The sequence below is a fragment of the Homalodisca vitripennis genome, unplaced genomic scaffold (genome assembly GCF_021130785.1).
Source record: "Homalodisca vitripennis isolate AUS2020 unplaced genomic scaffold, UT_GWSS_2.1 ScUCBcl_82;HRSCAF=1017, whole genome shotgun sequence".
NCBI lineage: Eukaryota > Metazoa > Arthropoda > Insecta > Hemiptera > Cicadellidae > Homalodisca > Homalodisca vitripennis.
In genome coordinates, this window is record NW_025776251.1 from 10002 (window position 1) to 82090 (window position 72089).

Consider the following 72089-nt stretch of genomic DNA (forward strand, 5'->3'; position numbering starts at 1 on the left):
TATTAATTATACAAAAAATTGTATAAAATCAAAATTTAGTAATAAAATTACCTAAACATGATTTTTTATCTTACTTATTTCAGTCTAAACTTAAAAAAATTAAATAAAAGAATTATAAATTTAAAAAAAAATTAACATTATAAATTTATATGGTCAAGTATAATTATACTATAAATATTGCTCAGTATATCAGCTTTAATATGTTCTATATATGCATGGTGTGTGTATTCTTGTTTTTTTATCAGTTGTATAAATGTGATTAACTGTACACACAACTATGTCGCCAAACCTGTAAAATGTTTTTCGGACGAATTATTTTTAAAGTGACATAAAATCCTTATTTATTGTCCAAAATCCCTTAAAATTTTTTACCAATTACACAAAATAGAGTATAAAATCGAAATTTAGTAATAAATATACCTAAACATAATTTTGTGTCCTACTTATTTTAGTCCAAACTTAATAAATAAATATAAAATTTAAAAAAATCTAAACTTAACAAAATATACACATCATATAATTACATGGTCAAGTATAATTTTATACTAGAAATATTGCTTAGTATATCAGCTTAAAAATAATACCAAACATTACTAAGTTAGAGCATGTTTTGCCTGAGTTACAATGTGTTTTGTAAATGCATGTAAAAGTAGCAAATTGAAGCTGGCCATAGAGCATCATTTTTCTTATATATCTGCTGGCTCTGAACATTGCCTTCATGCATTGATCCTTGGCTTTTTAATAACATTTATTTTTATTTGCTTGGCCTTAAAAGGGTTAAAGAGAAGATTAAATGCATCCCTAACCACGCCTGTGGTTCGGACCACCTCCTCATATCCTGTACCTTCAAGTGGAGAATCGGAGAACCCTGCCATAAATCCTGAATCCCTCTCACTATGGAATAGTATCCAAGTTAATATGAATTGTACTTAGATAAAAATACCGAAAATTAAAATGAAAGCCACTGAGTTTGTTACAGCCATAGATGTATGAATTATTGTACTGTATTGTAAAATTTACTGTTTTTTGAATATAAAAATGTAGAATATATTTATACCTAATTGTTATGTTGTATTATTTATTTGATAGATGCTGTTATAAATGTTTTTGTATGCTGGTTAACTATTCCTTGTTAGATTATTTTTGTAATGTTTGATTATTTTTATTACGTTTGAATTGTTATATTGTAAAATTTACTGTTTGTTGAATATAAAATGCCGAATAGATTTACACTTTATTATTAAGTTCTATTATTTATTTGATTGATACTGCTATACATGTTTTTGTATGTTGGTTAATTACTCCTTGTTAGATAATTTATATAATATATTTATTAAATAACTGTAAACTAATTACTAATGACTGTTAAGTTTTATAAAGTTTATTGTTAAGTTAGTAAGAAACAACTGAAGTATTAAATAACTCATGGAACTGCCAGTCAACAGTAAAACTTATATTTATATAGTTATTAGTGAACAGTTTTTTTATACTCCGCACGCGCTAGGTGAGCGCATGGAGTTTTGATGCATGAATGAGTAACCTTTTGTTTATACTGGAATTACTGATATTTTGTGTTTTTCCAGTGCTAACTCCAGTCCTGACAAGCTGGAGTTGGTATCTCGCCTGAGACTTCCTACAGTGCGGGAGTTTAAAGAGAAGATTAAATGCATCCCTAACCACGCCTGTGGTTCGGACCACCTCCTCATATCCTGTACCTTCAAGTGGAGAATCGGAGAACCCTGCCATAAATCCTGAATCCCTCTCACTATGGAATAGTATCCAAGTTAATATGAATTGTACTTAGATAAAAATACCGAAAATTAAAATGAAAGCCACTGAGTTTGTTACAGCCATAGATGTATGAATTATTGTACTATATTGTAAAATTTACTGTTTTTTGAATATAAAAATGTAGAATATATTTATACCTAATTGTTATGTTGTATTATTTATTTGATTGATGCTGTTATAAATGTTTTTGTATGCTGGTTAACTATTCCTTGTGAGATTATTTTTGTAATGTTTGATTATTTTTATTACGTTTGAATTGTTATATTGTAAAATTTACTGTTTGTTGAATATAAAATGCCGAATAGATTTACACTTTTCTATTATTTATTTGATTGATACTGCTATACATGTTTTTGTATGTTGGTTAATTACTCCTTGTTAGATAATTTATATAATATATTTATTAAATAACTGTAAACTAATTACTAATGACTGTTAAGTTTTTAAAGTTTATTGTTAAGTTAGTAAGAAACAACTGAAGTATTAAATAACTCATGGAACTGCCAGTCAACAGTAAAACTTATATTTATATAGTTATTAGTGAACAGTTTTTTTTATACTCCGCACGCGCTAGGTGAGCGCATGGAGTTTTGATGCATGAATGAGTAACCTTTTGTTTATACTGGAATTACTGATATTTTGTGTTTTTCCAGTGCTAACTCCAGTCCTGACAAGCTGGAGTTGGTATCTCGCCTGAGACTTCCTACAGTGCGGGAGTTTAAAGAGAAGATTAAATGCATCCCTAACCACGCCTGTGGTTCGGACCACCTCCTCATATCCTGTACCTTCAAGTGGAGAATCGGAGAACCCTGCCATAAATCCTGAATCCCTCTCACTATGGAATAGTATCCAAGTTAATATGAATTGTACTTAGATAAAAATACCGAAAATTAAAATGAAAGCCACTGAGTTTGTTACAGCCATAGATGTATGAATTATTGTACTATATTGTAAAATTTACTGTTTTTTGAATATAAAAATGTAGAATATATTTATACCTAATTGTTATGTTGTATTATTTATTTGATTGATGCTGTTATAAATGTTTTTGTATGCTGGTTAACTATTCCTTGTGAGATTATTTTTGTAATGTTTGATTATTTTTATTACGTTTGAATTGTTATATTGTAAAATTTACTGTTTGTTGAATATAAAATGCCGAATAGATTTACACTTTTCTATTATTTATTTGATTGATACTGCTATACATGTTTTTGTATGTTGGTTAATTACTCCTTGTTAGATAATTTATATAATATATTTATTAAATAACTGTAAACTAATTAGTAATGATTGTTAAGTTTTTAAAGTTTATTGTTAAGTTAGTAAGAAACAACTGAAGTAGTAAATAACTCATGGAACTGCCAGTCAACAGTAAAACTTATATTTATATAGTTATTAGTAAACAGTTTTTTTATACTCCGCACGCGCTAGGTGAGCGCATGGAGTTTTGATGCATGAATGAGTAACCTTTTGTTTATACTGGAATTACTGATATTTTGTGTTTTTCCAGTGCTAACTCCAGTCCTGACAAGCTGGAGTTGGTATCTCACCTGAGACTTCCTACAGTGCGGGAGTTTAAAGAGAAGATTAAATGCATCCCTAACCACGCCTGTGGTTCGGACCACCTCCTCATATCCTGTACCTTCAAGTGAAGAATCGGAGAACACTGCTAGAAATCCTGAATCCCTCTCACTATGGAATAGTTTCCAAGTTAATATGAATTGTACTTATATAAAAAACCGAAAATTAAAATGAAAGCCACTGAGTTTGTTACAGCCATAGATGTATGAATTATTGTACTGTATTGTAAAATTTACTGTTTTTTGAATATATAAATGTAGAATATATTTATATCTAATTGTTATGTTGTATTATTTATTTGATTAATGCTGTTATAAATGTTTTTGTATGCTGGTTAACTATTCCTTGTGAGATTATTTTTGTAATGTTTGATTATTTTTATTACGTTTGAATTGTTATATTGTAAAATTTACTGTTTGTTGAATATAAAATGCCGAATAGATTTACACTTTATTATTAAGTTCTATTATTTATTTGATTGATACTGCTATACATGTTTTTGTATGTTGGTTAATTACTCCTTGTTGGATAATTTGTATAATATATTTATTAAATAACTGTAAACTAATTACTACTGACTGTTAAGTTTTTAAAGTTTATTGTTAAGTTAGTAAGAAACAACTGAAGTATTAAATAACTCTTGGAACTGCAAGTCAACAGTAAAACTTAAATTTATATAGTTATTAGTGAACAGTTTTTTTTATACTACGCACGAGCTAGGTGAGCGCAGGGAGTTAGAAAGAAGTTAGTAAGAAACAACTTAAGTATTAAATAACTCTTGGAACTGCAAGTCAACAGTAAAACTTAAATTTATATAGTTATTAGTGAACAGTTTTTTTTTTATACTACGCACGAGCTAGGTGAGCGCAGGGAGGTTTGATGCATGAATTGTTTGTATGTTTTAAAGAAATAAATTATTTGATTACTGATCACACACACACACACACACACACACACACACACACACACACACACACACACACACACACGCACGCACGCACACGCACGCGCACACACACATGTATATACGAATATACTTTATCTATGAGCAGTTTTTGCTGAATTTATTCCCTATAGATTACTTAACTTTGAGAAAACAATTATTTTGATGGATAAGCCACGTAATGCCTTAGTTTGAACTTCTTCACAATTGTGTTACTCCCTCTTATACTGTCTACTCCGGTTATACTATTGGTGCTGATAGATCCTTTCATGAGTTAAGCTCTGTTGGATATACCATTCATGAATGAATAAGTTTATACTGGAATTACTGATATTTTGTGTTTTTCCAGTGCTAACTCCATTCCTGACAAGCTGGAGTTGGTATCTCGCCTAAGACTTCCTACAGTGCGGGAGTTTAAAGAGAAGATGAAATTCATCCCTAACCACGCCTGTAGTTCGGACCACCTCCTCATATCTTGTACCTTCAAGTGGAGAATCGGAGAACCCTGCCATAAATCCTGAATCCCTCTCACTATGGAATAGTATCCAAGTTAATATGAATTGTACTTAGATAAAAAACCGAAAATTAAAATGGAAGCCACTGAGTTTGTTACAGCCATAGATGTATGAATTATTGTATTGTATTGTAAAATTTACTGTTTTTTGAATATAAAAATGTAGAATATATTTATACCTAATTGTTATGTTGTATTATTTATTTGATTGATGCTGTTATAAATGTTTTTGTATGCTGGTTAACTATTCCTTGTGAGATTATTTTTGTAATGTTTGATTATTTTTATTACGTTTGAATTGTTAAATTGTAAAATTTACTGTTTGTTGAATATAATATGCCGAATAGATTTACACTTTTCTATTATTTATTTGATTGATACTGCTATACATGTTTTTGTATGTTGGTTAATTACTCCTTGTTAGATAATTTATATAATATATTTATTAAATAACTGTAAACTAATTAGTAATGATTGTTAAGTTTTTAAAGTTTATTGTTAAGTTAGTAAGAAACAACTGAAGTAGTAAATAACTCATGGAACTGCCAGTCAACAGTAAAACTTATATTTATATAGTTATTAGTAAACAGTTTTTTTATACTCCGCACGCGCTAGGTGAGCGCATGGAGTTTTGATGCATGAATGAGTAACCTTTTGTTTATACTGGAATTACTGATATTTTGTGTTTTTCCAGTGCTAACTCCAGTCCTGACAAGCTGGAGTTGGTATCTCACCTGAGACTTCCTACAGTGCGGGAGTTTAAAGAGAAGATTAAATGCATCCCTAACCACGCCTGTGGTTCGGACCACCTCCTCATATCCTGTACCTTCAAGTGAAGAATCGGAGAACACTGCTAGAAATCCTGAATCCCTCTCACTATGGAATAGTTTCCAAGTTAATATGAATTGTACTTATATAAAAAACCGAAAATTAAAATGAAAGCCACTGAGTTTGTTACAGCCATAGATGTATGAATTATTGTACTGTATTGTAAAATTTACTGTTTTTTGAATATATAAATGTAGAATATATTTATATCTAATTGTTATGTTGTATTATTTATTTGATTAATGCTGTTATAAATGTTTTTGTATGCTGGTTAACTATTCCTTGTGAGATTATTTTTGTAATGTTTGATTATTTTTATTACGTTTGAATTGTTATATTGTAAAATTTACTGTTTGTTGAATATAAAATGCCGAATAGATTTACACTTTATTATTAAGTTCTATTATTTATTTGATTGATACTGCTATACATGTTTTTGTATGTTGGTTAATTACTCCTTGTTGGATAATTTGTATAATATATTTATTAAATAACTGTAAACTAATTACTACTGACTGTTAAGTTTTTAAAGTTTATTGTTAAGTTAGTAAGAAACAACTGAAGTATTAAATAACTCTTGGAACTGCAAGTCAACAGTAAAACTTAAATTTATATAGTTATTAGTGAACAGTTTTTTTTTTACTACGCACGAGCTAGGTGAGCGCAGGGAGTTAGAAAGAAGTTAGTAAGAAACAACTTAAGTATTAAATAACTCTTGGAACTGCAAGTCAACAGTAAAACTTAAATTTATATAGTTATTAGTGAACAGTTTTTTTTATACTACGCACGAGCTAGGTGAGCGCAGGGAGGTTTGATGCATGAATTGTTTGTATGTTTTAAAGAAATAAATTATTTGATTACTGATCACACACACACACACACACACACACACACACACACACACACACACACACACACACACACACACACACACACACACGCACGCACACACGCACGCGCACACACACGTATATACGAATATACTTTATCTATGAGCAGTTTTTGCTGAATTTATTCCCTATAGATTACTTAACTTTGAGAAAACAATTATTTTGATGGATAAGCCACGTAATGCCTTAGTTTGAACTTCTTCACAATTGTGTTACTCCCTCTTATACTGTCTACTCCGGTTATACTATTGGTGCTGATAGATCCTTTCATGAGTTAAGCTCTGTTGGATATACCATTCATGAATGAATAAGTTTATACTGGAATTACTGATATTTTGTGTTTTTCCAGTGCTAACTCCATTCCTGACAAGCTGGAGTTGGTATCTCGCCTAAGACTTCCTACAGTGCGGGAGTTTAAAGAGAAGATGAAATTCATCCCTAACCACGCCTGTAGTTCGGACCACCTCCTCATATCCTGTACCTTCAAGTGGAGAATCGGAGAACCCTTGCCATAAATCCTGAATCCCTCTCACTATGGAATAGTATCCAAGTTAATATGAATTGTACTTAGATAAAAATACCGAAAATTAAAATGAAAGCCACTGAGTTTGTTACAGCCATAGATGTATGAATTATTGTATTGTATTGTAAAATTTACTGTTTTTTGAATATAAAAATGTAGAATATATTTATACCTAATTGTTATGTTGTATTATTTATTTGATTGATGCTGTTATAAATGTTTTTGTATGCTGGTTAACTATTCCTTGTGAGATTATTTTTGTAATGTTTGATTATTTTTATTACGTTTGAATTGTTAAATTGTAAAATTTACTGTTTGTTGAATATAAAATGCCGAATAGATTTACACTTTTCTATTATTTATTTGATTGATACTGCTATACATGTTTTTGTATGTTGGTTAATTACTCCTTGTTAGATAATTTATATAATATATTTATTAAATAACTGTAAACTAATTACTAATGATTGTTAAGTTTTTAAAGTTTATTGTTAAGTTAGTAAGAAACAACTGAAGTAGTAAATAACTCATGGAACTGCCAGTCAACAGTAAAACTTATATTTATATAGTTATTAGTGAACAGTTTTTTTATACTCCGCACGCGCTAGGTGAGCGCATGGAGTTTTGATGCATGAATGAGTAACCTTTTGTTTATACTGGAATTACTGATATTTTGTGTTTTTCCAGTGCTAACTCCAGTCCTGACAAGCTGGAGTTGGTATCTCGCCTGAGACTTCCTACAGTGCGGGAGTTTAAAGAGAAGATTAAATGCATCCCTAACCACGCCTGTGGTTCGGACCACCTCCTCATATCCTGTACCTTCAAGTGGAGAATCGGAGAACACTGCCATAAATCCTGAATCCCTCTCACTATGGAATAGTTTCCAAGTTAATATGAATTGTACTTAGATAAAAACCGAAAATTAAAATGAAAGCCACTGAGTTTGTTACAGCCATAGATGTATGAATTATTGTACTGTATTGTAAAATTTACTGTTTTTTGAATATAAAAATGTAGAATATATTTATACCTAATTGTTATGTTGTATTATTTATTTGATTGATGCTGTTATAAATGTTTTTGTATGCTGGTTAACTATTCCTTGTGAGATTATTTTTGTAATGTTTGATTATTTTTATTACGTTTGAATTGTTATATTGTAAAATTTACTGTTTGTTGAATATAAAATGCCGAATAGATTTACACTTTATTATTAAGTTCTATTATTTATTTGATTGATACTGCTATACATGTTTTTGTATGTTGGTTAATTACTCCTTGTTAGATAATTTATATAATATATTTATTAAATAACTGTAAACTAATTACTAATGACTGTTAAGTTTTTAAAGTTTATTGTTAAGTTAGTAAGAAACAACTGAAGTAGTAAATAACTCATGGAACTGCCAGTCAACAGTAAAACTTATATTTATATAGTTATTAGTGAACAGTTTTTTTTATACTCCGCACGCGCTAGGTGAGCGCATGGAGTTTTGATGCATGAATGAGTAACCTTTTGTTTATACTGGAATTACTGATATTTTGTGTTTTTCCAGTGCTAACTCCAGTCCTGACAAGCTGGAGTTGGTATCTCGCCTGAGACTTCCTACAGTGCGGGAGTTTAAAGAGAAGATTAAATGCATCCCTAACCACGCCTGTGGTTCGGACCACCTCCTCATATCCTGTACCTTCAAGTGAAGAATCGGAGAACACTGCTAGAAATCCTGAATCCCTCTCACTATGGAATAGTTTCCAAGTTAATATGAATTGTACTTATATAAAAAACCGAAAATTAAAATGAAAGCCACTGAGTTTGTTACAGCCATAGATGTATGAATTATTGTACTGTATTGTAAAATTTACTGTTTTTTGAATATAAAAATGTAGAATATATTTATATCTAATTGTTATGTTGTATTATTTATTTGATTAATGCTGTTATAAATGTTTTTGTATGCTGGTTAACTATTCCTTGTGAGATTATTTTTGTAATGTTTGATTATTTTTATTACGTTTGAATTGTTATATTGTAAAATTTACTGTTTGTTGAATATAAAATGCCGAATAGATTTACACTTTATTATTAAGTTCTATTATTTATTTGATTGATACTGCTATACATGTTTTTGTATGTTGGTTAATTACTCCTTGTTGGATAATTTGTATAATATATTTATTAAATAACTGTAAACTAATTACTACTGACTGTTAAGTTTTTAAAGTTTATTGTTAAGTTAGTAAGAAACAACTGAAGTATTAAATAACTCTTGGAACTGCAAGTCAACAGTAAAACTTAAATTTATATAGTTATTAGTGAACAGTTTTTTTTATACTACGCACGAGCTAGGTGAGCGCAGGGAGGTTTGATGCATGAATTGTTTGTATGTTTTAAAGAAATAAATTATTTGATTACTGATCACACACACACACACACACACACACACACACACACACACACACACACACACACACACACACGCACACACACACACACGCACGCGCACACACACGTATATACGAATATACTTTATCTATGAGCAGTTTTTGCTGAATTTATTCCCTATAGATTACTTAACTTTGAGAAAACAATTATTTTGATGGATAAGCCACGTAATGCCTTAGTTTGAACTTCTTCACAATTGTGTTACTCCCTCTTATACTGTCTACTCCGGTTATACTATTGGTGCTGATAGATCCTTTCATGAGTTAAGCTCTGTTGGATATACCATTCATGAATGAATAAGTTTTATACTGGAATTACTGATATTTTGTGTTTTTCCAGTGCTAACTCCATTCCTGACAAGCTGGAGTTGGTATCTCGCCTAAGACTTCCTACAGTGCGGGAGTTTAAAGAGAAGATGAAATTCATCCCTAACCACGCCTGTAGTTCGGACCACCTCCTCATATCTTGTACCTTCAAGTGGAGAATCGGAGAACCTTGCCATAAATCCTGAATCCCTCTCACTATGGAATAGTATCCAAGTTAATATGAATTGTACTTAGATAAAAATACCGAAAATTAAAATGGAAGCCACTGAGTTTGTTACAGCCATAGATGTATGAATTATTGTATTGTATTGTAAAATTTACTGTTTTTTGAATATAAAAATGTAGAATATATCTATACCTAATTGTTATGTTGTATTATTTATTTGATTGATGCTGTTATAAATGTTTTTGTATGCTGGTTAACTATTCCTTGTGAGATTATTTTTGTAATGTTTGATTATTTTTATTACGTTTGAATTGTTAAATTGTAAAATTTACTGTTTGTTGAATATAATATGCCGAATAGATTTACACTTTTCTATTATTTATTTGATTGATACTGCTATACATGTTTTTGTATGTTGGTTAATTACTCCTTGTTAGATAATTTATATAATATATTTATTAAATAACTGTAAACTAATTACTAATGACTGTTAAGTTTTTAAAGTTTATTGTTAAGTTAGTAAGAAACAACTGAAGTATTAAATAACTCATGGAACTGCCAGTCAACAGTAAAACTTATATTTATATAGTTATTAGTGAACAGTTTTTTTATACTCCGCACGCGCTAGGTGAGCGCATGGAGTTTTGATGCATGAATGAGTAACCTTTTGTTTATACTGGAATTACTGATATTTTGTGTTTTTCCAGTGCTAACTCCAGTCCTGACAAGCTGGAGTTGGTATCTCGCCTGAGACTTCCTACAGTGCGGGAGTTTAAAGAGAAGATTAAATGCATCCCTAACCACGCCTGTGGTTCGGACCACCTCCTCATATCCTGTACCTTCAAGTGGAGAATCGGAGAACCCTGCCATAAATCCTGAATCCCTCTCACTATGGAATAGTTTCCAAGTTAATATGAATTGTACTTAGATAAAAATACCGAAAATTAAAATGAAAGCCACTGAGTTTGTTACAGCCATAGATGTATGAATTATTGTACTGTATTGTAAAATTTACTGTTTTTTGAATATAAAAATGTAGAATATATTTATACCTAATTGTTATGTTGTATTATTTATTTGATTGATGCTGTTATAAATGTTTTTGTATGCTGGTTAACTATTCCTTGTGAGATTATTTTTGTAATGTTTGATTATTTTTATTACGTTTGAATTGTTATATTGTAAAATTTACTGTTTGTTGAATATAAAATGCCGAATAGATTTACACTTTATTATTAAGTTCTATTATTTATTTGATTGATACTGCTATACATGTTTTTGTATGTTGGTTAATTACTCCTTGTTAGATAATTTATATAATATATTTATTAAATAACTGTAAACTAATTACTAATGACTGTTAAGTTTTTAAAGTTTATTGTTAAGTTAGTAAGAAACAACTGAAGTATTAAATAACTCATGGAACTGCCAGTCAACAGTAAAACTTATATTTATATAGTTATTAGTGAACAGTTTTTTTATACTCCGCACGCGCTAGGTGAGCGCATGGAGTTTTGATGCATGAATGAGTAACCTTTTGTTTATACTGGAATTACTGATATTTTGTGTTTTTCCAGTGCTAACTCCAGTCCTGACAAGCTGGAGTTGGTATCTCGCCTGAGACTTCCTACAGTGCGGGAGTTTAAAGAGAAGATTAAATGCATCCCTAACCACGCCTGTGGTTCGGACCACCTCCTCATATCCTGTACCTTCAAGTGGAGAATCGGAGAACCCTGCCATAAATCCTGAATCCCTCTCACTATGGAATAGTTTCCAAGTTAATATGAATTGTACTTAGATAAAAAACCGAAAATTAAAATGAAAGCCACTGAGTTTGTTACAGCCATAGATGTATGAATTATTGTACTGTATTGTAAAATTTACTGTTTTTTGAATATAAAAATGTAGAATATATTTATACCTAATTGTTATGTTGTATTATTTATTTGATTGATGCTGTTATAAATGTTTTTGTATGCTGGTTAACTATTCCTTGTGAGATTATTTTTGTAATGTTTGATTATTTTTATTACGTTTGAATTGTTATATTGTAAAATTTACTGTTTGTTGAATATAAAATGCCGAATAGATTTACACTTTTCTATTATTTATTTGATTGATACTGCTATACATGTTTTTGTATGTTGGTTAATTACTCCTTGTTAGATAATTTATATAATATATTTATTAAATAACTGTAAACTAATTACTAATGACTGTTAAGTTTTTAAAGTTTATTGTTAAGTTAGTAAGAAACAACTGAAGTATTAAATAACTCATGGAACTGCCAGTCAACAGTAAAACTTATATTTATATAGTTATTAGTGAACAGTTTTTTTATACTCCGCACGCGCTAGGTGAGCGCATGGAGTTTTGATGCATGAATGAGTAACCTTTTGTTTATACTGGAATTACTGATATTTTGTGTTTTTCCAGTGCTAACTCCAGTCCTGACAAGCTGGAGTTGGTATCTCGCCTGAGACTTCCTACAGTGCGGGAGTTTAAAGAGAAGATTAAATGCATCCCTAACCACGCCTGTGGTTCGGACCACCTCCTCATATCCTGTACCTTCAAGTGGAGAATCGGAGAACCCTGCCATAAATCCTGAATCCCTCTCACTATGGAATAGTTTCCAAGTTAATATGAATTGTACTTAGATAAAAATACCGAAAATTAAAATGAAAGCCACTGAGTTTGTTACAGCCATAGATGTATGAATTATTGTACTGTATTGTAAAATTTACTGTTTTTTGAATATAAAAATGTAGAATATATTTATACCTAATTGTTATGTTGTATTATTTATTTGATTGATGCTGTTATAAATGTTTTTGTATGCTGGTTAACTATTCCTTGTGAGATTATTTTTGTAATGTTTGATTATTTTTATTACGTTTGAATTGTTATATTGTAAAATTTACTGTTTGTTGAATATAAAATGCCGAATAGATTTACACTTTATTATTAAGTTCTATTATTTATTTGATTGATACTGCTATACATGTTTTTGTATGTTGGTTAATTACTCCTTGTTAGATAATTTATATAATATATTTATTAAATAACTGTAAACTAATTACTAATGACTGTTAAGTTTTTAAAGTTTATTGTTAAGTTAGTAAGAAACAACTGAAGTATTAAATAACTCATGGAACTGCCAGTCAACAGTAAAACTTATATTTATATAGTTATTAGTGAACAGTTTTTTTATACTCCGCACGCGCTAGGTGAGCGCATGGAGTTTTGATGCATGAATGAGTAACCTTTTGTTTATACTGGAATTACTGATATTTTGTGTTTTTCCAGTGCTAACTCCAGTCCTGACAAGCTGGAGTTGGTATCTCGCCTGAGACTTCCTACAGTGCGGGAGTTTAAAGAGAAGATTAAATGCATCCCTAACCACGCCTGTGGTTCGGACCACCTCCTCATATCCTGTACCTTCAAGTGGAGAATCGGAGAACCCTGCCATAAATCCTGAATCCCTCTCACTATGGAATAGTTTCCAAGTTAATATGAATTGTACTTAGATAAAAAACCGAAAATTAAAATGAAAGCCACTGAGTTTGTTACAGCCATAGATGTATGAATTATTGTACTGTATTGTAAAATTTACTGTTTTTTGAATATAAAAATGTAGAATATATTTATACCTAATTGTTATGTTGTATTATTTATTTGATTGATGCTGTTATAAATGTTTTTGTATGCTGGTTAACTATTCCTTGTGAGATTATTTTTGTAATGTTTGATTATTTTTATTACGTTTGAATTGTTATATTGTAAAATTTACTGTTTGTTGAATATAAAATGCCGAATAGATTTACACTTTATTATTAAGTTCTATTATTTATTTGATTGATACTGCTATACATGTTTTTGTATGTTGGTTAATTACTCCTTGTTAGATAATTTATATAATATATTTATTAAATAACTGTAAACTAATTACTAATGACTGTTAAGTTTTTAAAGTTTATTGTTAAGTTAGTAAGAAACAACTGAAGTATTAAATAACTCATGGAACTGCCAGTCAACAGTAAAACTTATATTTATATAGTTATTAGTGAACAGTTTTTTTTATACTCCGCACGCGCTAGGTGAGCGCATGGAGTTTTGATGCATGAATGAGTAACCTTTTGTTTTATACTGGAATTACTGATATTTTGTGTTTTTCCAGTGCTAACTCCATTCCTGACAAGCTGGAGTTGGTATCTCGCCTGAGACTTCCTACAGTGCGGGAGTTTAAAGAGAAGATTAAATGCATCCCTAACCACGCCTGTGGTTCGGACCACCTCCTCATATCCTGTACCTTCAAGTGGAGAATCGGAGAACCCTGCCATAAATCCTGAATCCCTCTCACTATGGAATAGTTTCCAAGTTAATATGAATTGTACTTAGATAAAAAACCGAAAATTAAAATGAAAGCCACTGAGTTTGTTACAGCCATAGATGTATGAATTATTGTATTGTATTGTAAAATTTACTGTTTTTTGAATATAAAAATGTAGAATATATTTATACCTAATTGTTATGTTGTATTATTTATTTGATTGATGCTGTTATAAATGTTTTTGTATGCTGGTTAACTATTCCTTGTGAGATTATTTTTGTAATGTTTGATTATTTTTATTACGTTTGAATTGTTATATTGTAAAATTTACTGTTTGTTGAATATAAAATGCCGAATAGATTTACACTTTATTATTAAGTTCTATTATTTATTTGATTGATACTGCTATACATGTTTTTGTATGTTGGTTAATTACTCCTTGTTAGATAATTTATATAATATATTTATTAAATAACTGTAAACTAATTACTAATGATTGTTAAGTTTTTAAAGTTTATTGTTAAGTTAGTAAGAAACAACTGAAGTATTAAATAACTCATGGAACTGCCAGTCAACAGTAAAACTTATATTTATATAGTTATTAGTGAACAGTTTTTTTATACTCCGCACGCGCTAGGTGAGCGCATGGAGTTTTGATGCATGAATGAGTAACCTTTTGTTTATACTGGAATTACTGATATTTTGTGTTTTTCCAGTGCTAACTCCAGTCCTGACAAGCTGGAGTTGGTATCTCACCTGAGACTTCCTACAGTGCGGGAGTTTAAAGAGAAGATTAAATGCATCCCTAACCACGCCTGTGGTTCGGACCACCTCCTCATATCCTGTACCTTCAAGTGGAGAATCGGAGAACCCTGCCATATATCCTGAATCCCTCTCACTATGGAATAGTATCCAAGTTAATATGAATTGTACTTAGATAAAAAACCGAAAATTAAAATGAAAGCCACTGAGTTTGTTACAGCCATAGATGTATGAATTATTGTACTGTATTGTAAAATTTACTGTTTTTTTGAATATAAAAATGTAGAATATATTTATACCTAATTGTTATGTTGTATTATTTATTTGATTGATGCTGTTATAAATGTTTTTGTATGCTGGTTAACTATTCCTTGTGAGATTATTTTTGTAATGTTTGATTATTTTTATTACGTTTGAATTGTTATATTGTAAAATTTACTGTTTGTTGAATATAAAATGCCGAATAGATTTACACTTTATTATTAAGTTCTATTATTTATTTGATTGATACTGCTATACATGTTTTTGTATGTTGGTTAATTACTCCTTGTTGGATAATTTGTATAATATATTTATTAAATAACTGTAAACTAATTACTACTGACTGTTAAGTTTTTAAAGCTTATTGTTAAGTTAGTAAGAAACAACTGAAGTATTAAATAACTCATGGAACTGCTAGTCAACAGTAAAACTTATATTTATATAGTTATTAGTGAACAGTTTTTTTATAGTCCGCACGCGCTAGGTGAGCGCATGGAATTTTGATGCATGAATGAGTAACCTTTTGTTTATACTGGAATTACTGATATTTTGTGTTTTTCCACTGCTAACTCCATTCCTGACAAGCTGGAGTTGGTATCTCGCCTGAGACGTTGTAGAATTAAGTATTACAGATCATTATGGGTTAGTTGTCGTTCTGTCCAATTTAGAAAGTACATTAAAACGGGAAAAATTTTGTTAGGTTTAGACAGAGTTATGTTGCGTAGGCAACTGATATTGGCTGACTGGATACCTGTATTGAATTATGAATCTGATATAAATAAATGTGTTACTGAGTTTTGTTATATATATATAACAGATGTCACAATTCCTCTTGTTCATTAAAGAAACTAAATAGTGAGAATAGAAGGCGGAATTTATATAAGATTTTTTAAATTCTAAAATACCTGAGTGTCAGAGCACTTGGAAACTATTCCATAGTGAGAGGGATTCAGGATTTATGGCTGGGTTCTCCGATTCAGTGCCCCACCGCCTACTGCCTGCTGTTCCCACACCGGGGATCGAGGTCACTCGAGTAGCGGTTCACTTCAACGGAGCTGAGCTCGAGATCGCCTCGATCTACAATCCGCCACGGAGGACGCTGAAGCCGCAATGCCTGGAAAACCTGCTGCGGCCTGGCTTTCCTGCACTTGCGGCAGAGGACTTGAACGCCAAGCACTTGGACTGGGGATGCCGGAGCAACAACGCCGCCGGGAGAGGCCTCAAACGTTTCCTGGAAGGCCACTAACACGTCCAACTACTGGCCCCTGACGAACCCACCCACTTCCACTACAACACACGACACCATCCAGACATCCTTGACGTTGGTCTAGCCGGATCACTTCACGGACACATCGAGGTATTTGCCGTGTCTGACCTCTCGTCAGACCATGTGCCAGTTATCTTCGACCTGCCAGACGGCGGAGCGCCAGTCTACCCTCCGGCGCGCCCCACCAGGGTAAACTGGCACAAGTACGGCAACTACCTCGCCGACAGACCTCGGCCTCCACCAACTCCTGCCGAATCACCAGACCAGCTAGACCAACAAGTACTAGCACTGATCACCACTCTCCAGGAAGCAGTGACCATCTCCTCGTCCCCTCTCTCACGGAAGGAACTCCATCCACCACTTCCTGAGCACCTGAGAGTGGAGATTCGACCTGGGTGTGGAATTTCTTAGTATTTAATTTTAAATTCAGATTAATTGATTAGTCTTTAAAACTGTGTTTGTTTAGTTGTTTATAAACTGAGTTTAGATAAATAAATACTGTTTCATTTCAGGAGTACTACAATAGAACAGAATTTCAAATTCATATCACGCATATCACAATTGGGAATGTGGGGACGAAGATGAACCGCGGTCTGAGCGCCGAAAGCGTGTAAAGGATTATGTGTTTTATACGTAAACAATTATTGAAGTAAATTCTCTGTTTAATGACAATAGAAGGTTTGAAAGAATATGGTCTAGAACATTAACCATCATTATATGTTACTAATTGTTTAACACAACTTTTAGAGAATTGAAATCAATTCTTTTCTGCAGATGATGATATAACGTATAACGATGGAAGTAAATGTTCAATTAAATATAACCTAACCTTTATGTCTAGTTAGAGGAATGCATGTGTGACTTGTAACTTGAAATTTCTGAGTCGATACCTGGTTTCATATTGTACCATGGCGGTAATAATATAATGCTGTATTATACTATCATTTCATTCAGATTATGGATACAATAAATAAGTAAAATTATCGGTCTGTAAAAATAAAAAACTTAAGTAGGCATTCAGTTGGTTTTAATATGTGTATAGATGCAAGTTGCGCGCAGGCATTTCACTCTGAGATTTCGATCTACAAGTAACTGTATAGTAGATATAGTAGGTTATAATATTATATGTATAGATAGAAGTTTCAAACTATAAGTAACTGTATAGTGTAAAGGTTATATATAATATGTGTATGTGTATAGATAGTACACGCGCGCACACACACACACACACACACACACACACACAGTGCAGACCTGTTATCTGGTGCTCCTTTCTTATCAATCCATGCCTCAAAACTGTGCCTCATGTGATGACCCACTCCCAGACCAATGTGAACATGCAATTTGTTCTGTGTGTAATTTGAAATTGCATTTCCGATGTGCTGACATCCTCGAAAGTACCTGGAACCGCATGGGACAGAAAAGAAGGGATGAGTGGAAGTGTAAGGGTTGTACAGGTAAGGGTAGAGCTTCTAAAGATGTAATAACTAAAATGCATGATGAATTTTTATTGAAAATGGAAGAAACGATCAAACAACAATTTTCTCTTTATGAAAAAAGCATGGCAAACCAAATGGAAAAATTTAAAAGGTCATTAGAGTACTTTTCAAATAAAATTGATGAATATTAAAATCAAACTAAAGAAAATTTGAATACATGTAAAAGTCTGAAAAAAAAACATATTCTGATTTAAGACCTGAAAATGAAAATCTGAGGAAGGAAATTAATAAATGTCAGATTCAACTTGAAAATTTGGAGCAATATACAAGAAATAAAAATGTTCAGATTGAGGGTGTTCCAGAATTGAATTGTGAAACAATGACTGATATTGTGGAGAAATTGTCTACACTATCTGGTGTCCCAGTTAACTTTGAAACGGATGTACAGGCTGTTCATAGAATCCCCACCGAGCGTGAAAAAGGGCCAAAACCTATTATACTACAATTTTCAAATCAACAAAAGCGGGATAGCTTCTTGAAATCGTGTAAAAAAGGAAACATAAAGTCAACTGATTTTTCTCGGGCTGTGCCATCTACAAATGTCTATGTTAATGAACATCTAACACCCTACAATCGAAACTTACTCTATCATGCTAAAAAGCTTAGGGAGAAGGGGTTTAAATTTGTGTGGACTGTGGAGGGCAAGGTGTTTGTAAGGAAATCAGAAAACGACCGAAAAATACGTGTGTACTCTGTTGATGGTTAGCAAGCATATGGGAGGTTGTGGGAAACCTCCGATTAAAGGTGTTAAGACTGTATATGTGGCACTGTTTAACTTTTTTGAATTTAAATGGTAGATTGCAGTGTTTTAATGACATTAAAATATTCTGTTTAAACATTCGCAGCTTAGAAAACACTATGATGAGCTGATTTTGCATTTAAATAATTTACCAATCACCTATAGCATTATAATATTAACAGAAGTATGGATTAAAAGTGGTGAAGAGGACATGTATCAGATGGATGGTTACAGCATGTTGTTCCAGCCGAGGCCAGACAATCAGGCAGGTGGTGTAGTTATCTACATGAACTCTGACCTCCAATACAGCTACTGCCCCATCCTCCTACCCACAGCTGAGATAGTCAAAGTTGTTTTTAATGTAAACTGTAATAGTAAAACTTTAAATGTATCACTGTTTGGAATTTACTGTCAATGTAAACACACTTACAATCAATTTAAAAATGATTTTGAAAATATTCTAAGTGAGTCAGCAAATCCAACAATAATAATTGGCGATATTAATATTTGCATTTCAAAGGGTACTGGTTCAGGAATGCAATATCTAAATTTGATTTCTTCCTATGGTTTCGAAAGTTGTGTAAATAGTCCTACTAGAATAGTAAATGGGTCGGAATCATGCCTTGACCATGTTTTAGTAAAAAATTCAAAAGATATAAAGTTTAGTTCAGACGTTGTAGCATTAAGTATTACAGATCATTATGGGTTAGTTGTCGTTCTGTCCAATTTAGAAAGTACATTAAAACGGGAAAAATTTTGTTAGGTTTAGACAGAGTTATGTTGCGTAGGCAACTGATATTGGCTGACTGGATACCTGTATTGAATTATGAATCTGATATAAATAAATGTGCTACTGAGTTTTGTAATATATATAACAGATGTCACAATTCCTCTTGTTCATTAAAGAAACTAAATAGTAAGAATAGAAGGCGGAATTTATATAAGATTTTTAAAATTCTTTTTTTTTTTTTTTTTTTTTTTTTATAAGGAGGTTATCAATGCCCGTATGGTTAACGAACACCTACACTTTAAAATATGGTGTCACGTTATCAGTACAAAGAATAGACAACGGATCGCTGTGTCAAAGAAAATTATCACATTAAGACAATAAGAAAAACAACAGCAGTGAACAGAGGACTAATACTAAATAACAAAAATAGCCGAGAGGCTGTAAAGGGGCCCAATAATTAAAATATGTCAGATAAATAATAACAATATAAATATAACAACAATCTAATGCTAAAACCAGGTAAGTTAGTGAAGGTAAGGTTGTAAAGGGACCCACCCTCACTAATAACAAATAACAATAACAAATAAATAGAAGGACAAAGTATATAACTTAACAGGTACTCGCTCAGATCAAATCTTTGAGATAAGACTCGTTCTTCTTAAGAATTCAAAAAGTTTTACAATGACCGACTCATCATCCCCCAACAGATCGAATAGACTTGCTGGGATCTGACAAGATCGTCTTTGCATTGTATAATCACGGCATTCGACCAAAATATGCTCGACACTCAGAGCCACTCCACAAAACGCACACTCCGGGGGATCCCCGCGGCTCATGAGGTACCCGTGAGTCAGCAGCGTGTGACCGATTCGCAACCGACACAACACTACTTCTTCTCTGCGGTTCTCGCGGATGGCTGTCCCCCAGGGAGCTACTGTGTGTTTTATGGCTCTCAGTTTGTTGCACACCGTCCGAGACCAAGAGTCACCCCAAACTCGTCTTAACTTCTCCTTCACCATTGGCTTTAGGTCTGACCCTGCCACCATAGCAGTAAAAGGAGGAAGCTCATGAACACTCCCAGCAGCCCTGTCGGCAAGCTCATTTCCGGGAATTCCCGCGTGACCAGGCACCCACACCAGAACAACCTGTATATTTTGGACTTGAAGTCTGTGAATGGCACATCGGATGTCGCGCACAAGGACATGTTTTGGATACATGTCCTTGATTGCTTGCAGACTACTAAGCGAGTCGGAGCAGATGACCAGCCTTCTGGTCCTGGGGCAGACGATGTTCAATGCTTTAAAAATAGCGGTCAGTTCTGCCGTGTAGACTGACGCTACAGAGGGCAGAAAGAATCTATATTCACGACTCGCCGTTATGAACGCACATCCGGTGCCATCCTCCGACTTAGATCCATCAGTGTAAATTATGTCGCAAGGTGCCCGAGCACTCAAGAGTTCCCGGAAAGCCTGCGTGAACACTAAATTAGAAGTGCTTCCTTTCTTGTACTTGTGAAGTGACAGGACAACTTCGGGACTTAATACTAACCAGGGAGGAATATCACTCTGGTAGCATTGACTTACTTGGTACTCCTCGATACCAAGGTCCGAGAGGAGCACTTTAGCCCTTACTCCAAGGGGAGCTGAGATGTTAGGGCGATTGGCATAGACTTCGAGCAAGTCACTTTCAAATACGTGTTCATATGCCGGATTTTCGGGCTTGGCTTTAAGGGAGTGAAAATAATTTATGACAAGTTGCTTGCGTCTCATATCCAGCATTGGTTCACTAGCCTCCGCTAATAAGCTAGGTGTAGGGCTTGAACGAAAAGCTCCAGTAGCCAACCTGATCGCAGAGTGGTGAACCGAGTCAAGCATTCCTAACGCGCTTGGCCGGGCAGAATAATAAACCTGAGAACCATAGTCAAGGCACGAACGGACAAAAGCTTTGTAGAAACGCAGCATACATGTTCTGTCCGCGCCCCACTTGGTCCCAGTAAGAACTCGAAGCATATTTAGCCTTTGTAAACATTTTGCCTTGAGAGATTTTAAGTGAGGGATCCATGTAAGTCGGGAATCAAATGTAAGACCCAAGAATCTCACATTCCGACTTGATGTTATTCGGGATCTGTTCAAGGTAAGTGTCGGTTCTAAATAGTTTCTTAGTCTGGAGAACGTTATACATTGGGTTTTGGAAGTAGAGAACGAAAATCCCGTCCGCCGACTCCATTCCTCCAGGCGCCTTATGGTTAGCTGCAGGGAACGCTCCGCCGTAGCAAGTCTTCTTGCAGAGACGTAAACGGCGAAGTTGTCCACAAACAAAGAACAGCGCACAGGACGGCGAACACACGCCGTTATGCCGTTTATGGCGACGGCGAATAACGTGCAGCTCAAAACGCTTCCCTGTGGTACCCCGTTTTCCAGATTGCTTGTGCTTGATAGGTTTGTCCCTAGTCTAACCTGAAATGTACGGTCAGACATGAACCCCTGAATGAAAGCCAGCATATTACCACTCACTCCCCATGCCTGGAAAGTGTTAATGATGCCTCTCCGCCACGCTGTGTCATATGCCTTTTCCAGATCAAAAAAGACAGCGACTACTTGCTTTCGCTCAAGGAATGCGTCACGTATGGTTGTCTCAAGGGAAACCATGAGGTCCAACGTCGATCGTCCTTGGCGAAAGCCGCATTGCTCTCTCGAAAGGAGATTGTTCTTTTCGAGGAACCAGATTAGTCTACGGTTTACCATCCGCTCCAACACCTTAGAAAGGCAGCTGGTAAGCGAGATGGGCCGGTAGCTAGACGGAGATAGTTTGTCCTGTCCCGGTTTGTATAAGGGGATGACGTGGGATTTACGCCAAGCAAGCGGGAAAGTTTGTTCCTCAAACACTCTATTGTAGAGCGCTAAGAGGGCCCCCTTACCCTCTGAGGGTAAATGTCTAAGCATAGCATAGTGCACGTCATCCGGACCAGGAGCAGAGTTGGAAGTACATGACAGTGCGGAGTCCAACTCCTGCATCGAAAAACTTTTATTTAAGGGACATGGATTTGGCTTGTTGAGTAGTATGTCTGTTTGTTCAGAATATAGCTTATATCTCAAAAACTCAGGACAGTAAGACGAACTTTTTGAAACCTCCGATATGGAGGAGGCCAACAGGTCGGCAACATCCCGGGGATCAGTCACAACGTCTCCGCCCGACTTGAGTCCCAAAATTGGCAAAGGTTGGGGTTTGCCGCATACCGACCTTAACCTTCTCCATACTACGGCCTTAGGAGTTGTTCGAGATATTGTGGTCACGAAATTTTGCCATGAGGTTCTTCGGGAATTTCTGAAGACTCGTCGCGTTTTTGCCCTATGGAACCGGTAGGTTTCAAGATTTTCTTGGGTTGAGCGTTTGTTGAATCTTCGCAGGGCGCGTCTTCGCTCTCGCAATGCTCTCGAACACTCCTCTGTCCACCAAGAAACATTTTTTCGTCTTGGTTCGGGTGATGTCTTCGGAATGCTATCCTGAGCTGCAGTTATTATAGAGTTTGTAAAAAGTTCTACTACAGTATTTATGTCCAATGGAGTATTTATATCAAGTAATGTAAATTGTTTTTGGAATTTATCCCAGTCACCTTTGTCGAGGATCCATTTTGGTCTTCTAGTGATATTCAACGAAGAATCAGGTATTTTGATCTGAATTGGGAAGTGATCACTCCCGAATGTATCGGAGAGGACCTCCCAATCGAATCTATGAGCAAGTTCTGGACTGCATATAGATAAATCTATAGCAGACCGACCTCCCGTCCTAGGACACAGGTAAGTTGGGGATCCGTCATTAAGGACAAAGATATTGTGATCTCCGAGGACTCTTGCGACCAAATTTCCCCTTGATGTGGAATGGTCTGACCCCCAACTGGAATGGTGGGCATTGAAGTCGCCTAGGAGAAGAAAAGGCTTTGGTAACTGGCCGATCAGTGCCTCGAGATCACCTTGACAGAGGGTGACTGGGATTGGTGGAAAGTAGACGGTACATATATAAAGTTTAATCGGGACTTGGATTAACACACAAACACATTGGAGATTGGAGTGGAGGGGCACCTCAGAGGCACCTAGGGATTCATCCACGAATAGAGCAACGCCACCACAGGCATGCCCGTCGTGAGGGAAATCTTCCCGAAAGATGTCAAATCCCTTCAAGGGGGTTTGGCATGCAGGGTGGAGTTTAGTCTCTTGGATGCTAATTACATGAGGTTTTTTGTTTTGTAAAAGATGTTTTACATCTTCCAAATGTCCGCGATAACCATTAATATTCCACTGGATAATTTTGAATTCGTTCATGTTTTATTTAACTGTATGTAATTTTCTGTCTGTTTTTATTTTTATTAAGTTAAAATGTGCCTTGGGTTGTTTCAAATTCCGATCGAAGCAGAAGGTCATCCCCCATCTCATTCTCATCAACTATGGAAAGTTGAGAGGAGCAGGGAGTGGGGGGTGAACCAGTGCTTCCCTTTGATCTCGCCTGAGCTTTCGTTCGGATTTGGGTCTTAAGTCTCTCTTGGAGAGACTTTCTTTCCTCCGCCGTTTTGGAATGGACATATGGTCGTTCTTTTCCTTTAGCGGGTGCCACAGACACAGATACTGGCCTAGGAATGGTTCCTGTTTGTTTAGGGGGTCCCTTTGTTACGGGGGCAGAAGTCGTATGACTACTCGCTTGTGTTTGCGGCAAGGCCTTGGCACTCAACTGCTGCACCAAGGCAGCAACCTGTTGAGTGAGTTCTCGTACCATGCCCTCTAGAGCGGAGCAGGAGGATCACTGTGCGGGCTGGGCTGGAGGAGCAGAAGCAGCCTGAGAGTAGGAGATGTCTTTTCTTGGAGTTTGTCCAACCCGTCTCCTATACTCCCTACGGGCGTCGCCAAAAGACAGTTTTTCTAGTGTTACTAATTTCAATATCTCTTTCTCCTCCAAATAAATCTTGCAACTGCGAGAGCTTGAAGAGTGCTTGCCTTTACAGTTGACACAGTGCTCTTCTCCGCTTGTGCAATCCTTGTCATTGTGGCCACTTTGACCACATCGGCTACATGTCTCTAAGCCGGTGCATATTTTGCTCGAATGTCCGAAACGCTGGCATCTGAAACATCTTTGGGGATTTCTGAAGTAAGGTTTAACTTGAAGAGAAAGGTATCCTGCTCTAATCGTGGCTGGTGGGTGAGGGAGGGCGAAGGTCAAAATGTGACCTGGTGTGGGTGTTAGTACACCATTCTCGACCCTCGTTATTCTCACCACATCAGTGACGAGAGAATCCTTTAACTCTTCCTTCAGTTCCGCTTCTGAGCAACACAGCATCTCGCGACTGAAAACTATTCCTTTACTGGAATTTAGCGATTCATGAGGCTGTACAGTAATTTCTACCTGATCGTAAAAATCTTTCATGGAGAGGAACTTCTGAGCTTGTAGAGCGTTCACCGCCTCAACCAGGATAGTTCCGTTACGAAGTTTCCTGACCGATAACGGCGAACCGCCTGCTCCGACTAATGCCTTGTTGATCACAAAAGGACTTACTTTGGACAGATTGTCGCTCTCGTTTTTGTGTTTAAACACAAGGAATAGTGGCGTTGGAAGATACTGTTTGTTTGTGTTACTATTACTTAATTTTATTTGCTTATTTTTTTCTTCTCCATCTTCAGATTCTGAAGAGTGGGGACGTTTTTTGTCTAAATCATCGATTGATTCTCTTATTACTACTCGTGTGTTTTGCCCGTAGGGTAGGGATTCATTGCCCACATCCATAATTAGTAGTATACCAGCGCATCGTGAGTAAAGGTGCAGGCCGAGACACCGGGAACGGGTATACCCTAGGGTACCTGTCAGCCGTAGCTTGGCAGGCAGCCCTACCCCAGTTCCCCGGGGCCCGGTGTTATCTCGTTTAACCGAGCCGGGAATTCACGCACGGCTCGGGCTCGCACGTGGCAACAGAAATCTCCTACATATCTGTCCATTACTCACTTCCTGACCAGGGACCGAAGTGGCTGGCACCAGGATTCATGTATATTGTTATGCCTCGGCAGAGCTAGCTCACATCAGCCTTCTGCTACTACACAGCCCCGAACACGGGCATGCTCGAGGATCTGTGTAGCAGTTCCGGCACTCCCAGCAAACAACAACACGACCCAGTCGGGACAGGATTAGGAATTTTCGGTTATATAGGGTGAGGTGCCAGGTTCGGACAATAGTCTGGCACCAGCTCAGGGGTACGAAAGGTCGCCAACCTTAAAGCGTCCGGGCAGGCCGCTCCCCTACGGAGAAAAATGGAAAAAGAAGATAGAACGTGGATAGGAAAGAAGTAAGAAAAATGAGGGCTGCACAAAGAAAGAAGAAATGCAGACCATAGAATAGACCCTAATGCGAAGAGAAGGGACACAGGGTAGGCAGTTTAAGGGATTGGGTAGGAATTGGGAAATGGTTTGGTAGGGGTGGGCAGTTTAACGTCATACCCAGGACGGTTTTTAAATTCTAAAATACCTGAGTGTCAGAGCACTTGGAAACTATTCCATAGTGAGAGGGATTCAGGATTTATGGCTGGGTTCTCCGATTCAGTGCCCCACCGCCTACTGCCTGCTGTTCCCACACCGGGGATCGAGGTCACTCGAGTAGCGGTTCACTTCAACGGAGCTGAGCTCGAGATCGCCTCGATCTACAATCCGCCACGGAGGACGCTGAAGCCGCAATGCCTGGAAAACCTGCTGCGGCCTGGCTTTCCTGCACTTGCGGCAGAGGACTTGAACGCCAAGCACTTGGACTGGGGATGCCGGAGCAACAACGCCGCCGGGAGAGGCCTCAAACGATTCTTGGAAGGCCACCAACACGTTCAACTACTGGCCCCTGACGAACCCACCCACTTCCACTACAACACACGACACCATCCAGACATCCTTGACGTTGGACTAGCCGGATCACTTCACGGACACATCGAGGTATTTGCCGTGTCTGACCTCTCGTCAGACCATGTGCCAGTTATCTTCGACCTGCCAGACGGCGGAGCGCCAGTCTACCCTCCGGCGCGCCACACCAGGGTAAACTGGCACAAGTACGGCAACTACCTCGCCGACAGACCTCGGCCTCCACCAACTCCTGCCGAATCACCAGACCAGCTAGACCAACAAGTACTAGCACTGATCACCACTCTCCAGGAAGCAGTGACCATCTCCTCGTCCCCTCTCTCACGGAAGGAACTCCATCCACCACTTCCTTAGCACCTGAGAGTGGAGATTCGACCTGGGTGTGGAATTTCTTAGTATTTAATTTTAACCCTAGAACACTTATGTATCGTAAAAATGACGACTCACCATTTGCAAAAATGCCACACCCACCATCAGAGTCAAGGTCACGCCCCCCTCTCCACAGTACCTTCCCCACTCCAATAGACTAGCTCAGTCGCAAAGTAGCCGTGTCCAACAGGTCACTTGCTTCTTTGTTGTTCCGAGTTCGCGTCGTAAATCTGACGATACATAAGTGATGGTGTAACTTTTATCCTTAGTTGATCATAGTTTGTTTTTCATTAGATTTTAGTGCGTGTGTTTAGATTTTTAGTTTTTGTGATTTTCTCACAATGGATGAAGACTATGAGCGTATGACTAATCAAATAAGACAATACCTGGAAGAGTCTAGTGACGAGGAAACTCATCGTTCTTCCAATGACAGTGGAAGTGACAATGAGGATCAATGTGAAGTTGATGACGTAGAGGACACAGATGTGAACGATATAGACACAGATGAAACCTACTTTCCACCAGAAAAAGGCCTCAGAGTTTACGAGAGTGAATCAGAGTCAGACAGTGACAATGAGGTGAAACGTAAGAAGAAGAAAAGGCGTAAGTCTAATATTGAGCTTCCATCAACATCTACCGCACAGCAAGTATGTAGGCCTAGATCTAACCTTTCAGCACAGCCCAATGCTGACCTTTCAACTTATGATGATAGTGCCAACGATTTGACTGAATATAACATCTTGCCTGATGCTGTACCTGAAAATGCGTCAGATCCCGATGCAGATTCCAACCAAACACAATTTACAGTAGATTCAAATATTTTTATTCCTAAAGCTACTATTATTAGAGCTAAGAACAAGCATGTGTGGCACACTAAACCGCAGCCTACGAATGCTCGTACTCCAATGAGAAACATTGTGCTCTCGAAACGTGATGTTGTAGGAACCGCCCGTGGATCTGTACTGCCTCTATCAAGTTTTCTTGAAATATTTGATGAAGCCATGATAAGTAAAGTTCTGCTCCACACAAATGAAGAAATGGATCGACTTAGAACTAATTACAGAAATCAGGCAGTAAATACAATACAACCTATAGGTATGCAAGAGATGAACGCGTTTCTTGGTATTTTGGTGAACTCTGCATGATCTCATGATAATCATTTAGCTGCCAGAGAAATGTTTGACAGTGTATGGGGTGATTCCCGGTACAAATGTACCATGACCTGTGATCGTTTTGAATTTATTGTGCTGTCACTCCGTTTTGACAATAGAGCCACACGTGAGGAACGCAAAATGACGGATCCTTTCGCTCTAATTAGAGAGCTATGGGAAGCATTTGTCGGAAACTGCAGAACAAAATACAAACCTGGTAGTTACGTAACAGTGGACGAGCAGCTCTTAGCCTTCAGAGGAAAATGCCCATTTAGGATGTATATTCCTAATAAACCGGCTAAATATGGGATCAAAATTGTTCTATGTTGTGACACCACCACCTATTATGTGGTCGATGGAACACCCTACTTAGGAAAAAAAAACTCCAACACAAGGGCAGTCTGCAGCTGATTATTTCGTGAAAACTGTGACTAGAAGCATTCATGGATCTAATAGAAGTGTTACCACCGACAACTGGTTCACAAATGTACCACTTGCTGAGGAACTCCTGCAACAGCCTTACAATCTAACCACAATAGGGACAATCCGTATAAAAAGAAAGGGTGTTCCAAAGGAACTTGCCAACAGAAAAGAACGGCCAGTTGGTTCTTCCATGTTTCTTTTTGACAAGGAGAAAACTTTGGTTTCCTACAAACCAAAAACCAATAAGGTCGTTGTTTTGCTATCTACTATGCACTCTGGCATGAATCTGAATCAGGAAACCAAAAAACCTGAAATCATTCATGGGTACAATGCCACAAAAGAAGCAGTGGACACGCTTGACAAGATGTGCGGGGACATGTCCTGCAGCAGAAAAACACGTCGTTGGCCACTCTGCGTGTTTTACGGAATGTTGAACATTGCTTTTGTGAACTCCTACGTCATTTATTGCATGAACAACATACGTTTGGGTCACAAACCAATGAAAAGAAAGCTCTTCATGAAGGAATTGTGCAAGCAATTGACAGAACCACATATGAGAACCCGACTTCAAACGCCCAATCTGAGGAAGGAAACAAAAATCCAAATGTGTGAAATTCTTGGAATACCGAACACCCCCGAAATTCCGAGAGGACCAGGACCACGGAAAACATGCCTTTACTGCCCAGCAGCACTAAGACGCATGACGACAACTTACTGCGGTCATTGCAATCACCCAATATGTGCTCAACACCGAGCAACCTGCTGCGTGGAGTGTGACACATAACTTTTCAATGATGCACCTAACAGAGACAACAACCTAAAAACGGTACAACATTTAAAAAATCTTATTTCATTCCTTTTTTACTTTGTATTCTGCTGCTTATTATTCAATAAAAAAAATTTTGTACATGACTTTTTGCCTCACTTTATAAACATGTTTTCCCATTTTTTTATAAAAACATAGTATCTTTTAATGTTTTTTCCTCTTTTTTGGTAATGAGTTTTTATGTTCTTAAAATTATTTCTCAAACGCCAGAGAGTTGGTTAACAAGATTTAAATATTATAAATACAGAAAAGTAACTATTAGGAAGATTTAAAAAAAATGCTTCCGAGTCGTAAAATTTACTACACATAAGTGATCGTGTGACAAAAAAACCACATAAGTAATCTAGGGTTAAATTCAGATTAATTGATTAGTCTTTAAAACTGTGTCTTTGTTTAGTTGTTTATAAACTGAGTTTAGATAAATAAATACTGTTTCATTTCAGGAGTACTACAATAGAACAGAATTTCAAATTCATAGACGCATATCACAATTGGGAATTTGGGGACGGAGATGAACCGCGGTCTGAGCGCCGAAAGCGTGTAAAGGATTACGTGTTTTATAGGTAAACAATTATTGAAGTAAATTCTCTGTTTAATGACGATAGAAGGTTTGAAAGAATATGGTCTCGAACATTAACCATCATTATATGTTACTAATTGTTTAACACAACTTTTAGAGAATTGAAATCAATTCTTTTCTGCAGATGATGATATAACATATAACGATGGAAGTAAATGTTCAATTACATATAACCTAACCGTTATGTCTAGTTAGAGGAATGCATGTGTGACTTGTAACTTGAAATTTCTGAGTCAATACCTGGTTTCATATTGTACCAAGGCGGTAATAATATAATGCTGTATTATATTATCATTTCATTCAGATTATAGATACAATAAATGAGTAAAATTATCGGTCTGTAAAAATAAAAAACCTAAGTAGGCATTCAGTTGGTTTTAATATGTGTATAGATAGTAAGTGCGCGCAGGCATTTCACTCTAAGATTTCGAACTACAAGTAACTGTATAGTAGATATAGTAGGTTATAATATTATATGTATAGATAGAAATTTCAAACTATAAGTAACTGTACAGTATAAAGGTTATAATATGTGTATGTGTATAGAAAGTACACACGTACACACACACACACACGCACACAAGTGCATATACGAGTAGACTTTATCTATGAGCAGTTTTTGCTGAATTTATTCCCTATAGATTACTTAACTTTGAGAAAACAATTATTTTGATGGATAAGCCACGTAATGCCTTAGTTTGAACTTCTTCCCAATTGTGTTACTCCCTCTTATACTGTCTACTCCGGTTATACTATTGGTGCTGATAGATCCTTTCATGAGTTAAGCACTGTCGGATATACCATTCATGAATGAATAACCTTTTGTTTATACTGAAATTACTGATATTTTGTGTTTTTCCAGTGCTAACTCCAGTCCTGACAAGCTGGAGTTGGTATCTCGCCTGAGACTTCCTACAGTGCGGCAGTTTAAAGAGAAGATTAAATCCATCCCTAACCATGCCTGTGGTTCGGACCACATCCACATATCCTGTACCTTCAAGTGGAGAATCGGAGAACACTGCCATAAATCCTGAATCCCTCTCACTATGGAATAGTTTCCAAGTTAATATGAATTGTACTTAGATAAAAAACCGAAAGTTAAAATGAAAGCCACTGAGTTTGTTACAGCCATAGATGTATGAATTATTGTATTGTATTGTATTGTAAAATTTACTGTTTTTTTAATATAAAAATGTAGAATATATTTATTACTTTATTGTTATGTTGTATTATTTATTTGATTGATGCTGTTATAAATGTTTTTGTATGCTGGTTAACTATTCCTTGTTAAATTATTTTTGTAATGTTTGATTATTTTTATTACGTTTAAATTGTTATATTGTAAAATTTACTGTTTGTTGAATATAAAATGCCGAATAGATTTACACTTTATTATTAAGTTCTATTATTTATTTGATTGATACTGCTATAAATGTTTTTTTTATGTTGGTTAATTACTCCTTGTTAGATAATTTATATAATATATTTATTAAATAACTGTAAACTAATTACTAATGATTGTTAAGTTTTTAAAGTTTATTGTTAAGTTAGTAAGAAACAACTGAAGTATTAAATAACTCATGGAACTGCCAGTCAACAGTTAGATTTAAAAGGCTATGAATACACACTTTTTGGCAGATTTCCTTGATCTTGGCAACAAGGTAAACTCAAGATTGACGTAGAATATTATAATTTTATTTCAGTCGAACCAGAATACAGGATTAAGCATAAGAAATTGCGTGCGAGGCCACGGGTAACTGCTAGTCTTTAAAGAAATGTTAGTATAAATACAGATGTAAAACCCGTTTTATCTAATGTATTAACAACCTGAAGCGAGGAGTCCTGAAACCAACAACAGATTCGTTTTATAGTATAAATTAGGGTGTGGAATTTCTTAGTATTTAATTTTAAATTTAGATTAATCGATTAATCTTTAAAACTGTGTTTTTGTTTAGTTGTTTATAAACTGAGTTTAGATAAATAAATACTGTTTCATTTCAGGAGTACTACAATAGAACAGAATTTCAAATTCATAGACGCATACCACAATTGGGAATTTGGGGACGGAGATGAACCGCGGTCTGAGCGCCGAAAGCGTGTAAAGGATTACGTGTTTTATAGGTAAACAATTATTGAAGTAAATTCTCTGTTTAATGACGATAGAAGGTTTGAAAGAATATGGTCTCGAACATTAACCATCATTATATGTTACTAATTGTTTAACACAACTTTTAGAGAATTGAAATCAATTCTTTTCTGCAGATGATGATATAACATATAACGATGGAAGTAAATGTTCAATTACATATAACCTAACCGTTATGTCTAGTTAGAGGAATGCATGTGTGACTTGTAACTTGAAATTTCTGAGTCGATACCTGGTTTCATATTGTACCAATGCGGTAATAATATATTGCAGTATTATATTATCATTTCATTCAGATTATAGATACAATAAATGAGTAAAATTATCGGTCTGTAAAAATAAAAAACCTAAGTAGGCATTCAGTTGGTTTTAATATGTGTATAGATAGTAAGTGCGCGCAGGCATTTCACTCTAAGATTTCGAACTACAAGTAACTGTATAGTAGATATAGTAGGTTATAATATTATATGTATAGATAGAAATTTCAAACTATAAGTAACTGTACAGTATAAAGGTTATAATATTTGTGTATGTGTATAGAAAGTACACACGTACACACACACACACGCACACAAGTGTATATACGAGTAGACTTTATCTATGAGCAGTTTTTGCTGAATTTATTCCCTATAGATTACTTAACTTTGAGAAAACAATTATTTTGATGGATAAGCCACGTAATGCCTTAGTTTGAACTTCTTCCCAATTGTGTTATTCCCTCTTATACTGTCTACTCCGGTTATACTATTGGTGCTGATAGATCCTTTCATGAGTTAAGCACTGTCGGATATACCATTCATGAATGAATAACCTTTTGTTTATACTGAAATTACTGATATTTTGTGTTTTTCCAGTGCTAACTCCAGTCCTGACAAGCTGGAGTTGGTATCTCGCCTGAGACTTCCTACAGTGCGACAGTTTAAAGAGAAGATTAAATCCATCCCTAACCATGCCTGTGGTTCGGACCACATCCACATATCCTGTCCCTTCAAGTGGAGAATCGGAGAACACTGCCATAAATCCTGAATCCCTCTCACTATGGAATAGTTTCCAAGTTAATATGAATTGTACTTAGATAAAAAACCGAAAGTTAAAATGAAAGCCACTGAGTTTGTTACAGCCATAGATGTATGAATTATTGTATTGTATTGTAAAATTTACTGTTTTTTTAATATAAAAATGTAGAATATATTTATTCTTTATTGTTATGTTGTATTATTTATTTGATTGATGCTGTTATAAATGTTTTTGTATGCTGGTTAACTATTCCTTGTTAAATTATTTTTGTAATGTTTGATTATTTTTATTACGATTAAATTGTTATATTGTAAAATTTACTGTTTGTTGAATATAAAATGACGAATAGATTTACACTTTATTATTAAGTTCTATTATTTATTTGATTGATACTGCTATACATGTTTTTTTTATGTTGGTTAATTACACCTTGTTAGATAATTTATATAATATATTTATTAAATAACTGTAAACTAATTACTAACGATTGTTAAGTTTTTAAAGTTTATTGTTAAGTTAGTAAGAAACAACTGAAGTATTAAATAACTCATGGAACTGCTAGTCAACAGTTAGATTTAAAAGGCTATGAATACACACTTTTTGGCAGATTTCCTTGATCTTGGCAACAAGGTAAACTCAAGATTGACGTAGAATATTATAATTTTATTTCAGTCGAACCAGAATACAGGATTAAGCATGAGAAATTGCGTGCGAGGCCACGGGTAACTGCTAGTCTTTAAAGAAATGTTAGTATAAATACAGATGTAAAACCCGTTTTATCTAATGTATTAACAACCTGAAGCGAGGAGTCCTGAAACCAACAACAGATTCGTTTTATAGTATAAATTAGTGTGTGGAATTTCTTAGTATTTAATTTTAAATTTAGATTAATTGATTAGTCTTTAAAACTGTGTCTTTGTTTAGTTGTTTATAAACTGAGTTTAGATAAATAAATACTGTTTCATTTCAGGAGTACTACAATAGAACAGAATTTCAAATTCATAGACGCATACCACAATTGGGAATTTGGGGACGGAGATGAACCGCGGTCTGAGCGCCGAAAGCGTGTAAAGGATTACGTGTTTTATAGGTAAACAATTATTGAAGTAAATTCTCTGTTTAATGACGATAGAAGGTTTGAAAGAATATGGTCTCGAACATTAACCATCATTATATGTTACTAATTGTTTAACACAACTTTTAGAGAATTGAAATCAATTCTTTTCTGCAGATGATGATATAAACATATAACGATGGAAGTAAATGTTCAATTACATATAACCTAACCGTTATGTCTAGTTAGAGGAATGCATGTGTGACTTGTAACTTGAAATTTCTGAGTCAATACCTGGTTTCATATTGTACCAAGGCGGTAATAATATAATGCTGTATTATATTATCATTTCATTCAGATTATAGATACAATAAATGAGTAAAATTATCGGTCTGTAAAAATAAAAAACCTAAGTAGGCATTCAGTTGGTTTTAATATGTGTATAGATAGTAAGTGCGCGCAGGCATTTCACTCTAAGATTTCGAACTACAAGTAACTGTATAGTAGATATAGTAGGTTATAATATTATATGTATAGATAGAAATTTCAAACTATAAGTAACTGTACAGTATAAAGGTTATAATATTTGTGTATGTGTATAGAAAGTACACACGTACACACACACACACGCACACAAGTGTATATACGAGTAGACTTTATCTATGAGCAGTTTTTGCTGAATTTATTCCCTATAGATTACTTAACTTTGAGAAAACAATTATTTTGATGGATAAGCCACGTAATGCCTTAGTTTGAACTTCTTCCCAATTGTGTTATTCCCTCTTATACTGTCTACTCCGGTTATACTATTGGTGCTGATAGATCCTTTCATGAGTTAAGCACTGTCGGATATACCATTCATGAATGAATAACCTTTTGTTTATACTGAAATTACTGATATTTTGTGTTTTTCCAGTGCTAACTCCAGTCCTGACAAGCTGGAGTTGGTATCTCGCCTGAGACTTCCTACAGTGCGACAGTTTAAAGAGAAGATTAAATCCATCCCTAACCATGCCTGTGGTTCGGACCACATCCTCATATCCTGTCCCTTCAAGTGGAGAATCGGAGAACACTGCCATAAATCCTGAATCCCTCTCACTATGGAATAGTTTCCAAGTTAATATGAATTGTACTTAGATAAAAAACCGAAAGTTAAAATGAAAGCCACTGAGTTTGTTACAGCCATAGATGTATGAATTATTGTATTGTATTGTAAAATTTACTGTTTTTTTAATATAAAAATGTAGAATATATTTATTCTTTATTGTTATGTTGTATTATTTATTTGATTGATGCTGTTATAAATGTTTTTGTATGCTGGTTAACTATTCCTTGTTAAATTATTTTTGTAATGTTTGATTATTTTTATTACGATTAAATTGTTATATTGTAAAATTTACTGTTTGTTGAATATAAAATGACGAATAGATTTACACTTTATTATTAAGTTCTATTATTTATTTGATTGATACTGCTATACATGTTTTTTTTATGTTGGTTAATTACACCTTGTTAGATAATTTATATAATATATTTATTATTAAATAACTGTAAACTAATTACTAACGATTGTTAAGTTTTTAAAGTTTATTGTTAAGTTAGTAAGAAACAACTGAAGTATTAAATAACTCATGGAACTGCCAGTCAACAGTTAGATTTAAAAGGCTATGAATACACACTTTTTGGCAGATTTCCTTGATCTTGGCAACAAGGTAAACTCAAGATTGACGTAGAATATTATAATTTTATTTCAGTCGAACCAGAATACAGGATTAAGCATAAGAAATTGCGTGCGAGGCCACGGGTAACTGCTAGTCTTTAAAGAAATGTTAGTATAAATACAGATGTAAAACCCGTTTTATCTAATGTATTAACAACCTGAAGCGAGGAGTCCTGAAACCAACAACAGATTCGTTTTATAGTATAAATTAGTGTGTGGAATTTCTTAGTATTTAATTTTAAATTTAGATTAATTGATTAGTCTTTAAAACTGTGTCTTTGTTTAGTTGTTTATAAACTGAGTTTAGATAAATAAATACTGTTTCATTTCAGGAGTACTACAATAGAACAGAATTTCAAATTCATAGACGCATACCACAATTGGGAATTTGGGGACGGAGATGAACCGCGGTCTGAGCGCCGAAAGCGTGTAAAGGATTACGTGTTTTATAGGTAAACAATTATTGAAGTAAATTCTCTGTTTAATGACGATAGAAGGTTTGAAAGAATATGGTCTCGAACATTAACCATCATTATATGTTACTAATTGTTTAACACAACTTTTAGAGAATTGAAATCAATTCTTTTCTGCAGATGATGATATAACATATAACGATGGAAGTAAATGTTCAATTACATATAACCTAACCGTTATGTCTAGTTAGAGGAATGCATGTGTGACTTGTAACTTGAAATTTCTGAGTCAATACCTGGTTTCATATTGTACCAAGGCGGTAATAATATAATGCTGTATTATATTATCATTTCATTCAGATTATAGATACAATAAATGAGTAAAATTATCGGTCTGTAAAAAATAAAAAACCTAAGTAGGCATTCAGTTGGTTTTAATATGTGTATAGATAGTAAGTGCGCGCAGGCATTTCACTCTAAGATTTCGAACTACAAGTAACTGTATAGTAGATATAGTAGGTTATAATATTATATGTATAGATAGAAATTTCAAACTATAAGTAACTGTACAGTATAAAGGTTATAATATTTGTGTATGTGTATAGAAAGTACACACGTACACACACACACACACGCACACAAGTGTATATACGAGTAGACTTTATCTATGAGCAGTTTTTGCTGAATTTATTCCCTATAGATTACTTAACTTTGAGAAAACAATTATTTTGATGGATAAGCCACGTAATGCCTTAGTTTGAACTTCTTCCCAATTGTGTTACTTCCCTCTTATACTGTCTACTCCGGTTATACTATTGGTGCTGATAGATCCTTTCATGAGTTAAGCACTGTCGGATATACCATTCATGAATGAATAACCTTTTGTTTATACTGAAATTACTGATATTTTGTGTTTTTCCAGTGCTAACTCCAGTCCTGACAAGCTGGAGTTGGTATCTCGCCTGAGACTTCCTACAGTGCGACAGTTTAAAGAGAAGATTAAATCCATCCCTAACCATGCCTGTGGTTCGGACCACATCCACATATCCTGTACCTTCAAGTGGAGAATCGGAGAACACTGCCATAAATCCTGAATCCCTCTCACTATGGAATAGTTTCCAAGTTAATATGAATTGTACTTAGATAAAAAACCGAAAGTTAAAATGAAAGCCACTGAGTTTGTTACAGCCATAGATGTATGAATTATTGTATTGTATTGTAAAATTTACTGTTTTTTTAATATAAAAATGTAGAATATATTTATTCTTTATTGTTATGTTGTATTATTTATTTGATTGATGCTGTTATAAATGTTTTTGTATGCTGGTTAACTATTCCTTGTTAAATTATTTTTGTAATGTTTGATTATTTTTATTACGATTAAATTGTTATATTGTAAAATTTACTGTTTGTTGAATATAAAATGACGAATAGATTTACACTTTATTATTAAGTTCTATTATTTATTTGATTGATACTGCTATACATGTTTTTTTTTATGTTGGTTAATTACACCTTGTTAGATAATTTATATAATATATTTATTAAATAACTGTAAACTAATTACTAACGATTGTTAAGTTTTTAAAGTTTATTGTTAAGTTAGTAAGAAACAACTGAAGTATTAAATAACTCATGGAACTGCCAGTCAACAGTTAGATTTAAAAGGCTATGAATACACACTTTTTGGCAGATTTCCTTGATCTTGGCAACAAGGTAAACTCAAGATTGACGTAGAATATTATAATTTTATTTCAGTCGAACCAGAATACAGGATTAAGCATAAGAAATTGCGTGCGAGGCCACGGGTAACTGCTAGTCTTTAAAGAAATGTTAGTATAAATACAGATGTAAAACCCGTTTTATCTAATGTATTAACAACCTGAAGCGAGGAGTCCTGAAACCAACAACAGATTCGTTTTATAGTATAAATTAGTGTGTGGAATTTCTTAGTATTTAATTTTAAATTTAGATTAATTGATTAGTCTTTAAAACTGTGTCTTTGTTTAGTTGTTTATAAACTGAGTTTAGATAAATAAATACTGTTTCATTTCAGGAGTACTACAATAGAACAGAATTTCAAATTCATAGACGCATATCACAATTGGGAATTTGGGGACGGAGATGAACCGCGGTCTGAGCGCCGAAAGCGTGTAAAGGATTACGTGTTTTATAGGTAAACAATTATTGAAGTAAATTCTCTGTTTAATGACGATAGAAGGTTTGAAAGAATATGGTCTCGAACATTAACCATCATTATATGTTACTAATTGTTTAACACAACTTTTAGAGAATTGAAATCAATTCTTTTCTGCAGATGATGATATAACATATAACGATGGAAGTAAATGTTCAATTACATATAACCTAACCGTTATGTCTAGTTAGAGGAATGCATGTGTGACTTGTAACTTGAAATTTCTGAGTCAATACCTGGTTTCATATTGTACCAAGGCGGTAATAATATAATGCTGTATTATATTATCATTTCATTCAGATTATAGATACAATAAATGAGTAAAATTATCGGTCTGTAAAAATAAAAAACCTAAGTAGGCATTCAGTTGGTTTTAATATGTGTATAGATAGTAAGTGCGCGCAGGCATTTCACTCTAAGATTTCGAACTACAAGTAACTGTATAGTAGATATAGTAGGTTATAATATTATATGTATAGATAGAAATTTCAAACTATAAGTAACTGTACAGTATAAAGGTTATAATATTTGTGTATGTGTATAGAAAGTACACACGTACACACACACACACACGCACACAAGTGTATATACGAGTAGACTTTATCTATGAGCAGTTTTTGCTGAATTTATTCCCTATAGATTACTTAACTTTGAGAAAACAATTATTTTGATGGATAAGCCACGTAATGCCTTAGTTTGAACTTCTTCCCAATTGTGTTACTCCCTCTTATACTGTCTACTCCGGTTATACTATTGGTGCTGATAGATCCTTTCATGAGTTAAGCACTGTCGGATATACCATTCATGAATGAATAACCTTTTGTTTATACTGAAATTACTGATATTTTGTGTTTTTCCAGTGCTAACTCCAGTCCTGACAAGCTGGAGTTGGTATCTCGCCTGAGACTTCCTACAGTGCGGCAGTTTAAAGAGAAGATTAAATCCATCCCTAACCATGCCTGTGGTTCGGACCACCATCCATATCCTGTCCCTTCAAGTGGAGAATCGGAGAACACTGCCATAAATCCTGAATCCCTCTCACTATGGAATAGTTTCCAAGTTAATATGAATTGTACTTAGATAAAAAACCGAAAGTTAAAATGAAAGCCACTGAGTTTGTTACAGCCATAGATGTATGAATTATTGTATTGTATTGTAAAATTTACTGTTTTTTTAATATAAAAATGTAGAATATATTTATTCTTTATTGTTATGTTGTATTATTTATTTGATTGATGCTGTTATAAATGTTTTTGTATGCTGGTTAACTATTCCTTGTTAAATTATTTTTGTAATGTTTGATTATTTTTATTACGATTAAATTGTTATATTGTAAAATTTACTGTTTGTTGAATATAAAATGACGAATAGATTTACACTTTATTATTAAGTTCTATTATTTATTTGATTGATACTGCTATACATGTTTTTTTTATGTTGGTTAATTACACCTTGTTAGATAATTTATATAATATATTTATTAAATAACTGTAAACTAATTACTAACGATTGTTAAGTTTTTAAAGTTTATTGTTAAGTTAGTAAGAAACAACTGAAGTATTAAATAACTCATGGAACTGCCAGTCAACAGTTAGATTTAAAAGGCTATGAATACACACTTTTTGGCAGATTTCCTTGATCTTGGCAACAAGGTAAACTCAAGATTGACGTAGAATATTATAATTTTATTTCAGTCGAACCAGAATACAGGATTAAGCATAAGAAATTGCGTGCGAGGCCACGGGTAACTGCTAGTCTTTAAAGAAATGTTAGTATAAATACAGATGTAAAACCCGTTTTATCTAATGTATTAACAACCTGAAGCGAGGAGTCCTGAAACCAACAACAGATTCGTTTTATAGTATAAATTAGTGTGTGGAATTTCTTAGTATTTAATTTTAAATTTAGATTAATTGATTAGTCTTTAAAACTGTGTCTTTGTTTAGTTGTTTATAAACTGAGTTTAGATAAATAAATACTGTTTCATTTCAGGAGTACTACAATAGAACAGAATTTCAAATTCATAGACGCATACCACAATTGGGAATTTGGGGACGGAGATGAACCGCGGTCTGAGCGCCGAAAGCGTGTAAAGGATTACGTGTTTTATAGGTAAACAATTATTGAAGTAAATTCTCTGTTTAATGACGATAGAAGGTTTGAAAGAATATGGTCTCGAACATTAACCATCATTATATGTTACTAATTGTTTAACACAACTTTTAGAGAATTGAAATCAATTCTTTTCTGCAGATGATGATATAACATATAACGATGGAAGTAAATGTTCAATTACATATAACCTAACCGTTATGTCTAGTTAGAGGAATGCATGTGTGACTTGTAACTTGAAATTTCTGAGTCAATACCTGGTTTCATATTGTACCAAGGCGGTAATAATATAATGCTGTATTATATTATCATTTCATTCAGATTATAGATACAATAAATGAGTAAAATTATCGGTCTGTAAAAATAAAAAACCTAAGTAGGCATTCAGTTGGTTTTAATATGTGTATAGATAGTAAGTGCGCGCAGGCATTTCACTCTAAGATTTCGAACTACAAGTAACTGTATAGTAGATATAGTAGGTTATAATATTATATGTATAGATAGAAATTTCAAACTATAAGTAACTGTACAGTATAAAGGTTATAATATTTGTGTATGTGTATAGAAAGTACACACGTACACACACACACACGCACACAAGTGTATATACGAGTAGACTTTATCTATGAGCAGTTTTTGCTGAATTTATTCCCTATAGATTACTTAACTTTGAGAAAACAATTATTTTGATGGATAAGCCACGTAATGCCTTAGTTTGAACTTCTTCCCAATTGTGTTATTCCCTCTTATACTGTCTACTCCGGTTATACTATTGGTGCTGATAGATCCTTTCATGAGTTAAGCACTGTCGGATATACCATTCATGAATGAATAACCTTTTGTTTATACTGAAATTACTGATATTTTGTGTTTTTCCAGTGCTAACTCCAGTCCTGACAAGCTGGAGTTGGTATCTCGCCTGAGACTTCCTACAGTGCGACAGTTTAAAGAGAAGATTAAATCCATCCCTAACCATGCCTGTGGTTCGGACCACATCCACATCCACATATCCTGTCCCTTCAAGTGGAGAATCGGAGAACACTGCCATAAATCCTGAATCCCTCTCACTATGGAATAGTTTCCAAGTTAATATGAATTGTACTTAGATAAAAAACCGAAAGTTAAAATGAAAGCCACTGAGTTTGTTACAGCCATAGATGTATGAATTATTGTATTGTATTGTAAAATTTACTGTTTTTTTAATATAAAAATGTAGAATATATTTATTCTTTATTGTTATGTTGTATTATTTATTTGATTGATGCTGTTATAAATGTTTTTGTATGCTGGTTAACTATTCCTAGTTAAATTATTTTTGTAATGTTTGATTATTTTTATTACGATTAAATTGTTATATTGTAAAATTTACTGTTTGTTGAATATAAAATGACGAATAGATTTACACTTTATTATTAAGTTCTATTATTTATTTGATTGATACTGCTATACATGTTTTTTTTATGTTGGTTAATTACACCTTGTTAGATAATTTATATAATATATTTATTAAATAACTGTAAACTAATTACTAACGATTGTTAAGTTTTTAAAGTTTATTGTTAAGTTAGTAAGAAACAACTGAAGTATTAAATAACTCATGGAACTGCCAGTCAACAGTTAGATTTAAAAGGCTATGAATACACACTTTTTGGCAGATTTCCTTGATCTTGGCAACAAGGTAAACTCAAGATTGACGTAGAATATTATAATTTTATTTCAGTCGAACCAGAATACAGGATTAAGCATAAGAAATTGCGTGCGAGGCCACGGGTAACTGCTAGTCTTTAAAGAAATGTTAGTATAAATACAGATGTAAAACCCGTTTTATCTAATGTATTAACAACCTGAAGCGAGGAGTCCTGAAACCAACAACAGATTCGTTTTATAGTATAAATTAGTGTGTGGAATTTCTTAGTATTTAATTTTAAATTTAGATTAATTGATTAGTCTTTAAAACTGTGTCTTTGTTTAGTTGTTTATAAACTGAGTTTAGATAAATAAATACTGTTTCATTTTAGGAGTACTACAATAGAACAGAATTTCAAATTCATAGACGCATATCACAATTGGGAATTTGGGGACGGAGATGAACCGCGGTCTGAGCGCCGAAAGCGTGTAAAGGATTACGTGTTTTATAGGTAAACAATTATTGAAGTAAATTCTCTGTATAATGACGATAGAAGGTTTGAAAGAATATGGTCTCGAACATTAACCATCATTATATGTTACTAATTGTTTAATACAACTTTTAGAGAATTGAAATCAATTCTTTTCTGCAGATGATGATATAACATATAACGATGGAAGTAAATGTTCAATTACATATAACCTAACCTTTATGTCTAGTTAGAGGAATGCATGTGTGACTTGTAACTTGAAATTTCTGAGTCAATACCTGGTTTCATATTGTACCAAGGCGGTAATAATATAATGCTGTATTATATTATCATTTCATTCAGATTATAGATACAATAAATGAGTAAAATTATCGGTCTGTAAAAATAAAAAACCTAAGTAGGCATTCAGTTGGTTTTAATATGTGTATAGATAGTAAGTGCGCGCAGGCATTTCACTCTAAGATTTCGAACTACAAGTAACTGTATAGTAGATATAGTAGGTTATAATATTATATGTATAGATAGAAATTTCAAACTATAAGTAACTGTACAGTATAAAGGTTATAATATGTGTATGTGTATAGAAAGTACACACGTACACACACACACACACGCACACAAGTGCATATACGAGTAGACTTTATCTATGAGCAGTTTTTGCTGAATTTATTCCCTATAGATTACTTAACTTTGAGAAAACAATTATTTTGATGGATAAGCCACGTAATGCCTTAGTTTGAACTTCTTCCCAACTGTGTTACTCCCTCTTATACTGTCTACTCCGGTTATACTATTGGTGCTGATAGATCCTTTCATGAGTTAAGCACTGTCGGATATACCATTCATGAATGAATAACCTTTTGTTTATACTGAAATTACTGATATTTTGTGTTTTTCCAGTGCTAACTCCAGTCCTGACAAGCTGGAGTTGGTATCTCGCCTGAGACTTCCTACAGTGCGGCAGTTTAAAGAGAAGAATAAATCCATCCCTAACCATGCCTGTGGTTCGGACCACCTCCTCATATCCTGTACCTTCAAGTGGAGAATCGGAGAACACTGCCATACATCCTGAATCCCTCTCACTATGGAATAGTTTCCAAGTTAATATGAATTGTACTTAGATACAACACCGAAAGTTAAAATGAAAGCCACTGAGTTTGTTACAGCCATAGATGTATGAATTATTGTATTGTATTGTAAAATTTACTGTTTTTTTAATATAAAAATGTAGAATATATTTATTCTTTATTGTTATGTTGTATTATTTATTTGATTGATGCTGTTATAAATGTTTTTGTATGCTGGTTAACTATTCCTTGTTAAATTATTTTTGTAATGTTTGATTATTTTTATTACGTTTAAATTGTTATATTGTAAAATTTACTGTTTGTTGAATATAAAATGACGAATAGATTTACACTTTATTATTAATTTCTATTATTTATTTGATTGATACTGCTATACATGTTTTTTTTATGTTGGTTAATTACACCTTGTTAGATAATTTATATAATATATTTATTAAATAACTGTAAACTAATTACTAACGATTGTTAAGTTTTTAAAGTTTATTGTTAAGTTAGTAAGAAACAACTGAAGTATTAATTAACTCATGGAACTGCCAGTCAACAGTTAGATTTAAAAGGCTATAAATACACACTTTTTGGCAGATTTCCTTGATCTTGGCAACAAGGTAAACTCAAGATTGACGTAGAATATTATAATTTTATTTCAGTCGAACCAGAATACAGGATTAAGCATAAGAAATTGCGTGCGAGGCCACGGGTAACTGCTAGTCTTTAAAGAAATGTTAGTATAAATACAGATGTAAAACCCGTTTTATCTAATGTATTAACAACCTGAAGCGAGGAGTCCTGAAACCAACAACAGATTCGTTTTATAGTATAAATTAGTGTGTGGAATTTCTTAGTATTTAATTTTAAATTTAGATTAATTGATTAGTCTTTAAAACTGTGTCTTTGTTTAGTTGTTTATAAACTGAGTTTAGATAAATAAATACTGTTTCATTTTAGGAGTACTACAATAGAACAGAATTTCAAATTCATAGACGCATATCACAATTGGGAATTTGGGGACGGAGATGAACCGCGGTCTGAGCGCCGAAAGCGTGTTAAGGATTACGTGTTTTATAGGTAAACGATTATTGAAGTAAATTCTCTGTTTAATGACGATAGAAGGTTTGAAAGAATATGGTCTCGAACATTAACCATCATTATATGTTACTAATTGTTTAACACAACTTTTAGAGAATTGAAATCAATTCTTTTCTGCAGATGATGATATAACATATAACGATGGAAGTAAATGTTCAATTACATATAACCTAACCGTTATGTCTAGTTAGAGGAATGCATGTGTGACTTGTAACTTGAAATTTCTGAGTCGATACCTGGTTTCATATTGTACCAATGCGGTAATAATATATTGCAGTATTATATTATCATTTCATTCAGATTATAGATACAATAAATGAGTAAAATTATCGGTCTGTAAAAATAAAAAACCTAAGTAGGCATTCAGTTGGTTTTAATATGTGTATAGATAGTAAGTGCGCGCAGGCATTTCACTCTGAGATTTCGAACTACAAGTAACTGTATAGTAGATATAGTAGGTTATAATATTATATGAAGAGTCCACGGGTAAAACGGGATTTGTCCATTTTTTTCATTTTTGAGGTTATGGTGGATCCTTATAGCATTACATCTGATCTTTTAAGTGTATTAATCAACACGGGTAGAACGGGCTTTGTCCCTTAGCTATAAGAAGAAAAAAAACTGCTGTTCACGGGAAGGACGGGATTTGTCCAAAAAACAGGGGAAGAATGTGCTTTGTCCACTTCTATTAATCAGCTGTTTTTTGGCCCAGCTGGTTTAGTTTGGCATTCATTCTGTTAGTTGTGGTTATGCTCTGTCTGCTGTGATTGTTGGTAGTCTTTATTAGTGATTGTAATTAATTTAGCAATAAATAAAAATGGAAGTTGGTGATGCAGAAGATTTTATTGAAGAATCATTAAATCCCAGAAAGAGGCAGTCTTACGGTAGGTTACGTGATGCTACTAAGAGACTTAGGGCTCAATCGTTTGAGCTTGGTGAAAATTGCTTTTTTTGATGTTGGAAAATTGGTTTAGATGTTTTGAGGTTATCTAAATGAGCAAAAGCGCATATTGGATAAGTTCAATGAAATAGGAGCTACTTCTCGTGAACCTTGGAATGCTCAGTCATCTTATTTGGCTGGATTGATTTCTGTCTTGCCTGTAAATAGGCGTAGGTCTCGGGAAGCTGATCAAGCGGCTGCTCGTACTCATGATTGCACTTTTGGCTACCGGGTAAGAATTTCAAGTAATGAAGGAAATCGTGACGTTCAGGTCTGTAAAAAAGCCTTCATGGCCGTACATGGCATCACAAAAATAAGGCTTACCACTATTCAAGATTCATTGAAAAAATTTGGCGTTTCACCTAGAGACAAGAGAGGGTCTCATAAAGCCTGGGCTCACAAGCTTTCCCCCGAACAAATAAATTGTGTATGTAACCATATAAAATCCTTTAAGGGCAAGATAAGCCATTACAGCAATACAAAGTCAAAGAAACTGTACCTCCCCGAAGATCTAACCATTAGAAAAATGCATTTTATGTATAAAGAATACTGCGCTGCAAACAACATTAGGAATCATGTGTCATATGAGTCTTATAGGAACATTTTCAATAAAAAATTCAATGTTTCTTTCGGGTATCCTCGCTCCGACACTTGTTCTACTTGTGATGTTTACACAGTGAAGTGCAATGAACTTGCAGTAAAAATTAAAACCCTACCAAATGGGGAAGAAAAGGCCAGAGCTGAAGGCGATTTAAAAAAAAATGCTAACTTTGAAAAAACTACATTTGAAAAAGGCAGATACATTTTACATTAGGAAGAAGATATGCCGTGAAAAGGGGAAAAATAATAAACAAATTGCAGCTGTCTGTATGGACTTTCAGAGAAACTTGGATCTTCCGAATATTTCGACCAACGATGCATATTATCGAAGAAAACTTGGATTTTACATGTTTAACATACATGAATTATCTACCAGCAATTCTGTATTTTATTGCTACACAGAGACTATTGGAAATAAGGGGTCAAATGAAGTTGTTTCGTTCTTAGACAACTTCATAAATTTAGTACTGGACAAAGAGGTCAAAGAACTGTTTATATTCTGCGACTCGTGCGGAGGGCAGAACAAGAACTACAACTTGTTCAAATACCTTTTCTTTGAAGTCCACGTAGCAAAACGACTTGAAAAGATTCAAGTAACATTTCCTATTAGAGGTCACAGTTATATGGAGTCAGACCGCAACATGGCAGTAATAAAAACAAAATCAAGGACAGAAGTACCACAAGACTGGATTGATGTTGTTGAGACTTCTAGACAAAATCCAAGGCCATTCAATGCTTTGGATGTTGATCAAAGCATAATTCGAGACTGGACTGCGTTTCTTGAAGGCCATTTTGTAAAAAAGTGTCCATTTCCCATTAGGCCTATTAAAGAGCTTCTTGTCACAGCCACGGAACCAAACAAAATTCTACACCGTGAAACCTATAATGGATGCTGGCTATCTAATGAAATTGCACTGTCATCAGATGAAAGAAATAGTTTTAGGCTGGAGGAACTGTCTCTACAACCTAATGAATTTGTACTGCCACCTCAAGCGTACACTGGTAAGTAAATCGCAACTATTTAAATTTCCATCATAATAATGTCAGTTTTAAACTTGGTCTTTTAATATAATCTTGATGCTTAATATTTACCTTCTCTTGTTTAATTTACTAGACTGTAAAATTTAATTACCTGTCTTAATTGCCTATTTACCAATAAGTAGGCTGTTAATTAATTTGTGGTCCTATTGCAGCTATGTTGCCAATAACTGATGCCAAGTATACTGATGTCAATCATCTATCACAGTTTTGCACAAACTTCTTGGCCAAAGATTTCTATTCTAATCTACCACGAGGAATAATTGTGAAGAAATTAAACAAAAAATATTGACAAGTCCTCTGTGAAATTATAATAAGATGACCATGTATTTCTGTCTGAATTTACTTATTTTATTTTATTTTAACAATAAAATTATATTGTGTCTAAATAAAATGGTTTGTTTCATTTGTCTTGTCTAACCTACTATCTTAAGATAAGGACATAGCTAGTTTTTCCCGGTTTCTGTGGACAAAGCTCATTCTTCCCCTGTAAATTTTGTAGTCATTTATCAAAAAATTTTACCATGGTTAATTGATTGGGTTAACAGCTCTTTAGTTATGTTAGTTATATTATCTGTAAGTTTACACATCAACTACAAATTTAAACTCTTCTATAATTCAACAAATATAGGAATTATTAAGTTTCACATTTTAAAAATGTTCTACTGAAAAATTAGTAAAAGTGGACAAATCCCGTTTTACCCTTTGACTCTTCATATGTATAGATAGAAATTTCAAACTATAAGTAACTGTATAGTATAAAGGTTATAATATGTGTATGTGTATAGAAAGTACACACGTGTACACACACACACACACACACACACACACACACACACACACACACACACACACACAACACACACACACACACACACACAGTTGGTGGCTGGCAGCCGTGCAGTGCAGACCTGTTATCTGGCGCTCCTTTCTTATCAATATGAGTGACTGTGCCTCATGTGATGACCCACTCCCAGACCAATGTGAACATGCAATTTGTTCTGTGTGTAATTTGAAATTGCAATTGCAAATGAATTTGGTGAGGATTTGTTTTTTGAAGAGCAATATCAATGTGAAGTATTTTTTTAGCGATTTGAATTGGAGTTTGCTGATGTAATAAACACAATTAATAAAATGAAAAACCAACGTAGTTGTGGTATTGACAGAATTAGTATTATAACGGTTAAGGAGAACTTACATTTGCTTGCACCAATATTTTATAGTATTTATAAAAGGTCATTAAGTCAGGGCAAAATACCAAAACAGTTTAAAATAGCCACTGTAGTACCAGTGTATAAAGCGGGGGATGATAACGTCTTGGCGTCATATAGGCTAGTGTCGTTGATAAGTACCGTTGCCAAAATTTTCGAAACCTTAGTCAAAGATAAATTAATAAAATATTTGGATGAGAGGCTAATATTTTCTCCTGATCAGTTTGGTTTCCTGCCGGGTAGAGGTACCGATACAGCGATTGAGAAACATGTCAGCACTATTGTGAATGCTTCAGATAAGTATAATTATACATTATCTGTATACCTTGATATGAGGAAAGCATTTGATGTTTTGGATATTGATATTCTTATTACGAAAATAAAAAAATGTGGAATAGGAGGTTCAGCTTTGTCCTGGTTGGAGTCTTCTTGTAGGGGTAGAAAACAGACTGTAAAGATAAATGAAGTGTTTAGTGACATGGTTGAACTACAATACGGGACGGCACAGGGAGGTGTCCTGGGACCAGTTATGTTCTTGTATATTCATTAATGACATGTTACGTATTCAATTGAATTCAAGGATATTCGCATATGCCGATGACACTGCCCTTGTATGTTCAGCGTACAGTAAGGAATCGCTAAAAAGAAAGATTGATAGTGATTTGAGTAAAATTTCGACATGGTTAATTGAAAACAGAATTTTAATAAATACAACAAAATCAAAATGTTTAATATTTTTTGACACTAACCAACCTAGGGAACAGCTGCAAAATAATTATGAACTGTTTTGTCACAGACATAGCTGTAAATATCAATGTACATGCTCCAGCATAGAGGTTGTAGAAAAAGTGAAATATTTGGGACTTTTTATCGATCACAAACTTAAATGGGACCATCATATTCATTATTTAGGAAAGAAGCTGAGAAGAATCAACTATGGTCTATACCACATGAGAAGTTGTCTTAAGGGCCAACACTTGATACAGCTTTACAGATCGTGGTTTGAAAGCGTGCTGAGGTATGGGATATTACATTTTGGGGGTACATATCAAGCGGTAAAAAGCTTGTAATTATGTGTCAAAGGCAAGCTTTACGTATAATTTTTCGAGTTAATAAGAGGGACAGACTTACCTACATTTTTTCGGAGAATGGGCTGCTTACTTTTGAGCAAATACACAAGTTGTGTTGTGTGATGTATGTACACGCAAGAACTGAGCAGTTTCCAACGAGACAGTTTAATAGAGTAACGAGATTTGCACAATATATTACACTTGAATTGCCAAACTTGAACAAGGAACGCAGCAGAATGCAACTCTGTTATTTGGGTCCAAAATTGTATAATGAAATTATTAGACATTTTGGTAATAGTATCATATATGAAAAGAAACCTAAATTTAAAATAAAATTATAGCTTTTTTAATAATTTAACAATCATTTAATTCTCTGGTTTTATTTTTTTATTTATGTATTGTCGTTGCTATTTATTTATTTATTTATGTAATATAATTCTTGATTGCGTACTATTGTTGCTACGTAATTTATTTGTTAATATTGCAGTCTAATATCTTGTTAAAACCAAATAGTGCTATTTGTTGTTTATTGTTGAAATATTTGTTAGAGTAATGAATTGAGTTGCTATTGCATTTTATTGTTCATTAATGGCGTAGTTTATATTGTTGTTATGTTCCTGCAGAGTTTATATTGTTATTATGTACTGTCAGAGTTTATATTGTTGTTATGTTCTGTCAGAGTTTATATTGTTGTTATGTTCTGTCAGAGTTTATATTGTTGTTATGTTATTGAGAGTTTATATTTCTTTTACGTTTTTATAGCTTATTTATAGTTGTTATATATAATTTATTGTGTATATTTGTTGCTTAATTAATTATGGAATTTTAAGTTTAGTAAAGTTTAGCCGAAAGTATTTCTGCTTCCAAACAGAAAGTAACGCTGGGGAAAAATCGGTACATGGTCTTGACTGTGTGATAGGCATGAGAGCTGTTGTGTGCTCTAGTGGTAATATTCTTGTTTTCTATTTATTTGTTAATCACAACATTCTTTTTCCATAGTGAATTCGTCGGGCTTTGTCACTGTTCTGTTTTCTTTATTGTTATTGTTATTTAGATGTAAGATTCTATTTATTGTTATTTAGGTATAATATTCTATTTATTGTTATTGCTGTTTATAAAGTATTTATTTATAAACTATTTCTCTATATATTTTGGTGATAGATGTAATATAGAGTACTGAGAATGTGTAAATAGGTATGTATTGGTTATAGTATTAGGGATGCAATTTGGAATAATAATATGGAAATAGGCACATAGAATGAAAATTAGTTTCATTACTGAGTAGTTTTAATGCCCACACACGCCATTTCTGGTGTCTGGGTTATCTTTGCATGTATTATATTGTACATTACTGAATAAAGGATTTCTGACTTCTGACACCATTCATGAATGAATAACCTTATGTTTATACTGGAATTACCGATATTTTGTGTTTTTTCAGTGCTAACTCCAGTCCTGACAAGCTGGAGTTGGTATCTCGCCTGAGACTTCCTACAGTGCGGCAGTTTAAAGAGAAGATTAAATGCATCCCTAACCAAGCCTGTGGTTCGGACCACCTCCTCATATCCTGTACCTTCAAGTGGAGAATCGGAGAACCCTGCCATAAATCCTGAATCCCTCTCACTATGGAATAGTTTCCAAGTGCTCTGACACTCAGGTATTTTAGAATTTAAAAAATCTTATATAAATATTATTCAATAAATATTTGGTTAAGTTCCTAGTTAAGAGATGGACTTGTGTATTTCAGTTTAAAATTTTGTGATGTCGTTATTAGAATATACATACAATACAGTTTTATATAAATTCGAATTACTAGCACACACTCGCGGCTTCGGTCCCAATTCTGTGCAACATTGTGATATAATGGGTCCTATGATATTTTAACAATGAAATTAATCCCGTATCAGGTACCCATTTTTCAGTGTTCACGATTGCGAAGATCAGATATAATATTTACTCAAATTTAAGTGTAAATAAATGTTTCAGCTTTCTTGGTAAACCTCACATGAAAAAGTTAACAGCTGTTTATCGCCAGTTGAATTTGGATTATGTTTCGTAAATATTATAATCATATTTTCCGAATTCTTTAATATTCCGCAAAACTTTTCGGATTTTACGTCCATAAAAACGTTTTTCGTAATTCAACTAATATTTTTTTAATTGGTCCAACCGTTCCCGCGATCAGCGCTTAACGACACATTTAACGATTTATTTTTATTTTCAATAACACCAGCAAATCTATAATATAAAGTTGCCTTTTGAGAATGACAAACTTTCCATACAAAGCATGCAATTTAAGATTAACGTTATCCATTGCCTGCTTCGTTGAGTAGCTTCCATGCGTTTTTAGTATTGGTTTACAGTTGGAGCTTGATTAGGAAACAGTACAAGAGAATGCCGCTAGTTTAAGAATTTAATATTACTAGGTGTTATTACGTTCAGGTAATCAAAAGGACATGGAGTGGTAGAAGAAACGTTTTCATGTTATTCAGCCTATTTAACCATTCCCCAAATTACTGGTACACTCTGTATTTTTAATAAATAATATTATAAAAAACGAGGTCGACCACATCAACACAAAATATGAGTGAAAAGTCATTATTCTCCGAACAAATTCTGGATATATCATTGAAACATACAACACAAAACAGCTGTAGTAATATATTCTAAGTGGATAATTAAGTCTATTTTGAAATGTAAAAAGTAATTGTTTATTAGATGCAACAAAACACATTAGTTAAAATTTTTACATAATCATACATTTGGAGGGAATCTAATTTTGCTGCTTTGAGTTGTGTAGCCCACGGTAATGGTCGAGTATCACTCCCATTACATTAGCAAGGATGACCTAGACGGAACTCACCCGTCGAGCTGGGCAGAACTGGCCCTGCAGATTCCTGTCGACGTCGCAGATTTTTATTCAGTTCGAACACTTGCCCGAACAGGTATTGGTAACACAAGTGTTCGAACTCATCTACAGGTATGGTAGCTTTGTACCAATTGTATTAAATTGTAATTCTGGGGTAACTGGATTACCGGTGGAAGGAGTAGGCCCAGAAGAATGATAAGGACTGGACAGTACAAAAGAAGCTTCTATCAGCGTGGCGCGCATCGCAGATGGGAGTGTTTAATAACGAAATTGAGAGGTGGGGTGAGGTAGACGTGCCGTACCTCCCGTCTCAGTTGATCTGTAGAAGCAGTAACGAGTAAAGTCTTTGATAGTGATTAGAGTTTTTCTTGCTAATCGTCATCGAACCTGCGAGTAAGTGAACCTTTTTAACTGGAGTCCAGTCAATGTTCATTCTTAGTTATTTTGAATAATTTTGGGGAAAGAAATATTGTAAAAATTAAATTTAATGAGAATTTAGGAACTTGTCCTTTTTTGATCTGTGCAATATAGAACTTGTTGGTGCAGAACTAAAAACTTGGTGTTGATAGAAGCTTCTTTTGTACTGTCCAGTCCTTATCATTCTTCTGGGCCTACTCCTTCCACCGGTAATCCAGTTACCCCAGAATTACAATTTAATACAATTGGTACAAAGCTACCATACCTGTAGATGAGTTCGAACACTTGTGTTACCCATACCTGTTCGGGCAAGTGTTCGAACTGAATAAAAATCTGTGACGTCGACAGGAATCTGCAGGGCCAGTTCTGCCCAGCTCGACGGGTGAGTTCCGTCTAGGTCATCCTTGCTAATGTAATGGGAGTGATACTCGACCATTACCGTGGGCTACACAACTCAAAGCAGCAAAATTAGATTCCCTCCAAATGTATGATTATGTAAAAATATTAACTAATGTGTTTTGTTGCATCTAATAAACAATTACTTTTTACATTTCAAAAAAGACTTAATTATCCACTTAGAATATATTACTACAGCTGTTTTGTGTTGTATGTTTCAATGATATATCCAGAATTTGTTCGGAGAATAATGACTTTTCACTCATATTTTGTGTTGATGTGGTCGACCTCGTTTTTTATAATATTATTTATTAAAAATATAGAGTGTACCAGTCATTTGGGGAATGGTTAAATAGGCTGAATAACATGAAAACGTTTCTTCTACCACTCCATGTCCTTTTGATTACCTGAACGTAATAACACCTAGTAATATTAAATTCTTAAACTAGCGGCATTCTCTTGTACTGTTTCCTAATCAAGCTCCAATTGTAAACCAATACTAAAAACGCATGGAAGCTACTCAACGAAGCAGGCAATGGATAATGTTAATCTTAAATTGCACGCTTTGTATGGAAAGTTTGTCATTCTCAAAAGGCAACTTTATATTGTAGATTTGCTGGTGTTATTGAAAATAAAAATAAATCGTTAAATGTGTCGTTAAGCGCTGATCTCGGGAACGGTTGGACCAATTAAAAAAATATTAGTTGAATTACAAAAAACGTTTTTATGGACGTAAAATCCGAAAAGTTTTGCGGAATATTAAAGAATTCGGAAAATATGATTATAATATTTACGAAACATAATCCAAATTCAACTGGCGATAAACAGCTGTTAACTTTTTCATGTGAGGTTTACCAAGAAAGCTGAAACATTTATTTACACTTAAATTTGAGTAAATATTATATCTGATCTTCGCAATCGTGAACACTGAAAAATGGGTACCTGATACGGGATTAATTTCATTGTTAAAATATCATAGGACCCATTATATCACAATGTTGCACAGAATTGGGACCGAAGCCGCGAGTGTGTGCTAGTAATTCGAATTTATATAAAACTGTATTGTATGTATATTCTAATAACGACATCACAAAATTTTAAACTGAAATACACAAGTCCATCTCTTAACTAGGAACTTAACCAAATATTTATTGTATAATATTTATATAAGATTTTTTAAATTCTAAAATACCTGAGTGTCAGAGCACTTGGAAACTATTCCATAGTAAGAGGGATTCAGGATTTATGGCAGGGTTCTCCGATTCTCCACTTGAAGGTACGGGATACCTGTATAAGGAGGTGGTCCGAACCACAGGCGTGGTTAGGGATGCATTTAATCTTCTCTTTAAACTCCCGCACCCCAGCCTCCGAGCACAAACCCAGGCCGACACCTAGACTACGCCTGGAAGTCCCGAAGCCAGACTACCACTGCCACCAAAACCCACCCATTGCCACACAGCCCGCTGCCCACCTGCATTAAGAACTCAAGGCAGGAATTTCAGAGATACTCTCCCAGCTGACAACCATGGTCCAGATGATAGGCCGACTCATGGAGCTCCTGAGCACCTCCCTCCATGGGTAAGCTTCGGATCGTCAGCTGGAACGCCGACGGGCTAGCGGACAAGAGGCTGGAGCTCAGCCAGCTTCTACTGGACATGGATGTGGACGTCGCCCTACTCCAGGAAACCCACTTCAGGCAAGCAGACCGCTTCAGTATCCATAACTTCCAGGTGTACCGTACTGACAGGCAGCAACAGAACATCCGTCCCAGCGGAGGCACGGCTGTCCTGGTTCGCCGCAGAGTGCCCCACCGCCTACTGCCTGCTGTTCCCACACCGGGGATCGAGGTCACTCGAGTAGCGGTTCACTTCAACGGAGCCGAGCTCGAGATCGCCTCGATCTACAATCCGCCACGGAGGACGCTAAAGCCGCAAAGCCTGAACAACCTGCTGCGGCCTGGCTTCCCTGCACTTGTGGCAGGGGACATGAACGCCAAGCAATTGGACTGGGGATGCCGGAGCAACAACGCCGCCGGGAGAGGCCTCAAACGTTTCCTGGAAGGCCACCAACACGTCCACATACTGGCCCCTGACGAACCCACCCACTACCACTACAACACACGACACCATCCAGACATCCTTGACGTTGGTCTAGCTGGATCACTTCACGGACACATCGAGGTATTTGCCGTGTCTGACCTCTCGTCAGACCATGTGCCAGTTATCTTCGACCTGCCAGACGACGGAGCGCCAGTCTACCCTCCGGCGCGCCCCACCAGGGTAAACTGGCACAAGTACGGCAACTACCTCGCCGACATACCTCGGCCTCCACCAACTCCTGCCGAATCACCAGACCAGCTAGACCAACAAGTACTAGCACTGATCACCACTCTCCAGGAAGCAGTGACCATCTCCTCGTCCCCTCTCTCACGGAAGGAACTCCATCCACCACTTCCTGAGCACCTGAGAGTGGAGATTCGACTTCGCCGTAGACTGCGACGGGAGTACAGATAGAATAATATGTCTGGGCGCGCGGCCGGTCGGTGGTGGGCTATGGCGCGGGGGGAAGAGGGGTGTGTGAATCGCTCATTCCTGAAAACAGCACGCCGGCGCCACGGTGGCGGACTTCAAGGTCGGGCCAGCCGGAATGGCTTGGCTGACTTGTGACTCATCTTTCCCTCCAGCAAACCTTCCCTCCAAACAACATAATACCAGTGTGACATCTGTTGTCATAGAGTGAGCATCGTTAAACTTCAGTAATAACAGTGAGTTGTTCTAAGCTGTTTGTATTTACGGCGAGTGTGTCCGATAATCGACACAGTATAACTTCCTCTCTACGGTTAGTGCAGTAAGCAGTCGACCAAGGCTTTACTGCGTATTTAATCTGCCGAAGTTTGTTATTGGCCGCTTGATCCCACGATATATTCCACTGATGTTGTAGTCGTGACTTTACAATCGGCTTTAGATCGGACGCGATTGATCGCCTAGTACATGGAGTCAGAGAGATTGCCTCCTTTGCTGCCCTATCTGCGATCTCGTTACCAGGTATTCCGGTATGTCCAGGTACCCATAGTAACGTAATTGCGATACCCCGCGACATCATCTCGCTCAAAGCGTAGCGGATCTTACGTACCAGGACATGTTTGGAGTACATGTCCTTGATAGCCAGCAGACCGCTTAGCGAGTCCGAGCACACTACCACCCTATTTGTTCTTGGACATACAATATTTAACGATTTCAAGATAGCAGTTAGTTCTGCTGTGTATATTGAAGATTCAGGAGTGAGGCAGAATTTGTACTCTCTATTGGAAGTGACAAAGGCACAACCCGTTCCTGCCTCACTCTTTGAGCCATCCGTGTAGATGACATCGCAGGGTGAACAGGATGCCAAAATTTCTCTACAGGCGCTTGTGGACAACAATGATGCGTCTTGCTTGTCCAACTGTAATAACGACAGTATTACATTGGGAGTTCTGACTGTCCATGGTGGCCTATCCATCTCGTGACATACTTCAACATCAATCGCTCTCATGTCCACTTCTGCGAGATGTAACAGGATTCTAATGCCAAAAGGTGCGGGGGCATTAGGTTTATTGTGGTACAAGGGAGCAAGCGATGTGTCTAGGACTACCTCAAAGGCCGGATTTTCTGGCCTTGATTTTAAACTAAAAAAATAGTTCATAGCCAATTGAACACGTCTGAAAGATAGGGATGGCTCACCACTCTCAGCTAACAGACTGACAACGGGGCTGGAACGAAAAGCTCCAGTAGCCAATCTGATGGCAGAGTGATGGATTGAGTCCAAATTATTAAGGGCTGTTGGCTTGGCAGAAGAATAAACCTGGGATCCATAATCAATACAAGATCGAATATATGCCTTGTAAAACTGAAGCATGCATTTTCTATCTGCACCCCACTTAGTTCCGCTTAAAGCTCTCATCGCGTTAAGTCTCTTTAGGCATTTCGCTTTAAGTTCTTTAATGTGCGAAACCCACGTCAGTCTGTAATCAAACCACAACCCCAGGAATTTCACACAGCGACTTGCTGGGATTATTATTCTATTTATCCTAAGAGTTGGATCAGTGACGTTCCTCAGTCGAGAAAAAGTTATACATTTAGTCTTTGAAGGAGAAAAAGAAAATCCGGTTTGGTTGCTCCAATTTTCAAGACGGTGGATGGTGAGCTGAAGGTACCTCTCTGCAGTAGCCAGCCTCCTGGCAGGGACAAACACAGCAAAGTCATCTACGAATAGAGAGCATCTGACAGGAGCTCTGACGCAGGAAGTGATGCTGTTTATGGCCACAGCAAAGAGAGTACAGCTAAGGACACTCCCTTGAGGTATACCGTTCTCAAGAATTTTGGTGTCGGACAAATGAGTTCCTAGTCTTACATTAAAAGAACGTTCATCCATAAAACCTTTAATAAAATATAACATATTACCGCCGACGCCCCAATTTGAAAGGGTGTTTATAACTCCCCTACGCCAAGCTGTATCATACGCTTTTGTTATATCGAAAAATACAGCAACAAGTTGCCTCCGTTCAAGGAAAGCCTTCAGGATTGACGATTCCAGGCATACTAGGTGGTCTAGAGTTGAACGGCCTTGACGGAAGCCACATTGCTGTGGAGACAGGAGATTATTGTGTTCTAGGAACCATACCAGTCTACGATTTACCATCCGCTCCAGTATCTTACAAAGACAACTGGTAAGCGAGATAGGCCTGTAGCTAGTAGGGGAGAACTTGTCTTGGCTAGGTTTGTATAATGGGACAACGACTTCTACTTTGTCGTAAAAGGATCTCATGGAGAGAAATTTTTGAGCCTGTGGAGCGTTCGCGGCCTCTACCAAGATGCTCCCATTACGAAGCTTCCTAACAGAAGACGGCGAGCCGCCCACTCCGACTAGAGCCTTGTTAACAAGGAAGGGGCTCACCTTTGCCAAGTTCTGAGTTTCGTCTTTGTGCTTAAAAACTAGAAAAAGTGGGGTGGGAAGATTTTGAACATTAATTTTCTTATCTGCAGTTTTTCTTTGTTTGGTTGTTTCCTCTTCAGATTCTGAAGAGAGGGCACGTTTCTTTTCTAGATCCATAGTAGAATATCTTTCTACAACTCATTTTTTTATCATTTTATCATTTTTTTGTGCTTGAGAAGTGTTTAGGGTAGCCATTCAATATATGAACCAGCGCATCGTGATTAAAGGTGCAGGCCGAGACATCGGGAACGGGTATACCCTCGGGAACTTGTCAGCCAAAGCTTGGCAGGGCACCCTACCCCAGTTCCCCGGGGCCCGATGTTATCTCGTTTAACCGAGTCGGGAATTCACGCACGACTCGGGCTCGCACGTGGCAACAGAAATCTCCGACATTTCTGTCCAATAATCACTTCCTGACCAGGGACCGAAGTGGCTGGCACCAGGATTCATACTACCGTTTGCTTCGGCAGAGCAAGCTCACATCAGCTCTCTTCTGCTACACCTTCTCAGAGTGTAGCAGTCCAAGCACTCCCCACAAACAATAGCACGATCCAGTCAGGAAAAGGGAGGAATTAGGAATAGGTAGGATTTATGGATGAGACAGGGGAAAGTGCCAGGATTGGAGATGTGTCTGGCACTAGCTTGGGGTACGAAAGGTAACCTTTAAACGTCAGAGTAAGACGTCCTCCTACGGGGTGGAAAATACCTGTCAACATAATTTGGCATTACGTAATTTTATATATATATATATATATAACTAAGGACATATATACATACATACAAATATATACGTATGTATAAATTATAGTAGTAAAATTAATGCATTTTTATACTAAAATTTATTTTGGTAAAATGTAGCACATAAAATTTGGCCATTAAAAACTACAAATGAGTCATAGAAAACATCGTTAGAGATCGAGGAAAAATCGAATAATGATTGTGCAGGTAATGTCAGTTTAATTTTAAATGTTAGCTCTTAGCAAGAGCAAGCATATCAATAATATTTAGACATGACAAGTTTTTCATCCTTTGCAAAAAGGATTATTATTTATTCCTTAGTAAGGATTTTATTCGTTTCCAGACAGAAAAATGAAAAAAGAATTTTCCAGGTTGACTTTATATGGTCTGATAAATGAGTGTTCTGAAAGACATTTGGATAGTAAATTGCAGTTCATGGAAAACAGAGTGGTCGATATCACTCATTGTCCTGAAAGCGAAATAGGTAAGCGCATACTCTAAGCTACTTTAGGTCAGACTTCAAAAAACGATGGGTAGCTTCTCATAACATGGATGATAGGTTTATTAATCAAAATAGAAAATGGCTTGAGGGAACTGTAAAAGTTTTAAATTACACTCCACCTGTTATTGGTCGTCCAGAGAAAACATTATCAGAATCAAGTGAAAGGTCAAAGTGTAGAAAAACAGAGGAGCTAAGGAAACTAGCATCTTCCAAGGAATTAACCTTTGCTGCTTCAATGAGTCAAAGAGCAGCAAGCAATCCTGTAGCTGCAGATCTTACTAAAACAATCACAGAAACTCCAACTAGTGCAAAAGAGATTAAGGAACTTTTATCCAAAGCTGAAAATGTAAATGTAAAAAAACACTCTCCATCTGAGACAATTTCCATATTTGTTAATGCTGATATAACCAAAAAACAATATGAAATAATACAGTTCGCAAACAAAAATAAAAAGTTGATTACAAAAGCGAAAAATAATGCTACCCAATTGAAGACTCTATATCCACAACAGAGACAATGGCTGAAGTAAATCTTCAAGATTTATTAGATCACATGTCACCTATGCTTTTTAAATGTTTACATGATGTTTTTGAGTGCCTGTCATCGGAAGACCGAACTAGTATGGAACTAACGTATAAATAGGGTTGTGCTGGTTCTCAACAATCTAGTTTTAAACAAAAGTTTAAACATTGTAATGCTGATGATTCTGACATATTTCAAAGCTCACTAGTGCCATTACAGCTGTGTTGTACAATTGAAAATACTAAGAAAGTCGTTTGGCAGAATCCTACTCCTTCTCCACAAGATTCTGCCGACATATAAGAATAAGATTTATCCAAGACAGTGTGAACGTTACAAATGAAGAAATGTATTATATTGAAAACAAAATCAAGGAGCTTAAACATACTGAAATACAAACAGACCATTATTTAGTAACCCTAGAAGTGGCACGCGCTGCATATGCGGCGCATTAACATACTTTCCTATTACATAATTTTTGAAGTCGTAAATATCATCCGATCGCAATTATATTTATATGGTTGCAAAAAGAAAGAAAAAAAAAACTTCTCTAATATATAATTATATAAGTTGCATTGTACTTTTAGTTTTCACTATAGATTGTGAAACACTGGCAGATGAATGCAAATAGCTGGAGTCCGGCGGCTATTGTGACGTCGCGCTTTGTTATGGTCACGTCGTAGTACTTCTGCTTTGTTATTGTTTACATATGTTTACATATTACTTCACGGTGGTTTACTTCGGTTCTTCGGTAGTGTAAAATATAGTGATAAATATGACTTCAGAAAACTATAAAGATCGTTTAAGTGATTTGAGGGAGTTAGTGGGTGAGCAATTGTCAAGTGATGAAGAAGGACAGGAATCTGATTTTGAGATTACTGCAGGTACAGAGGCTAATTTTAGTGATAGTTCACTTGATTTTTTTTTATCTGACAGTGATGATGAATATTACAGAATAGTGATGAAATTAATGAGTTTAACATTGAACAAAATGTGGAAAATACCCTTCAAGCTCCATGTAGGCCTAACCTAAACACTAGACCTAAGGCTGAATCTCCCAACTTATTTGACATTCCTGGGCCTAGTTCTAGACCTGATCCACAAAATTCTGATCCCATTACCTCTGTATGGTTATCCGTCTTCCCCCCTGAATCTGTAAAAGAAACACCCTTTTTGGTTAGGGAAGACTTGCTTCCACATGCTTCCCGCATTCTTAGATGTGTTGTCGCTAATAAACATTGCACAGACTCCTCTCTCACAAGCAAATTTGCTACAAAGATCATCACTCGGATTGGTATGTTTGTGTATTACATATATTACCAGAAACAAATCTTCTAATAAACATGTTCTTTTAGTGAGGAGCATTGGGGCCTGAATATTTTTAAATTGGGTTTTGTATTTTTACCATTGTCTTCAATTCCCGTGGAGGACTGGCATCCTCATCGGCATCAGCCATCACTATTCCAGTGACAAGGGTAGAAAACCTTTCCTCCCTCTTGGTTTGGTCCTGAAAGTGAGAGTAGTTACCTATCCCTTCCTTTCCTGATGTTCCTACCCCTACTTTACCAACAACCCCAGACCAAGGTGTTATGCGACTCGTGCTGAGAGTCTCGTGGCACAGGGGGTATATTCAGTGTCTTCAACGGAGCCTTCTGGGAACCAAGGGACACCCACTCGTAATTACCCTTATCTTCCTAATCGGGTCACTGGGAAGATGGACTGCAAACACCCAGTTCTCGTAGGAACAGAAGGGAGAAAGGAAAAGTAAATAAAAACAAAACAAACTCAAGAGGTAAGCAAAACTCAACCAGAAGAGCTACCGATTGAGCAATTAAGAGTGTCTGAGATGATCCCAATGGAGGAAGACAGACTTCTCTTGTCAGAAGGCGAAGATCGGCCGGAAGAGCCAAAAAAGAAGTGGCTCTCGAGAGGGAAACTACGAAAGCGGAGGATTGAAGAGGCTGTCGCTAGAGGTGAGCCAATAATCCCCCGGAAAGAAAGGCAGAAGAGGTGGGAAGAGAAAAACCGAGCTCTGATAAAACCACACAACGAAGCCGGTTCCTCAAAAAGGAACTTGGTTGTTGTCGGGGTCCCAGAGCAAGGGAAAACTCATTCCGTACCAGCCCAAAAACAACAAACCCCAAGCTATGCAGGTGTGAAGAGGCTGCGATCGCAGCAGACACCTGAAGAATAAGCAAACTGAGGGGAGAAAATAAGGAAGGGGCATGATGGAGGTGTCTTTAAGAAAACACCCGAAACATATGCCGAAAAGATCTCTGTGGAGAAGCTGGCTATTGTCTGGCTCGAACACCCAGAAGTAAAACTATCGATGGAAGAAGCCAACAACCTGAAGAAAGTGCTGGGCAAACGCGCCTTTAAGGGAAAAAACGTTAGGATGTCCAGCTGTCATGTTGAAGGTGGAGCGATAGTGGTCGGCTGTGTAAACACAGAAACTAAGGAGTGGCTGGAGAAGCAGGTCCAGGAGCTGAGTCCTTTTGAAGGAGTTCAGCTGGAAATGGGCTGAGCTAAAAGCCTGGTAAAGATTTTTAAAGTTTCAACTTTTATCCCTAAAGACATCGAGGTGGACAGCAAGCAAGCTGTTCGAAGCCCTCAAAAACCAAAATGACCTAGACACGGACCAATGAACTGCTGTTGGAGGGAAATCTAGCACCAACGGTGAATTCCTGGTCCTTCATGTGGACGAAGACTCCCTGAAGAAGCTGAAGACCCTGGCGATGCGACCATTTTTGGGCAGCGACAGGATCACCTTCAAGCTGCAGGAAGGTAACGACCAATAGAGGATGACAGCGGTGATCCAGATAAACCTACACCACAGCAGAGCAGCTAAGGCAACACTCTGCCGGAAGATCCTAGCTGACGACATAGGCATAGGGTGGTCCTGATCCAAGAACCATGGACCGTTGGCAGTCGTGTGATGGGGATGAGCACCGATAAAGGTAATTTGATATGCGATTCTGGCAGTAACAACCCTAGAGCATGTATATATGTCAGTAACAAAATCAAATCACTAAAAATGGCACAAATGTGTTCTAGAGACACAGCCGTGACAGAGGTTCACTTGCAGACAGGTGATGACAACATAAGAATCCTGTTTGCAGCGGTTTACCTCCCATACGATTCTCCAGAACCACTGCCAACTGCGGAGATGAGGCGGATTGTGGAGTTCGGAATCCTTACGCGGAGGCACCTGATTGTCGGTTGTGATGCGAATGCCCACCACACCGCTTGGGGGAGCAGCAACATCAACAATCGGGATGAGTGCCTCTTCAATTTAATAGTAGAATCTAACGTAGTTATTATGAATCAAAGCCGTAAACCAACTTTTGTACAAAGAAAAGGTACAGGGGTAAGAGAAGAGGTCTTAGATATAACTGTGGCTAGCAACTATACAGTATATTTTGTTACACTTGTGTCGTTGAATTATGTAATATGTCCTTCGATATCTATTATTATAACACCGTTTATGGCTTAATGTTTGTAATAAAAGTTTGAATTTATTTACAAAGTAATGTTGATTTTAATATTTTTTCATCCCCAACAATCAATAACTTGTTAAGCAATTTCGCCAGAACTAGAATGTTGTTTTCGTGTCTTTGAAGTAGATTTCTTAATGTTTTTTATACGCCATGTACACAGTGTGTTTAATCTATATTCACACTGTGGAGAAAGCAAATCAATACAATGTTACCGAACTGACTTGTTGTTAGTGTGCCAACCCTTAGACAGATAAGCGTAGGTTCAAATTCCAGAATATTATTTAAAATTCACCCCAGGTCATCATTAACATAAAAAATCAATAAATATTGTGACATATATGTTAAGGCAATAATCAGTAAAATTAATATTCCTTTTGTATGCATGGTGTTTAATACGTTGAGTGCTACATGCCAAATCATAAAACAGTGGTACGGGCCTAATTTTTTTTTACTTAAGATTCTTATATTAACATACATGGACCTCAGAAATGTTGATAGAAGTCAGCTAAGAAGATTCTATGGTGCTGATAATGACGTCACATTCGGCGTCGGGTAAACCCGTCACCAGGCCCACAGATGAGACACACATAATTTGAATAGTTCTAAGTTAAACAAAATGAAGTACACAGATTTTCTTATTGAAGTTAATTTCTTTAACACTTTTAAAAGTTATTTTTCAGGTTCTGGGAACAAAATTAGTTAATTACAAAAACGTCGGGTATACCCGTCATCAAGCCACTGAACATATAAGCCAAACACAAAAAATAAGACGAAGAACAAACATTTTTAAGTTAACACTTTAGGATATGTATTGTTAATGTTTATTTACACCACACGTGTTGTTTAGAGCTATTTATATCCCCACCTACCCCCATAAAAAGGTCCAAATTTTATTCCTTGTGGTACTTGTCAAAGCACCGCACTACACACAATGATGGCTCTTCAGGACACTGCGAACAGAAATACATGCTTTCTTTTCTTTTTCCCTTCTCTGCTGCACACTCTGCACCTTCTTCCTCTGGATTTTCCACCAGGAGTTTGAGAAATTTTCGAAATGCATGTTCAGTCAGTTGCTGCCTTTTTGCTGGAACATTTGGTATGTCGTCTTTTGGTGGAAGAAGTTGCTCAATGATACTCAACCTAAAGTCGTATAAGAGAATTTTCACTTCAGGATTTGCAAAGCAATAAAGGCGATAGGCATTGGTGACAAACATCTGTAATACGTGGACAAAACCCTTTTTATACCAGCGCAGGGACTCATTGCGATCAACACCCTTCATTTTAGCATTGTAGTGTATTATCGGAATGGGTTTTTGTTTCATTTGTCCACGCCTGTTACTTGCCTCACCCATTTCGTTTTCAAACTTTGTTGATATATTGACAAGTCTTTTATCTTTCCAATTGCCTACCATAACTCCCTCCGCATAACGTTCTGATTTTTCTCCCTTCTTGAGTGTAATAGTTTTCAAGTCTGGTGGTGCTTTTTACTGTCTTTTCTGAGAGTTCCAGTGCAATAAGTATCTTTTTGCAGAAGTTCCCAAGCAAGTGTAGGACTGTTATAATAATAATTATCCATATATAATGAATGCCCCTTGTTCAATTTTCCAGTCATCAAATATTTTACTACTTTTGAGGTATGACCTTTCCCTGACAGGATTCCTTCACTCCCAATGTAAACTGTAAAATTAGAAACAAGGCCATCAGGTTCAGTCAAAGCATAAATTTTTATCCCATACTTATGCTTTTTGTTTTTTATGTACTGCCTGAAGCTAAGCCTGCCCCTCCACAATATCATTCCTTCATCTAGAGAGAGATCTTTGCCAGGAGAGTAAACCTGCGACATTTTATTATTAAATGAGTCAATAAGCAGGTTTACTTTAGACAGCTTGCCAGAGTATTATTATTGAAATACAAATACCTCAATATCAAAAGAAATCTGTCTCGACTCATTGAGTTCCTGAAGACCTTAAAATCAAAAAGATAATTAGTCTTCCAGTAATCTTTGATTCTGTTCAGTCTGACAGTACCCATGTGCAACAATATTCCAATAAAAGTTTTAAATTAATTTACTTTCAGGTCTTTCCAATCATTTATACGTGACTGAGGTTCCAAGTTGGGGCCAAAAAATAGTTCCCTGGCATAGAAGTTGGTAAATTGTATTATATTTTCAATTAGTATGATGTCAAACAAAACCCAAAGCCAATCAACTGGCCTATTTTGTGTTGGTTTTGGCCAAAGAAGTTTGTTTTCCCCTGTAAAAGGGATATTACGAAGACCAGATGTAGTAGGACTCCATGTTGGATCAAACGTACCTTCTTCACCTGAGTCGGTGTCGTATTCTTCCGCGCTGTCTTCTCTGCTTGAAAGTTCATTTTCACTGTCTTCAGAATTGTTACCAGAAGTTTCCGCCATATTCATGAACAAAGTACTCAAAATAATAAACAAACTTTTAACTAAACACAGCACAATACAATGTAAACAATAAAGTATAAGTAATACACTGATATCAGAATGGAAGCCTAGACTGGCGCGCACAAAGAACAAAGGAGTGATATAGGAGGGCCTGACAGTGAAAACAACCTCCTCATTCAAGAGCCGAGCTCAGACTGAGCCAGTAACAGTGGAGGGGACAAGACATATCTTTAGGGAAAACCTTTTGCACCTCTACACTGCGCATCACGTCTCGCGCAGGAAGCCGAGTCGCTCCGACCAGCCACGGAAACGCCCGATTTATCACGTGTAGTGACAAGCCTAAAAGATCAAGCCATTGCGATCTGTCAGTGAAACTAATTAATTGTTTGTGTACCGTTTTTTCTTCATGTATATTATTTAGTTGGTGTAGTATTTTGTATTAATTGTTTTGACTGTTGCAAACATGTAGTGTAGTTACAGTGTTTCATGGTTAACGCTTTAATCTTCAAGTAGGTAAATAAGTACCGGTAGAGCAGTTTTAGTTCTGTTTTAGCGAGACGTCGCGTCGTAGTGTTTTGTTGCAACAATCATCACCCCCCCACACCAGCAAATACTGCAAACCTTGTTCTTTTGGCGTATGTGTGTATATCATTCGGTAGTTGTAAATAGTGTACTTTAGAGTGTATGGGATTTATGTAGAAATTGTTGTAGTACTATTTATTAGTGTTTTTTTTTTTTAATTTACTATTTTAATCAGTATGCCTCCAAATTTTATTTGTAGATTCTGCGACAAAGTATTTAACAGACAATTTTGTTTGAAACGGCATATGAGAAATGTACATAATGTAGATATAAAAGAGGACATGAAAGGAAATTTTCGCTGTCCAATATGTCAAAATGTTGCTACTAAACTTGAAGATTTTGATCATCACTGCTCAGTTGTGCATGATATAAATTTAAAACGAGAGACCTTGTATTTTGAGAGTGTGAACGCATTTGACTTGTGGTTGAAAGAAACTGAGCGCATTTCTAAAACCTGCTTTGTAAAGAAAAAATCCGATCCAATTAAAACTAACAGCGATACAGTTATAAAAACAAGTCATTTGCATTGTAGTAGGTCTGGGGTTTTTAACCTAAAACCTTCTAAGGAAACTAGAAAAAGAGAACTAAAAATTCAAGGTACGAGGAAAATAAATGGATATTGTCCTTGTGGCATTAGGGTTACCTATTTTAATGACGGGAAGGTAACAGCGGTGTATTGTCCCAGTCACGTAGGGCACAAAACTGACTTGGCACACTTGAACTTATCACTAGAAGAGAGAAAAAGAATAGCTTCAAGTATGGCGAGCAAAATTCCATTCGATGTCATACTTGACAATGTGCGTTGTACCGTCAACAAACAAGAATTGGACCGAGTCCATCTTTTAACCAAACAAGATTTATACAATATTGAGTCAGAGTTTGGTTTAGATGAGACTGTGCGACATAAGAATGGTGCTGTCAGTGTAGATGCGTGGGTACAGGAGGAGAACATGTCAGCCAAGAGTTGTGTCTTGTTGTATAAACCACAAAATGAAGTAGTTGAGCAGTACACAACTTTCAAAAAAGAGGATTTTGCCCTGGGAATCATGACTTCCGCTCAAGAAGAAATGTTAAGAAAATTCGGCAGTGACTGTGTGTGCGTTGATGGGACCCACGGACTTAATAGTTATGATTTCGAGGTCGTCACTCTAATGGTCATTGATGATATGCGACAAGGGTTCCCATGTGCATTTTTTATTTGTAGTCGCATCGACTCCGAAACAGTAGGCACATTTTTCTCTTTCATTAAAGAGAGATTAGGCGACCAGCTGAAGCCAACGGTGTTCATGTCTGATATGGCCGACTTATTCTACAATGGATGGCTACCAATCATGGGCCCTGTAGAAAAACGCCTTTACTGTACATGGCACGTGGACAGGGCCAGGCAAACAAACCTGACTAAAATAAAAGAAAAAGAAAAAAGGTTAGAGGTTTACAAAAAACTAAGAACTTTGCTTCAAGAAACTGATCAAATTGCTTTCATGAAGATGCTACCGTCGATAACAGACGCGTTGTGTGAAGATGAGACCACTAAAGAGTATGGCGAGTATTTCAAGTCTTACTATTCACACTGCTACATGCGATGGGCGTATTGTTACAGGATCAATGCAGGGGTGAATACGAACATGCATCTTGAAAGTATGCACAAAACGATAAAACATTTGTTTCTGAAAGGAAAGACTGTAAAACGACTAGATAGGGCTATTCATGCCATCATGCAGATGACGAAGCAAAAACTCTTCGATCGATTAACAATATTAGAAAAAGGCAAATTAACTTCAAAGTTAAAAGATGTACGATCTCGCCACAAAACATCGCTAGAAATGGACGCAAATCTGATTGTAAACTACGGTAATTCCTGTTGGGAAGTTGCATCATCATTAGGACAAGTCTACACCGTGAGACTTGTAAACCCGGACTGCAACTGTCGCATTGAATGCAAACATTGTTCTGCGTGCATCCACAGATACAGCTGCACTTGCATTGACGCCTGCATAAAGTGGAACATGTGCAAGCATATTCACTTACTTTGCCGGAAATTGAAGTCTGTGGAATCAACCGCTACTCAAAACACTGAAAAGTCAGGAGATGAAGTGTGCAATCTACAAATTGACATTGATATGAGTAATACCTCTGGCGCAGAAAAAGCCGCAATTTTAGAAGATATTGGAAATACAAACACAGACAACAGTTCTGCACTCGAGGGCAAAAAGATGCAGTTGTTAGACAGTTTCAAATTAATAGTAAACCAAATGGAATCCATAGAAGAAGTCAAGACATGGGAGCATGCTATTAAATCACTTCAATTAAAACTTAAACCTATAGGCAAGGACAGCAACTGCTTAGTGACGGGACCTTCGTTTCCCGATGTGAAGTCAGGCAAAAGCAAAAATATCGATCCACAAAGGCGATTTCTCTCACTTAAGAAAAAAAAGAAAGCAAGGATTTCAAAAAAACCTACAAGTGAAGAGTGTCAACAAATTGCTCTAGACGCCCTTTTGCCGAAGCTGACAACAAAGTTGGAGGAGACAGGTTCGTAGTCAATTTAAAGTTATTATATACATTTGGGAAAAGGTAAATTTGTGAAGTTTAACTGTTTTTTGTTTGTTTTAATCTAAAAGAAATTTCTTGCCAAAAATTACAATGTGGGTTTGTCATGTTACGTTACTAAACTTAAAAATCTGATAATTAATTTACATTGTCTTCTGTACTCCTGTAAATTGAAAGGAGGTCGTCGAGTCTATTTCTTTAGAAGTAAGTCTATACTTAATATCTTTCAGTTCTAACCAACAATTTTATGAAAATGATTAATGAAAATAATAAGTGTAAAACCTAACGGCTATTTCTATTTCTAGGCAACTCACAAGAAATGGAATAAATCAAATTGCAACGAAAACCACCTGTAAATATTTGTACAAATTTAGAAAATTTTACTTAAATAAGAAATTGTTGAAGTTCTACAGTAGTCTTTAATGTAAGTATTACTACTATCCATAATTGTTATTTTAAAAACAAGTGTATTGCTATGTTAATAGTTTGGTATTTTATTTACATGTTTTAGTTTACATATTAAATAGTCACAGTAATCGCGTTTTATAAAAAGCGACGATAAAGGTGAAAACATTACTAAAATTATCATAATAAATAGACTAAAGAGAAAATAATGTTCTCTGAACGCGTATAAATAGCATTATTAATCGCATGTAGGATAATATGTAAGAGCCGAAAGCACGTGATAGATCGGGCGTTTCCGTAGTAAGTCGGAGCGACTCGGCTCCCTGCGCAAGACGTGATGCGCAGTAAAGAGGTGCAAAAGGTTCTCCCCAAGGATACGTCGCAGTGCAACCCGTTGTTTTAAGGTACGTCCACACCGAACGCACAGAGCTGCGCCGCGCTGCGCAAAACATGTGCGAACCGCGCAGCTTCGCGCACTCGCGAACATCCGCCAACACGATCCGACTGATGGCGGTATTTTGACGAACATCTTTGAAGTTTGTTCGCCCTTGCGCGCTCAGTTTGGACGGGCATTTGCTCAGTTGTTGCTGCGCGTCGTTTCGGCTCGAACTGTCACTACCTGTGTTTGATCAAAATGGCTTTTGAATGGAGTCGTGAATGCATCGAGACTCTGGTGAATGCTTATCGAGTTCGAACGGAGTTATGGGACCCAAAAGACAATAAATACCATATTAAAAATAAAAAAAGTGACGCCTGGCGTGAAATTGCCAGTGAGGTGGGTTGTGATCATGGAGATGCGAAATCGAAAATGTCATCCCTGCTCTCATCCTTCCGGCGATAAAAAGCAAAGGAAAAGAAGACAAAAAATTCCACTGGTTCAGGTGAGTCCGTGCATAATTAATTTTACACTTTCTGTAGCCCCGTCGAAACCCGATGGATACAGGTATATTTTTTCTTTTAGTCAGTACTACTAACATTTCTAAAGAAATAATTATACCTTTTAACAACTGAATAGGCCCACATTATACATCCTTAACTGTACTTAATTGTTAATGTAAAACACGTGATTAAATTAGAAATTTCAGATTTTTTGTAATGAGTACATGCAGTTTGCACGAAAGCAGTCTTTAAAAACCAAATTCTATGATTGATTTGTCAACTATTTCATGCGAGCAAGAAATTGTGACTATTTTTTTAATTAAAAAATACTTTGTTAGGCTACTAAAATTATCTTATTTTTTTACTCATGGAGGAAATATCCGCAGTACTGACATGACATCGTTTACTTCCAGGACGTGACCAGTTATATGTGAGCACTTGGTTTGCCTACAAGCTATTTGCATTTCTGAAGGAGAAGGATACACCAACCAATACTTTGGACACAGAAAGTGTAAGTATATGTTTATTAATCTAAATGTATACATGTTTTACAATGCAGTAATATTATCATTTGTAGAATAATGTTTCCACTGTTATAGCCTATCGGTGGTGGTGATTTAATCTAAGAATAAAAGTAAACAAATATTGATATGTAATTTTAACTTCATCAATTACGAGTAATATCTACACAATTATCTCTGTATAAACCTTTAACAAAATGAAACAGTTTTAAATGAGACAAAAAGGAAAGGTATCAAAAATAGCCTATTGGCAATCTCTTTAAGTAGAAACTTAATTATAAAAATAACTTCAATTCTAGATTTAACAATGTTATTTTTTTTATTTTTCACGATCAAAACACATATATAAATGTCTGCAAATGCAAAAATAGTATTTCAAAGGGTATCCGAGCACAATTTACTTGAAATCGCTTAAATTAACATGGGCTGTTATGGCAGTTCGGCTACATACTGTTAACACACGTCACATGATGCACAATTACAAAACATTAACACATATTTCTTGTAGTCTCTAAAAATAACCGGCTTCAAATGCCAATATGATTCATAGTGTAGAGCAACCCTTGGCTGAAAGGTTTTGGTTTAGGTTTATGCGTAACTTTCTTGCCACGAGACTTGTCCTGTTGTAACAAAGTACTCCGCAAATTCATTGCAAACTGCCTTTGCAACTTCAGAACTTTTACGGGCTTTCTTTATCATACCACGAAGTGCTGTACCGAGGATTTCTTTTCTCCAGTTCCCCTCAATGACAGTGCCATTCGGTAGCTCGATGTCAAAAGTACCGGGAGGAGTGTAGATGTCCCGGGATGTTTCGCTCCTCCTGATGAAATTGTGCAAAAAGAGAGTTGTAAGCACCACATCTCTAACCTTTCCAGCCTCCAACAGCATCGGTTTTCTTAAAACTCTGAATACAGCTGAAAGAATCCCAAAACTATTTTCTGTGACTCGCCGAGCTCGTGATAAACGATAGTTGAAAATCCTTTCTTGGGATCCATTTTCTGAGACCCCAGAGTAGGGTTTCAAAACGTTTTCATGCAGAGCAAACGCTTCATCTCCTAAAAAAACGTAAGGAACACGTTTTTCACGCCCTGGAAGTGTCTTTGGTTGCGGTGCGTTCAAAGTTTTCCCCTCAATCTTTTTCCACAATGCACAGTTTTTAAATATACCACCATCAGATATACGTCCCTGAGCACCGACGT